The 60,948-nt window shown below is 39.2% G+C and overlaps 4 protein-coding genes across 5 annotated transcripts in view; 3 read left to right on the top strand and 1 right to left on the bottom strand.

The window, feature by feature from the left end:
- Positions 1-3,983: 3,983 nt before the first annotated feature.
- LOC118800924 (sialoadhesin-like) lies at positions 3,984-23,108 on the top strand. The gene is made up of 16 exons (XM_036561095.1): positions 3,984-4,064; positions 4,168-4,232; positions 15,322-15,417; positions 16,025-16,360; positions 18,782-19,018; positions 19,320-19,661; positions 19,757-19,978; positions 20,436-20,768; positions 20,856-21,089; positions 21,285-21,554; positions 21,744-21,773; positions 21,882-21,978; positions 22,115-22,151; positions 22,248-22,322; positions 22,431-22,508; positions 22,624-23,108. The coding sequence occupies exons 3-16, from the start codon at positions 15,360-15,362 to the stop codon at positions 22,717-22,719; spliced, it is 2,445 nt and encodes an 814-aa protein (XP_036416988.1). The 5' UTR covers positions 3,984-4,064; positions 4,168-4,232; positions 15,322-15,359; the 3' UTR covers positions 22,720-23,108.
- A 25,485-nt stretch (positions 23,109-48,593) lies between these two features.
- Positions 48,594-50,057, bottom strand: LOC118800923. Its single transcript, XM_036561093.1, has 2 exons — positions 50,002-50,057; positions 48,594-49,349 (listed from the first exon to the last, which is right to left on the bottom strand). The coding sequence occupies exons 1-2, from the start codon at positions 50,044-50,046 to the stop codon at positions 48,723-48,725; spliced, it is 672 nt and encodes a 223-aa protein (XP_036416986.1). The 5' UTR covers positions 50,047-50,057; the 3' UTR covers positions 48,594-48,722.
- Positions 50,058-55,582: 5,525 nt separating this feature from the next.
- Positions 55,583-59,510, top strand: LOC118800922 (sialoadhesin-like). 2 transcript variants are annotated; one of them, XM_036561092.1, is made up of 5 exons: positions 55,583-55,603; positions 57,347-57,434; positions 58,357-58,692; positions 58,792-59,027; positions 59,363-59,510. In XM_036561092.1, the coding sequence occupies exons 2-5, from the start codon at positions 57,377-57,379 to the stop codon at positions 59,390-59,392; spliced, it is 660 nt and encodes a 219-aa protein (XP_036416985.1). In that variant the 5' UTR covers positions 55,583-55,603; positions 57,347-57,376; the 3' UTR covers positions 59,393-59,510. The 2 variants fall into 2 exon arrangements, with proteins under 2 accessions (XP_036416985.1, XP_036416984.1); XM_036561091.1 differs by lacking the exon at positions 55,583-55,603 and having other exon boundaries at positions 57,072-57,434.
- LOC118800921 overlaps positions 59,359-60,948 on the top strand; it is a 2,443-nt gene continuing 853 nt past the window's right edge. Inside the window, exons 1-2 of the mRNA XM_036561090.1 lie at positions 59,359-59,701; positions 59,914-60,132. Coding sequence (XP_036416983.1) covers positions 59,593-59,701; positions 59,914-60,132 — 328 coding nt within the window. The 5' untranslated portion in view covers positions 59,359-59,592. The remainder of the gene's footprint in view (positions 59,702-59,913; positions 60,133-60,948) is intronic.

Below are 60,948 nucleotides of genomic sequence, written 5' to 3'. Positions count from 1 at the left end.
AAATAAAACGGCCTGTATCTACTGCATTAAAAATGTGCACACAAGTAAAAAAGAAAACGTGTGCGAATAAAAGAAAATGAGAGAACATTATTTTAATCGTGGGAACTATTTAAGAAATCATGGTCACCAATAAAAGAAAATGTTTGTGAGACGTTCTCTCAAAAGTTCCCTCCTTTGTAACAGGCATGATTTTTTCCTTTCCCCTCCCTTTTTATTTCTTATTAGACGTCAAATATCACAATATCAACTTTAGTGGTTTCTAGAGATTTCCACTGCTAGTAATTATTTATAGACATAATTGACCAAAATAAAGAAAAGTATCTGGTAAAGAATGTTAGATTACTGACAGAGCTAACTTAGAAACTGGAATTTAGCTAATTAGCTGCTAATTAAACTAATATCTAATGACTATCTACTAATAAAACAGTGTGATGGGTAAATCAATCTGTCTGTATGTCTAAAATGTTGGAGTTTTACACTGACCTACAGGGGTCTGTTCTTTTGTATTTATCACATCACCCACTGAACTTTGAAGTTTTTGCTTGAATCTTTTAATGGAAATTCATGATGTGACGGGAAAGGCTCTGAATGAGTTAGAGTGGTGTGACCCAAATGTAAACTCAAAGTGCAATTCTACCAGTTTTCCAAATTTCAGCTTCATTTACTCATTGAGAGGACTCTTTACAGTGGTGGTGACAGGAACCAGGAGACGTACTGTCTACAACACAAACACAGCCATTTTATTTACTGTCCAAAATGACCAATGAACCTACACATGTCTTCTGAGCTGTTATATGTAATATTGATAATTGTAAAATAGTGGTAAATCTGCTTTAAATACGCTTCCAGATTTTAAGTAGCAGAACATTAAATAAAACATTTTTTAAATGAAATAGTTTTGTGACCAGATTTGCATGTTTAGTTTCCAAATGTCATTTCAGTAAAGCTGGCTTCATACTCTGATTGGAAGACCTCTAAAAGCATCTCATAGTTAATAACTGTAGCATTGAGTTATGATTATCACATAACGTGGTCCATCAGTCCAGCAGTTATTAAACGGATCATTTGTGAAAGGACTTCCGTTACTTTTGTGAGGTTAAAATAAAATATTACAGTTTGATTTACTTTATGACACTTTTTTACCTCCCTCTTTAGCCAAATCCACACCCTGAAAAATAATACATTGTAGTGACCTGCTACCTGCTGGCACTGACCTCTAGAAGGTCGGGAAGTGTGGCGATGCTGACGGCCACACCAGGAGGATCGTGGGAGACGTGTCCTCCTTAAAATAGACTATTTGTGTTGTTTGTTGTTGTTCGTCAGTTAAAGTTATGTGAATGTGTTCATTATGTTATTTATTGTGGGGGGATGTGGGTTGTCAGTGTGTTTTGTGTGTGGGTGGGGGGTCACTGTCAGGTTGGAGTGTATGGCTAGTGGTGACCTCCCCTTCAGGTTCAGTGTTCTGTATGTGTCTTTCTGCTGGTGCTTCAATAGAGGAGAGTTGTTGCCTCCTCTGTGTCTTACTCTCTCTTCTTTTTAGCTAATAAAGCAAACCAGTTCAAGTGGACGGTCAGGAAGTAGGAGTGAGCTTGACATGGGGAGGGGGTGGAATCTACCACTGACATCACTGAGCTGAACAGATTTTTTTTTTTTTATAGCATTTTAAAGTGCTTTTTATCACAAAATCAAATGACCCGACACTCACCTTCCCAAAACACAATAAAAAGAGAAGAGTCCACTGTCTGGTCACAGTGTAAAGGAAATGATTGTGTAATTGTGTGGGTTTATGTGTGCAATGTCACAACTACAGGAAGCCACACTGTAGGAGAAATCTACACACTCAGACTGACGTGAACATTAAATCACTACATTCTGAAGAGTGAGTTACTCTAAATGAGTAAATCTACTGGAGTTCTTCAGTAATTCAGCTCTACTATCAGGACACTGTGTGTGTGTGTGTGTGTGTGTGTGTGCATGTGTGTGTGTGGTAGGTAGATGACAGAAAAAAGCTCCTCCCACTGCTGTCCACTGCATGTTCCTGTTTCAGCAAAGTATTATGGATGTTGTAGTCTTGGTTTTGTGGACAATTTAAAACTTACACACAAGTTTTGCATCATATATATATATATATATATATATAATATATATATATATATATATATATATATATATATGTGTGTGTGTGTGTGTGTGTGTGTGTGTGTATACAGTGGGGCAAAAAAGTATTTAGTCAGCTACTGATTGTGCAAGTTCTCCTACTTAGAAAGATGAGAGAGGTCTGTAATTTTCATCATAGGTACACTTCAACTATGAGAGACAAAATGAAAAAAAAAAAACCAGGAAATCACTTTGTAGGATTTTTAAAGAATTTATTTGTAAATTATGGTGGAAAATAAGTATTTGGTCACCCACAAACAAGCAAGATTCCTGGCTCTCACAGACCTGTAACTTCTTCTTTAAGAAGCTCTTCTGTCCTCCACTCATTACCTGTATTAATGGCACCTGTTTGACCTCGTTATCTGTATAAAAGACACCTGTCCACAGCCTCAAACAGTCAGACTTCAAACTCAACCATGGCCAAGACCAAAGAGCTGTCGAAGGACACCAGGAAGAAAATTGTAGACCTGCACCAGGCAGGGAAGAGTGAATCTACAATAGGCAAGCAGGTTGGTGTGAATAAATCAACTGTGGGAGCAATTGTAAGAAAATGGAAGACATACAAGACCATTGATAATCTCCCTCGATCTGGGGCCCCACGCAAGATCTCATCCCATGGGGTCAAAATGATCATGAGAACGGTGAGCAAAAATCCCAGAACTACACGGAGGGACCTGATGAATGACCTGCAGAGAGCTGGGACCAAAGTAACAAAGGCTACCATCAGTAACACACTACGCCGAGAGGGACTCAAATCCTGCAGTGCCAGGCGTGTCCCCCTGCTTAAGCCAGTACATGTCCAGGCCCGTCTGAAGTTTGCCAGAGAGCATATGGATGATCCAGAAGGAAGAAGAATGCTGAGTTGCATCCCAAGAACACCATACCTACTGTGAAGCATGGGGGTGGAAACATGCTTTGGGGCTGTTTTTCTGCAAAGGGGACAGGACGACTGATCCGTGTTAAGGGAAGAATGAACGGGGTCATGTATCGTGAGATTGTAAGCCAAAACCTCTTTCCATCAGTGAGAGCATTGAAGATGGAACGTGGCTGGGTCTTCCAGCATGACAATGATCCCAAACACACCGCTCGGGCAACGATGGAGTGGCTCCGTAAAAAGCATTTCAAGGTCCTGGAGTGGCCTAGCCAGTCTCCAGACCTCAACCCCATAGAAAATTTGTGGAGGGAGTTGAAAGTCCTTGTTGCCCAGCGGCAGCCCCAAAACATCACTGCTCTAGAGGAGATCTGCATGGAGGAATGGGCCAAAATACCAGCTACAGTGTGTGCAAACCTGGTGAAGACTTACAGGAAACGTTTGACCTCTGTCATTGCCAACAAAGGTTATGTTACAAAGTATTGAGTTGAACTTTTGTTATTGACCAAATACTTATTTTCCACCATAATTTACAAACAAATTCTTTAAAAATCCTATAAAGTGATTTCCTGGATTTTTTTTTCTCATTTTGTCTCTCATAGTTGAAGTGTACCTATGATGAAAATTACAGACCTCTCTCATCTTTCTAAGTAGGAGAACTTGCACAATCAGTGGCTGACTAAATACTTTTTTGCCCCACTGTATGTGTGTATAAATATATATACATACTAGTATTATATGTTAGTGTGTTTATTTTTCTAGAGTGTGTATTTAGTTTAGCATTGTTAATTCCTACTAATGTGAAGTGATGTTAAAACACAGCAGCACATAAATACAGTCCTATATTAGAGCATTTGTGACTGTTGAACTGTGAGTACAGAGAAAAAGGGAAGGAAATCTTTGAGTAAGAATCAGTAAAACAACTGCATGAAACACTGAACACTCATTCCACCCTCACACACACACACACACACTGCTCACACACTCTGCACTGTCTACTCAGTTACACAGCTGTGAGAAGACTTTACAGATGAATGTAAGTAGTAAAGATTTTCGTCTTAAATGTTCTCTCAGATTTTTAGTTTTACCATCAGACTGTAAAAGCTGATATGATGAATTACTGTTCTGTGTGTTTACAGTGAAAGTGGAATCGTGAGCTCTGAATGTGGGATATTATCACTCATCATCCAGCTGAGTGTTTCAGGTAGGATTATTCTATCTTTGATGAGCTTCTGTGTTTAGACTAAAGCAGTGATTCATCCCCTTTAATAACCGCTTACACACTGACCATTAAAGACACAGTCAGGGATTTCAGTCCAGCAAAATAGAAGCAGCAGAATTCAGTTAAATTAGCCTTTAATCTGTAAAGAGTTGAGTATAAACTGCTATTTTAGCTCACATTTCTTTTTTCTAAGTACCAAAGACAAAACATACTCAAGTACTAAAAGTAAAAATACTGTAAGTTATTCTAGGTATTATATAATAACTACAGAACTGTTTTAATGAACAATCTGTGGCTACAAACATGAAAAAATAGTCAAAAAAATCAATAATAAAAATGGTATAATTAATAAACCAAAACAAAAATAAAAACGCACTTACTAAATATGTATCCAGTAAATATGTATTTAATATATTCCAAAATCTAATTTTGAGTAGAAATCACCAGCATATTAACATGCTAAATAAGAAATAAACTTATGAGTTTGAGTTTCATGTGTTCTTTTGGACCAGCAAGCTGGTGTCTTACTTTAGTGTTTTTCCTGCTCCAGTGTTTGAATGACGCTTTAAACATAATAATAAGAATAATCAATTCTGCTTGTAACAAATGCATGAACAAGTTTCTCTGCGTCATTCTGAGAAAGAAAAGGCTAAACTTTAGCCACATTTCTCAAATGATAAAAAGCTACTTTAGTGACTGCGTTTACATGCGGGATAAAACAGAGAGTCTAAGATCACACCCAGGTTTCGTACTTCAGGTTTGGTATGTGAAGCTAAAGAGCTGAGCTTCTTATAAAGCAGCTTTCTTTGAGTTTTACTACCAAGATCAGCATTTTAGTTTTTTATGATTTAGTTGTAGAAAATTTTGACATCCACTGAGAAATATCTGACACACAGCTGATCAGTCTGTCTACAAAGTCTTGATCATCAGAAGGAATGGAAATGTATAAGTGGGTGTCATTAGCATAGCTGTGAAAATTTGGGGTTAATTAGTCAGTCTATGGTGGAAAAAGGATTTTTTTATGATCTTTGTGTTTATTAATTACACTGGAGAGGAATGACTGTCTGAATGTTTTCATAGCATTCTTATAGACTGAGATCTGCCCTTTGAGAAAATCATAATGTACCTGCAGTTTAGTTTTCCTCCATAAGCGCTCTGGTTTGCGACAGTTTCTCTTGAGCTGGTGTTTTTCTGCATTCATCCATGGATTTTTATGAGCATGTGAGTTTTTCTTCCATTTGACTGGAGCGAGAATGTCAAGGGTTTCCTTTAATCTAGCATTTAGATCAGAGACCAGATCATAACAGGATGGAGTCCGATCTGTATTCGCTGAACTTTTATAAATGCTTTTAAACTTCTCAACTGTTTCTGAGTCAATGTAACACTTTTTAAAATAACTTTCAGACACTTTCTTCTTTACTCATAAATTGATTTGAAAAAAAAATACAGAAATGATCTTATATGAAAACATCAGAGATTCGGGATACATTTGTGTTTAAACCTTTAGTGATGACCAGACCCAGCTTGCGGGTAGAGCTGCCCACGTGCTGCTTCAAATGTCTCTAGAAGTCTTATTAATTCTATTGCATTACTGTGTGATGGATTATCAATATGCAAGGTAAAGTCCTCAGAGAGAAGAATTAATCACAGCTTGTATTAATTCCACAATTTCTGCCAAAAAATTACTATTTTGCTTTGGAAGTCTGTATATTACAATTACTAACACAGAAGTATCACTAAAAAGGTTGACTGCAACAAACTCAAAAGACAACAAAGAATCAGATCTAATCTTATCTAATCTCCCTAACCACCACTGATAGAGGCCTGGATCTCACCATAAAACCAAAAAAGCCTCCTCAGCTCCATCTTGTGGATGAAGAAAACAATAAATTTGAGTTTCCTATTAGTTACCAATGAGTTTAATAGATGTTGAAAACATCACTATTTAAAAAGTAAATCATTTGTCCTCCCCAAAATATTGTATTGTATTATTTTATTATCCAGCCCTAATAATTACATTTATATTTACAATATTTAAACTCTATCAAAACAATCTTTATTTTACGTTCCAGCACAGTCATTAACCAGTGAAGACATTTTTAATCCACTTACCAACATGCAGACAAAAAGAGGGAGACACTGCATTCATTTCCACACACTGACAACTGAATATCATTTAATGCAATACATCATTATTTCAGACAGTTTGTTTACTTTCCTTTTTCAGTGCTGTCACTCTTCAGTGTGATATTTAGATGTACAGTCATATTAAACACTATTCCTAACTAAAGTAGTTTCTCATTTACTAACTCATTCACTCACTCACCCACTCCCTCACTCATTTACTCACTCACTCATCCACTCGGTCACTCATTTATTCACTCACCTACTCACTCACTCATTCACTCACAGTCATTCACTCATTCACCCACTCATTCATGTTTATCAGGCTTTAGATTCTCCACAAGGGGGAGCTGTTAGAACTCCAGTAGCTTTTGTGCGCATAATAGAAGTCTGATGTTTAAATAATCAGCAACATGCAGAAATGTCTGACTATTATAACAGAACAAGTTACTTGAAAACTGATAATAAACAAGATAATAAACCAGTCCACTGAGCTCATGTTGCGTATTGTGTTGTTTACGTTGGGGGTTTATGGTTTTGGATCTGGCTGTAGGTCTGAGATGATCATCAGCTGCTTAAGCTGTCAGTGGTCTGTGGATCATAAAGAGAGAATCTAGTGATTATTTTTTTTCCAGTTAGCCAAATGTAAAACAAAGTCTTTAAATGATTGTAAGTGTAGTAACGTCCTTTAGTCACTGGATGGCAGCAGTGTGTGTGCTGAAGCTCACAGAAGCTCACTGAACACACACAGAGCTCTTATAGTTTAGTTACTATAGAGGTTTCTCTTCTTTTTCTGTAATAAGCATGAATTTCTTTTTTCTTTCTTCTACCTTTTTTATTCCTTGTTAGCTGTCAAATATCTCAACAATATCATATCTAAAGGCTTTTAGTGATTCCAACTCCTAATAATTGTAGACATAATTGGCCTTGACCAAAATAAAGAAAAATATCTGGTAAAGAATGGAAGATTTGTCATGGAAAAAACAGCAAAAATAAACTTAACCCAATACAAAACAGAAAACAGTTAAACAAAAAGAATGGCAGAGAAAAGTACAATCTTTTATTAAAGATGAAGGCTTCACAGATGAGTGTTCATCTGAGTTGCTTGGGGCTACAACAACAACAACAACAAAAAAAAAAAAAACAGGAACAATCAAACCTTTTTATACTGCTCTGGAGAGGTTACCCACCTTCATTACCTCATCTCACCAGATCTGTCTTACAGTCATATGCAACTCTGACTGCACTCTGATCTACTATAACTAACACTTTTGTACCTTTTATGTATATATTGTTTATTCAGTCAGCCTCAGCCTTCTGTGACAAACACCCTTATTTTTCTTCTAAAAGTTAAATGTCATCCTTTATGTGCCATTTCAGTTCATTTCACTTCATTAATATACCATTATATATATAATAATCACTGGCCTTAAGTCATTACATTTGATTACCATAAAGATTATTCCTAATTGTGACTGAAGGAAGTGTTAAAGTACAACCTCTTTTCCAAAAAAATGCCATGATGTGCAAATCATTTAAATCCTATATTTAATTGAAAGTAGTACAAAGACAACATTTAAAATGTTGAAACCAGAAAAAATTGGGACGGGGGCAACAAAAGGATGGTGAGGTTGCTAAAAATGCTAAAAAAAAACACCTGGTGGTTGATTGGCAACAGGTCATTAACATGACTGAGTATAAAACGAACATCTCAGAGACGCTGAGTCTTTCAGAAGTAAAGATGAGGAGGGATTCATCACTCTGTCAAAGAATGCATGAACAATTAGTGCAACAATTCAAGAATAACGTTTCTTAACATAAAAAAGCAAAAACTTTTGCCTATCAACATCTACGATACATAATAACATTAAAAGCTTCAGAGAATCTGGAGAAATCTCTGTATGCAAAGGACAAGAGCAGAAAGCAGTATTTGCTGGCTATGATCTTTGGGCCCTCAAGTGGCACTGCATTAAAAACAGACATGATTCTGTTGTGGAAATCACTGCATGGGTCTGTGAAAACGGTCCATCGCTACATCCACATATACAAGTTAAAACTCTAAAACGCAAAGAAGAAACTGTATATAAACATATTAGTGATTCCAACCCCTAATAATTGTAGACATAATTGCTCTTGACCAAAATAAAGAAAAACATCTGGTAAAGAATGAAAGATTTATCATGGAAAAAACAGCATGCTAGTTTTAAAAATAAACTACTTTAAAAATAAACTTCACCCAATACAGAAACAGGATCCAGAAATGCTGCCACCTTCTCTGGGCCCCATCTCATTTAAAATGAACTGAGGGGAGTTGGAAAAATCTCCTGTGGTTCGACGAATCAACATTTGAAGATGTTTTTGGAAGTCATGGACACTGTGTCCTCCGGGCTAAAGACCACTCAGCTTGTTATCAGTGCACAGTTCAAAAGCCAGTATTCATGATGGTATAGGGGTGCATTAGTGAACATGGCATGGGTGACGTGCACATCTGTGAAGGCACCATTAATGCTGAACGATATATACAGGTTTTGGCTACATAGGCTGCCATACAGCGACGTCTTTTTCAGGGAAGGCCTTGATTATTTCAGCAAAACAATGTCAAACCACATTCTGCATGTATTACAACAGCATGGCTCCATATTAAAAGAGTCCGGGTGCTAAACTGGCCTGCCTGTAGTCCAGACCTGCCACCACTGATAAAATTTGGCACATTATGAAATGAAAAATATAACAAAGGAAACTCCGAACTGTTGAGCAGCTGAAATACTATATAAAGCAAGAATGGGAAAACATTTCACTTTCAAAACTACAGCAGTGTCTCTTCAGTTCCCAAACACTTACAGAGTCTTGTTAAAAGAAGTGGCAATTAAACACAGTGGTAAACGTGCCCGTCCTAACTTTTTTGGAACGTGTTGTTGGCATCAAATTCAAAGTCGGCATTTTTTTTTCAAAAAACAATACAATTTCTCAGTTTCAACATTTGATTTATTGTCTTTCTAATATTTTGGTTTACATGATTTGCATATCATTGCATTCTGTTTTTATTTATGTTACACACAATGTCCCAATGTTGGAAATGGGGTGGTATATGTTTTGTACATGAAATGAGTAACAAATAAGGTTATGGTCCAAACTAGGTCTCTCTCTGTGTGTGCAGGCCAAGACTCCCAAACAATGGCCAGGTGTGCCTATCATAGTTACAATTTATGTTCAAGATGGGGCTGAGCAGTGTTTCCCAGGCCTGGTTGAAATGTGTAGCGCTCTAGGATAAAGCCCAAGAATGTACAGAGAGGCCTTCCCGGCACACACAGAGGCCTACACTCACACACAGAGGCCTGCGCACACACACAGAGGCCTACACACACACACACACAGAGGCCTGCACACACACACAGAGGCCTACACACACACAGAGAGGCCTACACTCACACACAGAGGCCTATATACACACACAGAGAGGCCTACACACACACACACACACACACACAGAGGCCTGCACTCACACACAGAGGCCTGCACTCATACACAGAGGCCTGCACACACACACACAGATGCCTATACACACACACAGAGGCCTATATACACACACACAGAGGCCTACACTCACACACAGAGGCCTACACTCACACACAGAGAGGCCTACACACACACAGAGGCCTACACTCATACACAGAGGCCTACACACACACAGAGGCCTATACACACACAGAGGCCTACACACACACACACAGAGGCCTACACTCACACACACAGAGGCCTGCACTCACACACACAGGCCTGCACTCACACACACAGGCCTGCACTCACACACAGAGGCCTGCACTCACACACAGAGGCCTACACACACAGAGGCCTGCACTCACACAGAGAGGCCTGCACTCACACAGAGAGGCCTACACTCACACAGAGAGGCCTGCACTCATATACAGAGAGGCCTACACTCACACACACAGAGGCCTACACTCACACACACAGAGGCCTACACACACACAATGGCCTACACTCACACAGAGAGGACTACACACACAGAGGCCTACTTTCACACAGAGAGGCCTACACTCACACACACAGAGGCACACACTCACACACAGGTCTAAACTCACACACAGAGGCCTACACACACACACAATGGCCTACACTCACACAGAGAGGCCTACACACACACAATGGCCTACACTCACACACAGAGGCCTACACTTACACACAGATGCCTGCACTCACACAGAGGCCTATACACACACAGAGGCCTGCACTCACACACAGAGGCCTGCACTCACACAGAGGCCTACACACACACAGAGGCCTATACACACACAGAGGCCTACACACACACACACACAGGCCTGCACTCACACACACAGGCCTGCACTCACACACAGAGGCCTGCACTCACACACAGAGGCCTACACACACAGAGGCCTGCACTCACACAGAGAGGCCTACACTCACACAGAGAGGCCTGCACTCATATACAGAGAGGCCTACACTCACACACACAGAGGCCTACACTCACACACACAGAGGCCTACACACACACAATGGCCTACACTCACACAGAGAGGACTACACACACAGAGGCCTACTTTCACACAGAGAGGCCTACACTCACACACACAGAGGCACACACTCACACACAGGTCTAAACTCACACACAGAGGCCTACACACACACACAATGGCCTACACTCACACAGAGAGGCCTACACACACACAATGGCCTACACTCACACACAGAGGCCTACACTTACACACAGATGCCTGCACTCACACAGAGGCCTGCACTCACACACAGAGGCCTGCACTCACACACAGAGGCCTGCACTCACACACAGAGGCCTGCACTCACACACAGAGGCACACTCACACACAGAGGCCTACACACACAGAGGCCTGCACTCACACAGAGAGGCCTGCACTCACACAGAGAGGCCTACACTCACACAGAGAGGCCTGCACTCATATACAGAGAGGCCTACACTCACACACACAGAGGCCTACACTCACACACACAGAGGCCTACACACACACAATGGCCTACACTCACACAGAGAGGACTACACACACAGAGGTCTACTTTCACACAGAGAGGCCTACACTCACACACACAGAGGCACACACTCACACACAGGTCTAAACTCACACACAGAGGCCTACACACACACACAATGGCCTACACTCACACAGAGAGGCCTACACACACACAATGGCCTACACTCACACACAGAGGCCTACACTTACACACAGATGCCTGCACTCACACAGAGGCCTGCACTCACACACAGAGGCCTGCACTCACACACAGAGGCCTGCACTCACACACAGAGGCACACACTCACACAGAGGCCTGCACTCACACAGAGAGGCCTATACTCACACAGAGAGGCCTATACACACACAGAGGCCTGCACTCACACACAGAGGCCTGCACTCACACACAGAGGCCCGCACTCACACAGAGGCCCGCACTCACACAGAGGCCCGCACTCACACACAGAGGCCTGCACTCACACACAGAGGCCTATACACACACACAGAGGCCTATACACACACAGAGGCCTGCACTCACACACAGAGGCCTGCACTCACACACAGAGGCACACACTCACACAGAGGCCTGCACTCACACAGAGGCCTGCACTCACACACAGAGGCCTACACTCACACACAGATGCCTATACACACACAGAGGCCTACACACACACACACACAGAGGCCTATACACACACAGAGGCCTACACACACACACAGAGGCCTATACACACACACACAGAGAGGCCTACACTCACACACACAGAGGCCTACACACACACACAGAGGCCTGCACTCACACACAGAGGCCTACACTCTCACACACAGAGGCCTACACACACACACAGAGGCCTACACTCACACACAGAGGCCTGCACTCACACAGAGAGGCCTACACACTCACACACAGAGGCCTGCACTCACACAAAGAGGCCTACACTCACAGACAGAGGCCTGCACTCACACACAGAGGCCTGCACTCACACAGAGGGGCCTGCACTCACACAGAGAGGCCTGCACTCACACAGAGAGACCTACACTCATTCACAGAGGCCTACACTCACACACAGAGGCCTACACTCACACACAGAGGCCTGCACTCACACACAGAGGCCTGCACTCACACAGAGAGGCCTGCACTCACACACAGAGAGGCCTACACTCACACACAGAGAGGCCTACACTCACACACAGAGGCCTACACTCACACAGAGAGGCCTACATACACACACACAGAGGCCTGCACTCACATACAGAGGCCTGCACTCACACAGAGAGGCCTGCACTCACACACAGAGAGGCCTGCACTCACACACAGAGAGGCCTGCACTCACACACAGAGGCCTACACTCACACACAGAGGCCTACACTCACACAGAGAGGCCTGCACTCACACACAGAGAGGCCTACACTCACACACAGAGGCCTACACTCACACACAGAGGCCTGCACTCACACACAGAGGCCTGCACTCACACACAGAGAGGCCTGCACTCACACAGAGAGGCCTGCACTCACACAGAGAGGCCTGCACTCACACACAGAGAGGCCTACACTCACACACAGAGGCCTACACTCACACAGAGAGGCCTACACTCACACACAGACGCCTACACACACACACACAGAGGCCTACACTCACACACAGAGGCCTACACTCACACACAGAGGCCTACACTCACACACAGATGCCTACACACACACACACACACACAGAGGCCTACACTCACACAGAGAGGCCTACACACTCACACACAGAGAGATCCACACTCACAGAGAGAGAGAGAGAACCAACACAACATAGTGTAATTAACTATCAACCATTAATGTGAATGGTTGAAGCAAATGAGTTAGCATAGTTCAGGTATTAGCACAAGTATCTGATCCTTGTGTTGAGAAACTTTGTCACCGTTCAGTGTAGCACGCTTTGTCTATCATTACTGTACTTGCTTGAGAAACCTCACCATGTGGCTAATAAGCTTGGCTAATCAACTATCCAAGCCTAACCAAACCAGTTTTTTACAGTTCCAAGTTCTTCTTCTTATTGCTGCTGTTGGAACAAGGCCTTGTATCTCCAAAAAGGCAACTTTACAGGAGAAGAAAAATTGTTCTTAACTTTAATAGAAGAGAAATGATAGAAAAATGATGTATTCCACGTAATTTTGAGCCATTTCTACTTGTCCATTCATCATAAAATTAATAAAAAGACCTGGTATCATATTAGTATCAGTAGGAAAAAGTGCTGTCAGTGCATCCCTTGTTTTCACATAGATCATTCCTAATTTGCAGCATGATATATTTATTATTCATAATTTTAAAATCTTAAATAGGTAATCTAAATGTTTGGATTTTTAGAATGTTTGTTGCTAGCAGGTGGAGTAGTGGAGCAGCCTTGGGAGAATCAACAAGTTTGTCAATATGTTCGAGACATAACAATGTCAAAGTCCCAACAAAGGCCATTTTTTTTGTTCTGAGGATCATAAGGTCATAGTTACACTACTACCATCAGCAGCAGACACTGACCCATAGTTTCCACAGCAGAATATGAAGCCTTTGCTAAAGACACCTACATATACATATGAGACTTGCGGTTCATGTTCACCCAGAAGCAACGCAACATAAAGCAATGACATCACACAGAGCCTCTACTGTTACTCACAGCTTCACACTCTGATGGTTGAAACTATAAGATGACGTTTTTAAATAAAAGCACTGGGAAATCTTGAAGAGCAAAGATTTTCTTCGGTTTCCAGCTCAGCTTCTTAGAAGTCCATTACCAGTCAGCCTGACCAACCTACCTGACTGACCAAGACAGAGACCTGAAAAGCAAACACACCATCTGGTTTAACAGATGATGCAGGACCCAGAAGAGGCTAAGCGTGACCCAGGGCATCTTTCACTCTTCTTTAAAATTAAACTATAAGTGTTAAAAAGAGGATTAAAATAAATATCAGTAACTGCGTTTAAATGCACTTAATAATCTGATAACTGCAGAAAATCAGATTTTGTCAGTCCGAGCTACATGTTTGCATGCACTTGAGTAATCAGACAATAGGAAACTCCAGGTCTACATGAGCCAGACAGTAACTGGACTTCTGATTTGCAACCAGCCAGTAAACTCACCGAAGAAGGCGTGTTTTTTTTATTTTTTTATTTTTTATCAAAACACTTCACCTTAAAAATATGAACAAACATCATGTAGAAGATGAAGAATATTTGAATCCTTCATTTTGTCAAGCATGTAGTTGGTTACAGTTTCGCTCCAGAAGCATTTTCTCCCCAAAAGTGTCTCGCAGCAATGCCGCTTGCTTATCTACGGTAACGCAGTCTGTTTTTGCACATGCGCAGACTGAGAAATCTGAAAGAAATCAGAGTAAGAGTTTACATGCACTGAGAAATCTGATTTACTTAGCTAAAATCCAGCTCTCTTTATCAGATTTCTTAATCAGATTCCTAGATCTTACTCAGATCTAAGAAATTGGAGTATGCTGTTTACATGACATTTGAATAATCAGATAACTGCAGAAATTTGACTATGATCGGATTATTGAGTGCATGTCAGCACACTCAGTGATGCTACAGTTATCTGTGGCAAGACAGTATATTTGGCTTCGTTCTCTCAGGGTGGGTGGGACGGCCCTCCATCTTGTGGTCTTAAATAAAGACACAAAAAGGATTAGACTGTAAGCTAAAAGAGAGAAGAGTGATGACAGCATGCAGAATGCACAAATGTGCCTTCCGGGTCTCTGCTTGTGCAATCATATATACAAGTGTAGAGCGAGTAAGAGTGAGCAGAGTAGTGATCAAGTAGTGACTCACTTACTACTTGATAGAGTGACCTGCTTGGTCATTTATTTTAGTCAGGATTCATTCTTTGATTCTTCATCAGTCAGATTTTGCCTTAGTCTGTTATTTTCTAGACCACAGATGAATCAGCAGTGTGACGGGTGAAGCTGTCATGTTTTCCAAAACATCAGGAAATATCACAGCAGCAGTGATCCTCATATTACTGACAGGTAAATTTGTATGTTTTTTTTTAAATATTAATTTGTGTGAACTTAGATGTGTACAAGCTAGAAAAGGCCTTCAACATGTCCTGTCATTAATTTCACTGGCTAGATCAGCAGTAATCAAATCCAGAGATTTCAGTTTCCCTACAATAAACCTGGCAGTTAACTGAGTTGAATCAGGTGTGTCTGAGCAGAGAAACCTCTAGAACTGAAGCAGGAAAGCTGGACACTGGAGCTCCAGCACTAGGACTGAATACATCTGAACTATATTATTTACAAACCTGCTTATAAAAATACATGTGATTGTACAAGTGATCAATAAATACACCATTTAATGATCTGTTAAAGTTTTGTGAATTTAAATTAGTCATTATCTGTGTCTGTACATTCTAAACTGTACAAAGCTTGATATGAAGCTGAGGTCACTTCCTCTGTGGTTTTCACACCACCAGCCAACTTCACTAACCCTTGTGTTGCTCATAGCAACAGCAGTAGTTCACACTTTGGTCACTCTGTCAGTTAGAGCACGAGAGTTTCCCTCTCATTCCCACCTCACAACTTGTGCTCCTTGTGTGTGTGTGTGTGTGTGTGTGTGTGTGTGTGTGTGTTTCAGGAGTTCAGGCTCAGCACAGTGTAACTCTCTCCTCTCAGAGTCTCTGTGCTGCTACTGGATCTACAGTAAAAATCTCCTGTAAATATACAACAGCTGATTCCTCCAGAGTCAGAGAGAGAGAGTGGTATCAGCTCCAGAACTCTGATGGAGAAGAACGAGTCCTGAGTAAAGACCCTCAATACTCAGCACGAGTTTCTGTAAGAACAGAGCAGAATGACTGTGATCTGACAGTGAGGGATGTGAGAGTGAGAGACTCTGGAGTTTATAACTTCAGATTTAGAACATCAAGCAGTGACTGGATATCAGCTTCATCTGGAGTTAATCTGACTGTTACAGGTAAATAAACACACACTGATACAGAGTCTGTGTTTTCAAACAAAACATACTGTTAAAAAAAACTGAAAACAAGGCTCTCAGTTTTCCCCCTTTTTTTGTCTGATCTGTACAATGTATGAAAATGTCATGATGAATGGGCCAATAGAAATGCATTACTTGGGGTGCGGGACTAATTTTCAGTGTCGGCGCGGGAGCAGGTGGGAAACCAGCCCACCTTTTTTGAGTGGTCAAAAGGAGACAGTGAAGAGTGACACTTCAATCCGCATATAAGGCGAAAGATAGGTAAAATAAAGTGAATAAGACGAGAGAGAGAGAGAGAGAGAGAGAGAGAGAAAGCATGCCAGAGAGAGAGAGAGGAAAAAAAAAACAAAAACGTAACACTGGTTTAATTCCTGCTTTGTGTTTACTGGTAATAAATGGCGTTTGGTGAAATTACTTTAAGGTGAGCCTGATGACCATGACTGCTGTGTTATTTCAGCAGAGAATAATGTATTTGTGAACAGACTGTGTCAGATACTGAATGTCAGTTCGCCTTGGTGGAACTGCTTGGGTGAGAGCAGGTCAAAACGTTTCGGGCGCAGGCGGGAGCGGGACAAATGATTCAGATTTTCTGTGGGAGTGAGTGGGAGCGGGATGAAATCTTATGGGAGTGGGTGAGAGTGGGACTGAAAAAACAGTCCCACGCAGACCTCTACTGCTTTCTAATGTAATGCTAAATGCTAATGCTGATACAGACCACAGAGAGACAACAAAAGAAGCTAGATATTAGCTGCACTCTTAATAGCTTAGCTGTGGCTTTGAGTTTAACCCTGTTTAAATCTGAATGAATCACATGGATTTTTAAACTCTATTCCCGTGTTGCTGGAAGCTGCAGTTCAAAGCTCACCTACAGTCTGAACTAAACCCAGTTGCTGTATCATTTAAAAACCACACATCTGTCACTAGATGGTGCTGTATATCAGGCTTAACTTAGGTTTATCTTAAACCTACTACAGACATGGTTTTACTGAGCTTTAAGTAAAGATTTTTGTAACCGAAGCACAATTTCAGCTCAGATGTTTTAATATTCTATACCTAGAGGCCTATCTACCATCCGTCATGGTATGTTTTAATTTAATGTAATGTAATGTAATATCACTCAGACACACACTGAGGTACCACCTTATTTTCTTAAACTGGTCCAGAGAGAGTCTATAAATTATCAAGAGTGTTTGGGAAGGTCCGTCCCGTTAAAATACAATACTGTTATTTATTATAATTTTTTAAGATGGTTAATATATAAATAAAGCCGGAATGTATATAGGATAATGTCTGCAGCTGTTGAAGAAATAAATTCCGTTCATTATCAACATTATGATTAGGGTTAGGTATTGGTATTGGATTAGGATTAGGATTAGGATTAGGGTTAGATTTCAAGATCAGTTGCGTCTCATAGATATTTAGTGGAATGTTAGACAGACTGAGCATCTACAATGCAGACCTGCCAACCTTTGGAAAATATTTTGCACAGCACAATAGTGTAACACTCAAAAAACAAACAAACAAAAAAAAACACTTTGTTTAGCACACGGCCATTTCCCCACTCACCACCAAATCATCAAGTTTGGTTGTTCAACAGGGTCTGCTGCTCTCTCTCTCCCACATCAGCGTCCTCCTCACCTAACGTCATGTTTATTTTAACTGTAAATGCCAATTTAAAGTCCACACGATAAAATTTGTGTCTGCTAGGGTGTAGCGGACCTTCTTGCGTACATCAAGCAATTTAAAAAGGCGCAGACGTAGCCGCACAGTCTGACTAGATAGAAACTCACTTCTGTGTTCTAGAGTGTTGCCATGGTCACGGTTTACTTTTGTACTGCTCTGTTACTGAATGTGTGGATGGGCAGTGTGGGCAAGCTGTAGCAGCACCCCACAGAAACAGAAGGGTTTGCCAGCTATTCAAAACTAGGATCAATATACATTTATAAGACGATTCTTTGAGTTCAAACCTTTTTCCACGGCTGCAGTTCATGTAGAAAGATGTCCAAACAGAAAATGTACACCAGCTAGCGCTATGATTGGTTGAACTCTTCTTCTTCTTTTGTTTTCGGAAGGCTAGACGTTGCTGCCTCTTGCTATTATATCTGAGTGCTGCAGATGCACAACTGAACTCTCAGACTTTGCCAGCTTTTTGCTTAGAGTGAGAAATAGTATCAGCATACTTTGATGTCAAAATGCATACCTGCTATGCAAAATGTGTAAAGGTTGGCAGGTCTGACAGTGGACCACTAAAATAAAACATTACTGTTATATCTTTTTGATCCTACATGAATGACCATCTCCCTGTTGTTTAATTGCAGTTGACACTTGTGTAAGAACTGCTGTGCAGCTGATGGTGGTTTGGCAAAACTATGTATGTATGTATGTAATGTATGTTTGTAGATTTGCAGGTGAAGGTGGATCATAAGACTGCAGGACGGAGAAAGATAAAAGTGACCTGTAGCTCCACCTGCAGCCTCAGTGGAAACTTTAACTACCACTGGTACAGAAATGGAGAATACAAGACATATACAGATGTAGCCTACACTGTGCTGGACTCTACCAATTCATCTCATGAGGGCAGCTACTACTGTGGGTTGTATGACAGCAGCGATAAGTGGCATCAGTCTCGTTCAGTGTGTAAGTGTCAGTCACTAAATCTCAGATCACTCAGACTCCATATTCTGGTGTGCCTTTCAGGTGTAGCTACATGCTAAAATTTCTGTATTGTTCATTTTTTTTATTTACTTTGATTTTTAGGCAATGATCAGGAAAACTGTTGTAACCTAATGCAGCATTAAAGCTAAACAGAACTTACAGACATTAAACACAACAAGCATAATGATTGTATGAAATAAAAATTTATCTGTATCTGCTTTCATTTACTTTTCCTGTAGAGTTCATCATCTGAGTTCCATCTTGCTGACTGTGTGTGTTTCAGGTGTTTTGGGTAAAGAGTGTTGGGGTGTGACTTACACTCCTGAACATGTGTGTGCTCTGAAAGGATCATCAGTTGATCTCTCCTGCTCTTATAAACACCCTGGAGGACACACAGTGACTAAATCAGTGTGGTTCATTAAAGAGCAGGCTGGTGCTGAGCCTGTGGATGTGAGAGAGGATGAGGAGTATCAGGGACGAGTGCAGTACAGACAGAGCTTCCAGAATGACTGTAGTATGAGAATCACTCACCTGAGAGAGAGTGACGCTCAAACATACAGATTCAGATTCTACACTGGTGGAGGTGAATACACTGGACAACCTGGAGTCACTCTGTCTGTCACAGGTAGAGCCGCATAACATCAAATTAGATTAGTTAACTATAAAACTACAGCATCAATTTAAAATACGATAAACCTTGTTTTAAAACAAACCCTGCAGATCTGGAGGTAACAGTGTCAGAGATGCATCAGGGGAGAAAGGTACTGAGATGTAGCAGCAACTGCACTCTGCCCCACAACCCAGCTTACATCTGGTACAAGAATGGACAGCCTGTTTCTAATCAGTATAGTAATGAACTGTATCTGACTGACAGAACTGTGGAGGCAGGCAGCTACTCCTGCGCTGTAAGAGGACACGAGAAGCTCCGCTCACCTGCTGTCTGTAAGAACGTCAGTTTAAACTTCACTCACTCTGTCATCATCTCAGTCTGTAGGATTACAGTTACACATAGTGAAGAGTTACCGATGTTAAAGTGTGGAAAACACTATGTATGATATTTCATTCATCTAACAAGTTTGCCTAAAAGTTGGAACAGAAATGTTCTGATTGTTATTTATAGGCTCTCATCAACTTTGCCTTTACAAGAAGTCTCTATTTTTATGAAGCATGCAGTTGGCCAGTGTTCTAGAAATATTAAAGATGTATTCAGTGTGCTCAGGAAACCTCACTGACACATCATTTTTGCAATGACAGATCACCATATTGCCCACCACTCTCAGCATATTTGATGTAACTGAGTTGAGTGTTTGGGTATTTATTTAATTGAGTTTGTGTTTCACATTATTCTTTAATTCACTTTGTGTGATTCAAAAGTTTTCACTATGTTTTTGTGTTTCAGGTGTTTTTGATCAGAACAGCTGCTGGAGTGTGTCTTACTCCACCCAGAATATCTGTGCTCTCATTGGCTCATCAGTGGACATCCACAGTTACTACACCTTCCCTGGTGAGCAGCTTGACCCCCAGCCTGCCTGGTACATCAGACTCCTCCCACAGGACAAAGAGCTGAGTCCTGCAGACGGCAGAGTGGAGTTTTTCAGTAACAGAGTTAATATGAACACATTGAGAATGAAACATCTCAGAGAGAGTGACTCAGCGGAATATCTCCTCCGATTTAAAGCTCCCTACTGGAATCACACACACAACCCTGCTGGGGTCTCTCTCTCTGTCACAGGTAGGAGATGTGTGCTCTGATTCTGCTTGTGTCTCAGTGTTTACGGTCTGTGTGAGCTCTAAAGACACTGATGGGGATCTGTTACAGGCCTGCAGGTGAAAGTGGAACCTGTTCCAGTCACAGTGTCAGAGGAACAGACAGTAACACTGATGTGTAGCAGCACCTGCACTCTTTCCAACAACCCCACTTACATCTGGTACAAGAACAGACAGCCTGTGATTCACTGCAAATCTGCCTCCTGCTCTGTAGCTGTGGTCAGTGTTGAGGTCAGCTACAGCTGTGCTGTTGAAGGCCATGAGAACCTCCACTCTCCTCCAGTGTGTAAGTGTGCAGTTTTACTCAATCTTCTGCAGTACATTATCATATACAGTAATGCTTCAATTTACAAATACAGTAGTGAGATTTATTTAGAAATGAACGTGAATTACTCCTGATCAGTGACAAGGCAACTTAATAAATAAAAATGTGTTGGTACTATAATATCTCAGCCAATATATGTTACACCTTTCCAATCAGATTCTCCAAGAAACACCAGAGCAGTGATTGTTTCCTCTGGAGAGATAGTGGAGGGAGATTCAGTGACTCTGAGCTGCAGCAGTGATGCAAACCCTCCTATTCTCATCTACTCCTGGTTTAAGCAGAGAGCAGCTGCAGATGCACCACTGACAACAGGCCAGAACTACACCATCACCAACATCAGCTCCCAGCACAGTGGACTCTACTACTGCACTGCTCACAACCAGCTAGGACTGCACAGCTCAACACCCACCAGTCTGGATGTGTTACGTAAGTACTTTAAAGGAATTCAATAACTAGGATGTTTAACTGTTATAAGGGGCCAATTTCCCTCTAATCAGAATAAAACAGGAATGATGTTTCTTATAAACTACTGTTTCTAATAATGTTTCTCATTCAGTACAGTTTATCTAATCAGTGTAAAAACTGGAGACCTCTTTTATCCTTTGTATTAAATAGACTGGATGCACATGTTCCCCACATCAGCCAGTAAGACTGTAAAAGACTGTAATGAGTTTAAAATGTTCAACATTTCAGTCCTTGTTCAGTACTACACTGTGTGTGTGTGTGTGTGTGTGTGTGTGTGTGTGTGTGTGGACTCAGCTGAGTTGTGGAAGCTGAATGCTGTTTGGGGAGCTGTTGGAGTCGTTCCTGTTCTGGCTCTCTCTCTTCTTACTGCTGTTCTGTGCATTAAGTGAGTGACTGTATTCTTTAGATTTTACTCTGAATATCTGAACCTTTCATTAAATATCAGATTAAAACATCAACTTTAGACTCAAATAGAAGCTCTTATGCTGGATGTCTTCATTAAATGTAATTTGTGTGATCAGGAGGAAGAGAGGAGCAGAGAGAGACACAGATATTCAGGTACTGAGAGAGGATTTCACTCTTTCTCTGTCTACATACTCCTGTAAAGCTGCTACTGAATAAAGACTGAAGTTGTTCTCCTCATCTCTCTAAAAGACTCCAGATCCTGCAGACCACACATACACAGCTCTGAATCCCACCACCATGACCTCAGATTATGACACTCTACAAGTAAGTCTGCGGTCTTTATACTTCTGTGTGTGTGTGTGTGTGTGTGTGTGTGTGTGTGTTACCCTGCAGAGTGTGTTTAGTTGTGTAAGTTTTCATTTTTGTCTTCAGCATCTTACAGACTCTCCCAGTGACACGTACTCAACACTAAACCCTGAAACCATGAGCTCTGATTACGACACTCTGACAGTAAGTCTGCAGTGGGAGAGTTTCTTTCTCATGTTTGTGAATGTGTGAGTTTGTTTGTGTTTGTGTATTTACTAGTTGGAATATATAATAGTTTCTGTCATTTGATTTTTTTCAGGCTGTTCATCCTCACAGAGAGAAGAGAAGAGCTCCAGAGATGAAGAATGAAAACTTTTACGGAGATTATAACAAGCCAGATACTGTCTTAAAGTAATATTTGTCACCTGAGTTACTTTTATTTCTTAAGTATCTTTTTCCTGTGTTGTACAAATTCACATAATAATAAGCCAGAATCAGGCAGTTCTGCCAATTCTGTCAATAGATTTGGATGCTTTGGGCCATGTATGGATATAGGAGATATATCAGTGTTTACCACTTAGTTTATTTGTATATTCATATGTTTTATCAAAAACTGCAGAGTTCACTGTTTTCCCTCTTTAACACTGTGTAGTGCTGTGGTTCTCCAGGACTGGAGTCTCCCTGTTTTTAAATCATATCATTTTTGTTTTGGTTTTTTTCATTATTATTCTGGTTATTTTTCATTATTATTCTGAATAGTGTGGTATGAGAACACATTGAAATAAAGCTTTGAAGCAGCTTTTAGATTCTGTTTTTAGTTGTTGTTTATTCATGTTTAGTTCACTTTGCAGCCTCTGCTCTTCTACAAGATTGCAGTGACAGCAGGGAGGGGAAGAGACCAGAGCTGAAAGATGAATTTTTAGATCTGGGTCTTGCTTTGAGACGGTCATTCAGGTGATTAATTGTCAGGGACAAAAATGTGAAGAGATGAGCTTAAACTGCGATAATGAATTTATTTATTTATTTATAAAAGATTCATTTGAACTATAAACAAGCTGAGTTTGAACTAAAGCACTTTAGAATCAGTACAGATGATTTGGCTTGATTTGCTCACTGGGGGCAGCGGTGTGTGTGCTGAAGTTCACAGTAGCGTGCTGTAGTGGACACCACCTGGTCACTTTACAAAACAGCTTTGTTTACAAGACCTCTCCCTGAGCCCTGAAAGCTAATAGCTTTGGCAACACAGAGTCACATGTTAAGATATTCACTCCAAATGTTAATTACTCATCCTGGTTTGTCACCAGAAGATCGGACATACTAAAAACAAGGTTGTGTCATATCGTTATGAATCTATCAATTTAACAATGTCATTGATGTTCCAAACATGGATCCATAGCTCCATCAAGTGGCTGAAATAAGACATGCCAAACTGTCACAAAGAGAAGTCCAGCCTGCTGTCACCCAACCTGCCACCTCACCCTCCACCATGAAATGCAAGCTGCCTGGTTGCTGACTGAGGGCTCTTCGAAAATCTGCCTGCCCCGCAGGACCACGCAGAGCACACCCACAATGCAAGAATGTCCAAAGACCCATCCTACACTACCGAAGGTCCAGTTCATCTTCTCAACAAAAGTAAGGTCGTGGTTTCGCTTTCTTACGCTCAGGTTTTGACACTGTTTGATTTTATAGATTTACACCCCTTTTATAGATATACATACATATATTAGCGCACTTTAGGCTTCACTTACCTTCATGCTCAAAGTTTCTGAGTCGCCCTTAAGGAGTGCCTTAAGCCGTAGTGCTTAACACCATTACAGTGATTGATCACATTATCAAGTTAATCAACTATAACATTTAAAAATGCAGGTTGAATCTTGTTTGATATTTAGCCCAATAAATTGCCTTTTGATTGAAGCATCTTTAGTGTGAGCGTGTTTCCTCTCCTCCTGTGGTCTGTTTGGGATTGATGACCTGGGTTACCCTGGAGTCTCATTTGAGGTCACAATAATGAAACTGCTTGTTTTCTCTGCACTACTGAACACTGAGAGAGATAAATAACATTATATGAATGAAATTATATCCGAACCTTCTCTCTACCCACGCTGACCTATCCACTCTCCTCAGAGCTCCTGTGGACTTTAGCTGAGCTGCGGTTTCTCCTCCTGAGAGACAAACAAACAGCACATTAATTAAAGAGGATAAAACTCGGTTCAGTGCAGCTCATGTTGAACATCTTCACTGATCACACAGCTCGTCCACAGAGCTGCTGTGATGAGTGTTAGAGCCAGAAAGACTGAAACTCCCACAAATAAGCTGCAGTATAAATTACAGATATGTGATTCATTTATGCTCTCTGTGCTCATCATGAACACATTCAATAATTCATTCCAGAGCAGCATCACTGTGAGCTCTTACAGAGAATCTAAAGTGACAGTTCTGCCAACAGACTGATGTTCTGTAATAACAGCATTTGCTCATTGCAGCCATCCAGTGACTAAATGATGTTATTACACCTACAACGACCATTTCAGATCTACAAAAAAACTAGTTTATACAGGTTCCTCATAAACTTTGGACAATAATTCTGTCACGCTTAGGTTTGTTTTTCACTTTCTCTTTTCAGACTTACTGTCCTGAACAGTAATCTGACCAGACTGTGAGTGGAGGATTAATTTGTCAGACAAAATAGAAATTTATTAGACTATTTTTTAGAAAACATTAAATCCTCTGTTCATCTGTTTAGTTCATTATTACGGTTTGTGCTGCATTAAAATAGCTCACATTTCCAAAAAGTCACATTTTTCAAACTGTATAAATAAATAAAGAAAAAAAGAATAAAATGACCAGCTATGGTCAGTAAGCAGTGATGGAGTTCAGCACACTGGACAGCTCCAGGAGAGTGACTTAACACAGAAAAATGATCCAGAGTTGACTTTAACATTGATCCCCAACAAATCAACAGACGCTCCTTTGAGGGACTTTATAGGTGGAGTGATTAAACGGTATTCAGAGGTGAAAATATATTTAATATTAATGTTTCAGGAACTGAATGTTGGTTTTAGAAACACTAGATTGTTCCATAAACAAATCTTTACACATGTGTTTCATTATGATTTATTAAATATGAGTTTTATGCAGAGTTTTGTCTTAAACTGTAATTAAAATGATTGTCGGTGTAATAACATCATTTAGTCACTGGATGGCAGCAGTGAGTGTGCGCACACTGAACTCTCAGATTTCAGTTATATTATTACTTGTTAAGAAATTTTTCTTTTTCTTTTTTCATTCTCCTCCTTTTTATTCCTTATTAGCTTATAAATGTTATGATAGTGTCATGTTTGAGGACTTCTGGTTATTCCCCTAATAATTATAGACATAATTGACCAAAGTGAAGAAAAATATCTGGTAAAGGATGTTAGATTACTGACAGAGCTAACTTAGAGATTGGAATTTAGCTAATTATCTGCTAATTAAACTAATATCTAATGACTATCTGCTAATAAAACAGTGTGATGGGTAAATCAACCTGTCTGTATGTCTAAAAAGCACTGACAGACCCTCTCAGCACAGATTTCTCTCTTTATCCTTCTCTTTCTACCTGCATTCGTCTGTGTGATGGAGCAGCACTGCAGTTAACAGTGAGACCTGCAGACGGACACTTTGATGACCGTCCACACGGACTGGTTAGCTTTATTAGCATTAATAGCTAAAGCTAATCTCACTGCATCAGTTTTAGTGCAGTGACTATGAGAGAATATTGTGTTGTTAAAGTGATTTGACATGTTGTTACTTTATCATGTTCTGTTTCATTTCTATACAGATAAACTACATTAGCTGTTCAGTTGTTTATCTCCCTCTTTACTCTTTAGTCCACACTGTGAAGAACTACAACACTGAAAAAACACAAGTAAACAAACTGTATAAGATAATAATTTATTGTGTAAAAAAGATAAATAGCTCTCTGCATAAAAAATGACTTTTGGTAAAAAATGTTTCATTTTAATAGTTAATAAACTTATGAACAACAGAAACTCTTTTAAGAAGTAAATAAACACATGAACTGGTATTGTTTATAGGCGTCTAAGATTCTTGTTTTGTTATTTATGTTTTCACGTATTCGTTTATTTTTACAAAGCTGTAGAACTTTGGATCATGTATTTAGTGAGTCTGTAAATTTAATCATTGTTCTCATTTCAGTTTAATTCAAGACATATTTATTTATCGGTTTTTATAGCAGGCGCTGTTACAAAGCAGCTTCACAGAAAATCCATGTCCGAGCCCCAGATGATCAAACAAGTGGCAACAGTGGCAAGAAAAAACTCCCTCAGAACAAGAGAAAGAAACCTTGAGAGGAACCAAGACTCAAAAGGGGAAGGTTGACACAGAATCTCAAGATTTGATTAATAAATAATTTGATTTTAAGAACTAATTTTTAAAATAATTTTGGGGCGTCTACAGCTTTCTCATTTTAGACTCTAGAATCTATTTTTACAGTTACAAGTAACTTAAAGTTGCATAACAGTATAAACATTTTTACATTTATCTGCAACTGTATGAGGAGGAGACGACAGATCCACTGTGAGACACTGCAAATGGAAATATCTTCAAAATACATCAAAATACAAACATCCAGATCTCCTGTTACAACAAATAAAACCCAGAAACACAAAGCAAATTGAAATGAACCTTAACTTTCTCACCTCATTACACAAACATGCACAAATGCACTAAACCTGTTCCACTTTATCTGAACAGCCCCCAATAGATTATCTACAGATGTTCAAACTGTTATCAAACTACCAAACTACTGTTAACAAACTACGTGAAACTCAGTAGATTCTCAACAGTATTGGAGGGTTTTCGGACCAGGGTTAGCTTTAGGACCAAGATTGGGGTTAGATTAAGACTTTAATTTGATGCTAAGGTCAGAGTGAGGATTAGGACCAAATTTAGTTAGTGAGTTAATTTAGTTACTTAGCAGGTTCCAGTTTATTTGAGAAGCCCCCGGTAGATTATCTACAGATATTCAAATTATTATCAAACTTTGTGGTGACACAGTGTTGGGGTTAGTATTAGGATTTAGTTGCTATTTAGTTGATGCTAGATGCTTGGTGAGCATCTACAGTGGACTATCCAAATAAAGTGTTAGCACTTAACTTAGTGTAAGACTGAAGTTAACTAAGCCTAGTCTAAAACAGCTTAACTTAGTGTAAGGCAACTAGACTTAAATGGTTCCACTTTATTTGAACAGCCCCCAATAGATTATCTACAGATACTGAAATTGTTAAAGTATTTGGTGAAACTCAGTAGATTTTAAACAGTGTTGGGGTTCTCAGCATTGGTGAGCTGAAGCTCTAAGGCTGCTCCTCCTCTCTCAGAGTGGGACAGCGGAGTGTCTCCCACAGGCGCTGCTTGATCCTGAGGCCAAGCTCCAGGCTGTATGAACGGGGCTGTCCAGAGGCCGTGCTGACCATGGAATCCACCACAGAGGGGTAGATGGTCTGGTACTCCTCTATGGTGTGACCATGGATCAGCAGAGGGATGGAGCTCTCCTGCAGCGCTGCCTCCCTCTCCCTCCTCTCTGCAGTCTGAATCAAGAAGAACAACAAGAAGATTTGACACCTGTTCACTGATTCTAGAACTGAGTTACTGAATTTAATGTGCACAACTGTTCAGAAGATCAAAATCCCTTTTAATATTAATGTATTTTTATTTTATGTACAGTAAAACCTTAAGTAAAAACTATGATGTAGATTTAGTTCCTTTTAAATTTACTAAAGTAGAGAACATTAGAAGATTATTACATTTAGCATCAAAGTAGTAATTTATTACAGCCTAGACACCAAAATATATTTTAGAATCAAGCTTGCATTTTGGGAACAACTAGTAGTTATTAAACAATAAATAGCATTTAAGAAAACTTAACATTGACTGACCAAACCAAATACATTAATTTGAAACAGATGACAACACAAGCTTTAAAAGTGATCAGATTAAAGTGAGCTTAAATTTGAAGCATCAGAAATGCCTTTTTTATGTTCACAGCCCAGATCTATCATATTAGTATATTTTATTCATTTATCTGCTGTAAATCTGTTTTATATTACTGAAAACACTGATTTTGATCAGTAGTGTTTGAGCATTTCTGATGTGTTAAAGATCTTCATTAGATATGATTGTACCTCTGCTCTGAAGGAGGAGGGTTCCTGGGTTCCTGCAGGGTTCCTGGGTTCTGCAGTCTGGTCACCGTCTCCTCCCTCTGTCCGCTCTGTCCCTGTCAGAGGTGGGTAGTAACTAGTTATCTTTACTCAGTTACATGTAGCTCAGTAAACTTTTGATTGATTTGTACTTCAGTGAATCACAGTTTTACTTCTGATCTACTTTTTATTCAGTTCTACTTTAGACATTCACATTGAGTTACTAACAACAAAGACAATAACATTGTTTTTTGTTTTTACCCGACACTAAATAAACACACTTTTGAAACACACTTATGAAACACAGTCCTAACAGATGTATTGACGTGCACTTCAGACGAAGCGTTCAGAGGAGCTACATTTTCACAGACAGCATCTCTACTAACATGGTTCGTTAACATTCAACCAACTTCAGACTCTGTTCATTAGAATCTGTGTGTGTTGTTGTTGTTTTCCTTCTCTAGATGTGGAAACTAATGCAGCAGTTTGCACTTCTTTTGAATCAGTTTGTAAAGCAGTCACATGGTTGTGTGCTGAATGAAGCTTTGGATGATCACGTTATTCTTTTATTTATTAAACAAGAATTAATCCAGTGCTTTTTTATAAGACCAAATTAGCTGAGTCTGGAGAATTAATATTTGCTAAGCTCCACCCCCTTGGTTACTGTTGCTATGTCTGAAAAACGTTTAAGCCTGCAGTGTAAACTATGGAGTTCTCAATGGCAGGAGAAGAAAATTTACCCTGAGAAGTTCAGAGTAGTTTTGGGATGGTATATTCAATATTTTACAGATGAGTTGGTGAAAACGTCTCCAGTATGCATTTGAAGGCATGAACAGAACTGTGATTACACTGCTACAGAAGCCCTGAAGGGCAACATGAAAAAATTTAAATTAAAGTGTGCTCCTAAGTTTGTACAATTTTAGCTATCAAAAAGCTTATTTTTCACCAGGTTTTGCTAGTTTAAACAATTGCAATATAATATTATTTATATGTTTCCCAAATGTGAACATCAATTGAATTAAATATTCACAGTAACATGGAGTGAATGAATCTGCATATTTATAGGTCCTTTAATGTTCTATGAGTTCCAATTCATCACGACAGCTTTTAATTAACCCCAGATTGTTTTGAGGATTTTGTCTTTTACAACACGGCAACACACTTCTCCTTCTACTCACAGCTATAAAAAGATGATGAAAGTGCAGAAACTGTGAATCAAGACTGAATAAACTAAATAAAAGTTTAAAAAGAACTCAAACTTTAAATTAGCTTTTCATTTTATTACAAAATCTCAAATATTAGCAAAATACAAGTAAACATTTTTTAAATGAAAGACTAGATGAATGAAATAACAATGTTACAGAGTAAAGAATTTAAAGTAAAAAGAGACCCAATAACAAAACAAAAGAAGCCTAAACAAAAGTGTTTTAATCTAAAAACATCTACACAGCTTGTGTTCCTATTATTGTCTGAAACACTGTTTAGGAGCTACATATAAAAGACAAACAGAAATATATAAAATAGTTTTTAATGAAAAATTGAACTGAGCACTAAATGGAAATAAAATGAAACGAAAACACAATAAAGCTGAATAAACTAAAAATAAGAAACTTTATTTATAGAATGTCTCTAAACTGCTTTAAGCACTGAACTGAAAAATAAATCAAAGCTGCTCAGCTACATCACGGACGATGTGTTCTTTATTAGCACACTTGTTGATTGTCTCTGCTAAGCTTTGACTCTGACTGGCTCTAAATCTGCAGACTGAAGCAGATCAGCAGAGTCAACTACACTGTGAATCAGAGCTGTAATGAAAGCAGAACTCATGTAATGTAAACCTGACTTCATCAGTGTATTATAATTTTTATGACAGATTCATTAGTTTATTTTGTTTTTTATGTGTTTTGCTGTTAGTTCACTTCTGATGTTTTTCTCATTATTAAACTCTGAACGTGATTAATTCAAGTTGACAAAAGAAAAAAAATAAATATGAACCTACATTTTGGTCTGGTGGCGGCATTGATCATGATTTTATATGTGACTTTTATAAGCAACAGGCTCTTTGAACAGTTTGAGGAAACTGATGCCTTAGACATTCAGTTTTAGAACTGATCAGTAAAGAGCACAAAAATACACTGAGTCTGTTTTTCTCTAATTTGTTTTGTCAGCTGAGTTTCTTTTTAATGTGCAGGTTTGGTGAACAGTGAACAGCTCAGCTTTCCTCCAGGATCCAGAGCTCCTGCATCTTCAGCTCTGAAAGTCCAGTCCACTGAGCTCACAGTGAACGTGTTCTGCTGTTTATGTTGCAGGTTTGTGTTTTCGGATCTGGCTGTAGGTCTGAGATGGATCATCAGCTACTTCAGCCAAAGCAGACCTGTGAACACAAAGAGATGAACTAGATAAGTGTACTAAACTAAACCTCGTCTGAATCAGTGCAGATGTAATGACATGATTTACTCACTGGGGGGCAGCAGTGCGTGTGCTGAAGTTCACAGCAGCGTACTGAACATCCTCCTCTTCTGTGGAGTCTAGAGGAAGTTTAGCAGTGAGGAATGGAGGCTCTTCCTGTGAGTGAGAGGGTCTGAAATAAACACTGGAGTAGAGAATGTCGTCCTGATCATCTTCTCTGTTTGCAGGCTGAAACGGCTGAGCTGGAACATTATCATACACAGCAGCAGCATCTCGCTGAGAGAGAGAGAGAGAGAGAGAGAGAGAGAGAGAGAGAGAGAGAGAGAGGATAAGATATTTAAAAAAAGGATTTGATCATTTGGTCACTCAGTCTCTCCTCTCTAACACGCTCACCTGTTCACTTTCCTCAGCGCTGCTGTGGACTTTTTTTCTCCTGAAAAACAAACAACCAGCTGATACAAGCCGAAACTTTAATTCATGTAAAATTTAATGCATCTCATTAATAGTTCACATACCACATCCACAGAGCTGCTGTGATGAGTATTAGAGCCCGAAAGACTGAAACTCCCACTGTGACCAGCTTTAACACTGAACTCTCCTCTGGACCTTCAGCACCTTCACAAATAAACCAGCAGCCTCATCATCACATACAGAGAAGAGCTATACGTTGTAGAAGCCATAAAGAGCACAGAGAGATTTTAAAGGTGTCAGACTGACTCAGGGACTCTGTGTCTGTTTATATCTACTGACTCTAAAGGCACAATCAGTTCTCCACACATTCAGTTCTCTGTGTGTTCAGTCAATACAAAAGGAAGCATCGAAACAATCAGGGTTCAGACAGCTGCCTCAATACATACACTCACCTAACATTAGGAGTCAAACATCCTGTACTGTAGTCACGTGACTGTTCTTATAGTATTTAAATAAATGAGCATAAGTGTAGAGACAAAGAATGTATGGAGGGCAGTGCATATATGACTGAGAGTCAGTATCTCTCCTCTCTCTGATGGACATAAAGCAGTAGAGAAGTTTATACTCTAATTACAGTGCACTCACACTGAATCACCTTACTCATGGAACTTTGTTGATACTTGGTTTATCAAGGAAACATTATTTACAGTATTTACAGCTGCTACATTTGAAATTACATGGTCAACTGACGCTGACATAACCTTGTTTAGCTTATCAAGATGTTAACACTGTCATTTGCTGGAAGGGCTAAACACAGAACTGCTTTTACCTTTTCTTCACTTCCTACAACACAAAGGGATGCAGATGGGAAGGAGTTGATTGTTTCATGTTGTTTCTTCGGTAAGGGGGTCCTTAGCTAAGGGGTGTTCTTCAGATAAGGCATTAACTTTTACCTGCCTGGAGCCTGTCTTCTCCAAGTCAATCCTGCTTGTGGATCTCTTGTATGGTTTCACCAGTGTTGGGGTAGTTACTCCATTACCGATTACTCATTACATAACTAAAATTGTAATGTGATTACTTTACTCATTACTTTCTGTAAAATGTAATCTCAAACCTCATTACTTTACTTTTAAGTTACATTCTAAAACCTGTACAAAATATACTGGAATTAAACCTACAAACATATCTGGAAAGTACAAAAATGATAGCCAACAGTTCTTTGTAGTTCTTTTTGTTCAAATATTCCTGTTCCACCTTAAATGGTGCAGCAGTTACATTCTGCCACCTCAGGCACCATTTAAGGTGAAACGGAAAAACTCTAACACGAAGCTGACGAATGAGAAGCTGATTTCAGCCTCGTAAAAAGTCGAATGTTGAAAGACATTTTACATGAAATTATTCCACTTTTCCAGGTGTGAGAAATGCGTTTATAGCTGAGCTAAAGCTTAAAGCAGAGCAAAGTAAGTCTGAGCACTCTCTCCTTCAGGACAGGGGTCTTTAGCCATGAGTTTTGTTTTTTTCATGCACCCTAATTAACTTCTTCGACAAACGTGAAACAAATTCAGAATAATGAGAATATCTCCATTTGTGGAAACATCCACTCTCATTCTCTGCCATCGTTCCAAACTGCGTTTGTGCTGCGCTCCTCACAGTCATGGTCACATGACGAGCTGTGCAGTTAGCTATGGCAAGGTGTTAGTGCAGCACAAATTAGCAGAAAACAGCTTTGGAAATGCTTCATATTTTGTGTATTAAAAATAATATTTTTATAGAAAAATGTAAGTAACGCAAGTATCAGTTTTTATTAAGTTAGTAACTGTAATGTGATTACAAAATATTTAACTGTAATGCATTACATTACTTCATTACAGAAAAAAGTAATCAGATTACTTCAATGTGTTACTTTGTACCGCGTTACCCCAAACACTGGGTTTCACCTGTTCTGAAATTCCCCAGGTGTTGCTGAGATTACCTTTTACATATTTAGACACTGGACACCTTAAGGGGTATATGAATTATTTGTTGTATTTTTGCTTCATTGGAACTCAGGCCACGTCCACAGGTATCCGGTTATTTTTTTTAAAAAAATCTCTGCATTTTGGCTTCTTGTCCACATGAAAACACTGTTTTTGTTCACTAAAAATTGAGGTTTTTGAAAATGATCTCCACGTTGGAGATTTTTGAAAACTCCATTTTAGTGTTTCTGTGAAGACAAGAATTCACGGCTTTTTGAAAACGCTTCCATTTTCTGTAGTTCTCATTTATTAAATATGCAGAACTCTGAAATATGACTGATCAGGTTGTTTCTGTGTGATCAGCAATTTAAGAGTGATTTGGAAGTTATAATGGTATTTATAATCATGTTTACTTTTTCTTTAAACCATAGTGTGGAGGCATCAGAATGTACTGTGCTCAGTTCTTGTAGGTGGGGTCTCAATTTGAATGCAGCTATTAAATATGTGTGAATATATATGTGACTTGGTGATCATTAACAAAATCTGAAAGTCAGCTTATCAATTCTGAATAAATCCTAACTCTAATTCAAATGCAATGGATAACTAGAAATATGTGGACATTTCAGAGATGGTGGTGTATCCACAGCAATATAAACAAAAATCTGTGTGAAATATGGAACTAAGGCAGTCTGACAGTCTGCAGGTCAATGTTTGCTCTAGATATGTGTGGACACAGCATCAGCGACAAGGCTCCATTCAATCTAAGCAAGGCTGAAACTGAGGGACTTTCTATGGACACTGTTTTCTGCTGGGATGTTTGGCTTGTAGTGTTTAGACAGAACAATTATTGTAAAATGATTTGGTAAGAGTTAATATATATCTGTGTGGGTCATAATGGTATGTGATTCCTGCACATTAATTCTTGCCAGATCATTCTCTGAACGCATTGTTACAATAAAAATGTTGTCCATTTGTTACATTTTGTTCATACTGTTGTTTTTAAGCATGACACTTACATAACACATCCAGACGGGTGGGTGTTGAGCTGTGCTGTCCTAGCTGGTTGTGAGCGGTGCAGTAGTAGAGTCCACTGTGCTGGGAGCTGATGTTGGTGATGGTGTAATTCTGGCCTGTTGTCAGTGGTGCGTCTGCAGCTGCTCTCTGCTTAAACCAGGAGTAGATGAGAACAGGAGGGTTTGCATCACTGCTGCAGCTCAGAGTCACTGAATCTCCCTCCACTCTCTCTCCAGAGGAAACTATCACTGCATTGGTGTTTGTAGGAGAATCTGATTATAAATAGATTCAAACATACATTTTAGATTTTTAGATTTGAATGGTCAGGTAGCTGATGAGCTGCTTAATTAACTCCTATTAACCACTACTACAAATAATTACTTATTTGTTGTTAACTGCACAATCACCATATACAATACTGTACAGTAGATATTTGAGTAGATAACCAGTGCATGTAAAACTGCCCACTTACACACTGGAGGAGAGTGGAGGTTCTCATGGCCTGCAACAGCACAGCTGTAGCTGACCTCAACACTGACCACAGCTACAGAGCAGGAGGCAGATTTGCAGTGAATCACAGGCTGTCCATTCTTGTACCAGATGTAAGTGGGGTTGTTTAACAGAGTGCAGGTGCTGCTACACATCAGTGTTACTGTCTGTTCCTCTGATATTGGGACTGTAACAGGTTTCACTTTCACCTGCAGGCCTGTGAGAAACCCCCATCAGTGTCTTTAGAGCTCAAATACAGACCGTAAACACTGAGACACAAGCAGAATCAGAACACACTTCTCCTACCTGTGACAGAGAGAGAGACCCCAGCAGAGCTGTGTGTGGGATTCCAGTAGGGAGCTTTAAAACGGAGGAGATATTCTGCTGAGTCGCTCTCTGTGAGATGTTTGATTCTCAATGTGTTCATATTGACTCTGTCATTGAAAAACTCCACTCGGCCATCTGCAGGACTCAGCTCTTTGTCCTGTCTGTGGAGTCTAATGTACCAGGCTGGCTGGTGGTCAGGCAGCTGATCAGAGAAGGTGTAGTAACTGTGGATGTCCACTGATGAGCCAATGAGAGCACAGATAGTCTGGGTGGAGTAAGATACACTCCAGCAGCTGTTCTGATCAAAAACACCTGAAACACAAACTCAGAGTGAAAACTTTTGAATCACACACAGTGAAATACAGATAAATATGAAACACAAAATAATCTGAATCATAAACACCCAAAACACCCACAACAAAACAACAAACTGAGTTATATCAAATATGCTGAGAGTGCTGGGTGATATGGTGATCTGTCATCACAAGGTTATATTTAAATGTGCTTTCCTGAAAACAGTGCACAATGCATCTTTAATGTTTCTGGAGCACGGTCCAACTGCCAGTTTCATAAAAAATAGAGGCTTAGTCAAACTGTAGAGAGCCTGTAGACAACAACCAGTATATGATATCTGTTCCAGCTTGTTAGTAAAGAGTAGAAAAAAAAATATCATTATACATATTGTCACCCACCCTTACTGTAACATCAGCAGCTCTCAGCCATGTGTAAATGTAATCAAACAGAAGTTGCCATTGAGTTGATGACAGAGTGAGTGAAGTTTAAATTGAGGGTCTTACAGACAGAAGGAGAGCGGAGCTCCTCATGTCCTTTTGCAGCGCAGGAGTAGCTGCCCGCATCCACAGCTTTGACATATAAATACTGTGTATTACTGTACTGGTCAGATAAAAGCTGTCTGTTCTTGTACCAGATGTAAGTGGGGTAGCTGGGCAGAGTGCAGGTGCTGCTACACTTCAGATACTTCCCCCCCTTATTTGTGTCTGACACTGTAACCTTCAGATCTGCAGGAGATTTTAAAACAATATTTAGCGTAGTTTTATTTATGCAATATTCTTTAAGTTAACTAATCTTATTTTACTTTCTACAGCTGTACCTGTGACAAACAGAGAGACTCCAGGTTGTCCAGTGTATTCACCTCCATCAGTGTAGAATCTGAATCTGTATGTTTGAGCGTCACTCTCTCTCAGGTGAGTGATTCTCATACTACAGTCATTCTGGAAGCTCTGTCTGTACTGCACTCGTCCCTGATACTCCTCATCCTCTCTCAAATCCACAGGCTCAGCACCAGCCTGCTCTTTAATGAACCACACTGATTTAGTCACTGTGTGTCCTCCAGGGTTATAAGAGCAGGAGAGATCAACTGATGATCCTTTCAGAGCACACACACGTTCAGGAGTGTACGCCACACCCCAACACTCTTTACCCAGAACACCTGAAACACACACACACACTTACAGTCAATCACCATTAAAAGAAAAACAGCTAAATTTACATACAGAAAAGTTTTACATTTTTTCATCTTTGGCCATTTTTAAAATAAACTGTCATCCAAAAATAGTTAGTCTGTATAATATCTTTATAAATAAAAACAGTTTCAAAAGTCATTATGCATGTTGTATTTGATGTCTGCAAGTACTCTAGTGATACTCTCATTCTCAAACAAAGCTACTGTCAAAGTAAACTGCAGATCTTATGCAGTCCGCCATTATTGCAGTTTGTAATAAACCACATATGCAATTAACCACAGAGCCACCAAGATCATTTGGAGGTAACAGTAAAATTAACCACTCAGGTTTTGGTCTCCAATGGATGGGACCAGTTTAGTAAAAAAAATAACTCTGGAATGACAAGAAAATCAAAATTAAATTAAAAAGATAAAGTTAAGAGTCAACTCCCAGTAGACTCTACAAATGATCCTTCTTTTAGAGAGAAAAACATGACAACATGAAAAATGAAGCTCTAGTCCTCTGTAGAGTTGAAACAGTGTAAAAAAGTGTTTATTTTCTCTGTGCATCATTGAACAAGCATCAAATTAATTATGAAAATTAAAAAAGTAACTTTTCCTTAAACTTCAAAGCATACCACTACATCTGTAGCAGTTTTCAATGTTGCATTTGTTACATTATTAAGTAAAGCAGTAGGAACTGGTGGTGTGAAAGAACATTTGCAGACACAGTAGCTAAAGGCACATCAGCATATGGAACCTGAGAGATCTGAGATTTAGGTTGACACTTACACACTGAAAGAGAGCGGTGCCCTTTTCTTTTGCTGTCATACACCACACAGTGGTAGCTGCCCTCATCAGATGAACTGGTGGAGTCCAGCACAATGGAGGCATCATCTCCCTGCGTCTTGTATTCTCCATTTCTGTACCAGTAGTAGTAAAGTTTTTCTCTGAGGCTGCAGATGGAGCTACAGGTCACTTTCACCTTTCTCTGTCCTGCAGTCTCACGATCCACCTTCACCTGAAGCTCTACACACATCACATCATATAGAAGAATTCTGTAAATCTCAGCTTGTTTATGTCTTATTTTAAAATACAAAGACTCTATGTAAGTGTTGGTGTCTCTCTGTGTGTTTATTTACCTGTAACAGTCAGATTAACTCCAGATGAAGCTGATATCCAGTCACTGCTTGATGTTCTAAATCTGAAGTTATAAACTCCAGAGTCTCTCAGTCTCACATTCCTCACTGTCAGATCACAGTCATTCTGCTCTGTTCTTACAGAAACTCGTACTGAGTATTGAGGACCTTTACTCAGGACTCGTTCTTCTCCATCAGAGTTCTGGAGCTGATACCACTCTCTCTCTCTGACTCTGGAGAAATCAGCTGTTGTATATTTACAGGAGATTATCACTGTAGATCCAGTAACAGCACAGAGACTCTGAGAGGAGAGAGTTACACTGTGCTGAGCCTGAACTCCTGAAACACACAAACACATATGTAAACACAGAGCGTGGACACAAGTTGAGATGTGAGGGGGAAACTCTCGTCCTCTAACTGACAGCAGTGTGAACTGCTGATGCTGTTGCTATGAGCAAAACAATGATGTCTGAAGTTGATTGGTGTATTAAAAACCAAAGAGGAACTGACTTCAGTTTAAAACAGTTTATAATGCGATTTGTACCGTTTAAAATACACATTAGGATAAATAATTTAAACATACAGAAGTTTAACTGATCATTAAAGGTTCCGGTTATTAATCACTAGCTACTGTGGTTGTTCTGTCTTTTTAAAACACATTTATACACCTGGTTCAACTCAGCAGTTCACTGTCAGGTTTACTGTATTTTAAGTTCACACAATTTAATATAAATATGTAAAAGTTTACCTGTCAGTAATATGAGAGTCACTGCTGCTGTGATATTTCCTGATGTTCTGGAAGACATGACAGCTTCACCCTTCAGCTGATTCTTAAAGGTCTAGCTAAACTTTACTCATAAAGTATCACAGAATGAATTCTGACTAAAATAAAAAAAACAAATGTTCATAGGTATTTATATTTATCACTGCTGTGCTCACTCTTACTCACCCTACACCTGAAAATTGTGATTGAGCAGGCAGAGACCCGGAATGCACGCTTGTGCGTTCTGCTTTGTCATCATACTCACCCCTCCCCCTTTTAGCTTGCAGTCTCTTCCTTTTTCGTCTCTTATTCAAGACCACAAAACATTTATACATTTATTTGTGGTTAACATTTCTGGTATTGATTGACTGATTTATTGATTGATTATCAGGTATAGATATTTGAATAGTGACACAATTTTGCCTCTATACACCACCACAACAGTTTTGAAATGAAGCTTTCAGGTTGTGATTGAAGTGTAGACTTACAGCTTTAATACAAGAGGTGTAACAAGAACACTGCATTAACGGTTTAGGAACTGCAGCCATTTTTCACATAGTCTCTTCTTTTTTACAGGCTCAAAAGTATTTGAACAAACTATCATAACTATAAATACAAGGACTATTTTATTTCTTGAATGCAAATCCTTTGCAGTCCATGACTGCCTGAAGTCTGGAACCCATTCTGAGTTTCGGCCTTTAAGATGCTTTTCCAGGCCTTTACTACAGCTGCCTTCAATTGCTGCTTGTTTTTGGTGTTCAATTTTGCAGTATTTGACTGAATCTGAGCAGAAAATACAGCTCTATACTCTTCAGAATTCATCCTGCTCAACCCTCACAGCATCAGTAAACACCAGTGACCCAGTTCCATTGGCAACCATACATGTCCATGCCATAACACTACCTCCACCATGTTTGACAGGTAATATGGTCTGCTTTGGATCATAAGCCCTTTCTTCCTTCTCCATACTTTTCTCTACCATCATTTTGGTACAAGATAATTTTAGTTTAATCTGTCCAAAGAATACTGTTCCAAAACTGAGCAGACATTTTAGACATTTTCTAGAAAAGTCTAATCTGGCCTTCAGTATTACCAGTGGTAATTTACTCTGTATTTACATGCATAAAGGCATCTCTTGATTTTATACTATTACAATGATACGCCAACCTCCTCTAGAATGTCCTTAACTTGACTAGATTTTGTGAAGGGGTTTTTCTTCATCACAGAAAGAATTCTGCAATCATCCACTTTTAGTTATCTTCCGTGGTCTTTCAGGCCTTTCAGTGTTACTGAGTTTGCCAGTGCATTCCTTCTTTTAAGAATGTACCAATATATTGATTTGCTCACTTCTAAAGTTTCTGATAGGTTTGTTTTGTTTTTTCAGCCTGATGATGGTCCCCTTCACTTGTATTGACATCTTTTTGGAATGAGAGTTCCCAAGAACAGCTACCAATGGCATATTCAACACTTGGAAACAATTAACCAGAACTTTATCTCCTTAATTACTGTAATAAACTGCTTATCAGTCAACTGTGCAATCACATTTTAGTCTGTGGAAATGGAGGGATTATGTAAAAAAATGGTTTTAATTCAATATTCAATATTCAGTATTCAATATTGTTCAACCCCTTGAATTAAAGCTGTGAGATTACACTTCAACCACATCCTGATTGCTTCATTTCAAATCCATTGTAGTGTTGAAAATAAAGTTGTGTCACTGTCCAAATACTTATAGATCTAATTGTATTTATTCATTTATCCTCAGTTTCTCCCTCATTTAGTCATGACCAGTTCCACCAGCTGGTTGGTCCTCCCCCATCACAGGATGCTACCAGACTGGGAGGGTGAAGTCTAGTATGTGTTTCTTCAGAGTCACATGAAGCACCACCACATCTGTTGGAACTAAAACAACACCACCAAACTGCTCAACACACTGCAGAACACTGACTTCTGTTACATCAGCAAATGAGTGATGGCGGACCTTCGGTTGTGGATGCCTGTGGATATATTTCTATTTTTTAAAGACCATACAACATAAGAGTTCTCTAACACTAATTCTAACACTTGTAACACTTGTTTATCTACATTACCCAGATAGCAAGCAGATATTAAAATGCTAATATGTCCCAGTACACACCTGAGCTTAGGTCTACTGTGGATGAGCTGCATTATGAAGAAGAGGGAGACAAATAGACATCAGGGCTGTCTGTGTAGTGTGAATGGAAACTGAATGATGAGGTATGTTGTTAGGAAACTGGATCTTTTTTTGAGTCATGATTGTATAATTATGACAGTATCCAAATTGGAGGTCCAAAAAAGACCCCCCATAGCAGTCTTTACAATAGCTCCTTCAACTGATTGTATAGGCTGGACAACCCAGAAGATGCACTGTTTAAACACTATGTGTTTAGTTGCGCTAATACATTAATGTAGGAGAGACACAGAACTGTATCTGTGTGTAACTGATCATGAAACAGGAACTGAAAAGGAAAGCAGACGATAGAGTCAGTCAGTACAGTATGAGTTTAGAATCATGACATTTACTCCACTTTATACTCTCAGACACCAATACTGTCTCAGTCCAATACTGAGTGCTTGCAGTGTGCAAGTTGCAAATCGGCCATTAACATCCCAACATCTGTCTTCCACACATGCAGGGTCAGTATAGCTACTGAAAAATTAGTAGTTAGCTAATTTGTAGCTATTTTTCCAAAATTTGTAGTAGCTACTTTTTCAGAAAAAGTAATGGCTATTTTTTAGCTATGTTTTAAAAAGTAGTGCACTACTTTTTAGCTACTTTCAAACTGCGATTATCAGAATATTTGTGAATCTCCACCTGACACACCAAACAAGCCCAACTGACAGTGTGAAAAAGACACTGCATTTAATCATGAGCCAGAAAGAAACATACAACTGAAAAGCTGCAAATATACAGTTTAAGTTTAAGTGTAACCAACAATCAAACTTACACAACTAAGTCAGTCATTCCAGGTTTTCTAACAAAAATCAACAAACATAACTGAATACAAACCAAACAACTTTGTGCAAAACATTGTCAACTGTTGAAATAAAACTGCTCCAATTTAAACATTTCAGCAGGATCTGTACAGACATGGCATTCAGAGTCCTTTATTAAACTTCAGCAACACTTCAGCCTCAAAATCAGGCCTGAATAATCTCTCCACTGCTGCAGAGCTGCTGCGGCTCCACAGCAGAACTAGACATTTAGCTAAAATAACATAACATGATCCTCCTTTCCTGTAAAATCATTATAACACACAGTTCTAACAGTTTTCACAATAAATGGTCTTAAACGCTGGAGTTAACGCATAACCGCATACTGCTGGTCACCACAGCAACACAGACAACGAAAAGGCAAAGAGAAAGATTTAAGACGAACATCGATAATTTGGAGATGAATGGACTTATTTGCAGTTATAATCACTCCAGCTGGTTTCCTGATACGTTTAATCTGCAACAACTAGCGAAGCTGAAGTCGCTTCTCATTCTCCAGCTTCTCGTTCGAATTCTCCCATTCCACCTTACATGGTGCAGCAGTACATTCTGGGCCTCAGGCACCATTTAAGGTGGAATGGAACAATTCCAACAAGAAGCTGGTGAATGATAAACAAAGTCAAACATTGAGAGACATTTTACAAGAAACTTGCGGAAAAGTTTCCTGACTGAGTTGCAAGAAAAGCGGCTACAGCTTAAAGCAGGGCAAAGTAAGTCTGCGTTTTCGTTTATATTATATTTTTAACTTGTACTAGGACATCAGCACATACTGATACATACTTACAGCTAAGATGGTAAAACGGACATAAAATGTTGTAGCTCCCAAGGTGGTTTAATTTTTGTTGAAAGGACAAAATGGCTCTTCTTAACATTTCGGCTACTAGTAAGTGGTGATCAGTGTGTGACCGTTTGCTCAAACTGTCCGCGGCTCAGTCAGGATTGCACAGTCGCCACAAGCCCAGTTAAAGGCTGCGTTCTGGGGTTCAAATTTTGTGCAGACTGTCTAAAGCCTGTAGTGAAATTGTAATGAAAATTATCGCTATAGTTACACAAAAATTTGTAGGCGCTACAGTTATTAGTGACATTTCATAAAACTGTAGTGGCTACAGCTACTAGCTACAAAATTTTTAGTTAGCTACAAAAAGTAGCGCACTACTTAGCTACTCCCCCCTTCCTGCACACATGATGATAAAATCAGTCTCATCTACGATTCAGTTTTACTCTCTCATATCATGCAGGTGTGGAGAGTTTAAACAGCTTCTATGAGAACATTAGAAGTGAACAGGCTTTTCAGTACATTTCTGTAAACAGATAACATTCATCCCACTTTGACACTATCAGATTTTAGATCAAATATCAGATCAGATATTTTTCACGGGGTGGGTGAGTTAAATATTAGTTAAATACAACACTGGGGCAGAGCTTGTAGAGTGGAGGAGATAAAATGAGAATATCGTTATCCATTTTGGAGTACGAGCTAATGCAGGTTACACAATAAAAAGAAAGAGCTATTTTCGTGATACGTCACTATTAATGTGGATTTAGAGCGCATATTGGAGACTTGGAGACTTAATATAAGACTTATGGATTGAGTGTTTGCAGGCTTTGTGATTCTGTTGACTGTTATCTGTACATTATGTTGCAGTTTAGTTGATTTTGAATTAATGGCAAGAACCACGGGGGGATTCAACTCAGCCTAAAGACTCCCTACAATAAGACAGCACCCCCACCCTGCACCCTGAGTCTCAACTCCCTGGGTCTTGCAATTCTTTACCTGTTACTTAGTTTTGATAAATAGAAGCTTCCCAGTGGTGGCTTTTGTTTGTGAAACGTATGCAGTGTCACATTGTTGTTGTAATCTTTTGTGATGGTATGTAATTTAGTAATTGCTCCTGCTGACTTGAGCCAGCAGTTTTTTCTTCTCTCTGTCAGTGGAGAAACCAAACGTTTTCACTTCTTTCTCCGAGCGACTGAAGCATCTCCATGACGCAGAGCAAACCATGCTGGGGACTATATGCAAGGACAACATGGAGAAAAGGGCACAGACAAACTGCCTGCCAGGCTTTTCGTGTTTGAGTTTGTTATAGCTTTATTTAATGAATCCATCGCAGTAAATATGTGCAGAGTAAAAAGACAAGATATATAAATATGTTTATATGTGTACAAACAAATATAAATAGATGTGTTTATTATGTCCTGTCTGGATGTGATGTATTTTAATGTACGCTTTTTAATACAGATTTTTTCATATGCAAGCCAAACAAATTTCTTTGGTTCCTTCTGTCCTTTCGGAAAGTCATAGAGTTTACAGTAGTCATCAAGTCATTAAAATGATCTAGGCCTTGGGATTACTGAAACAACCATTAATTAAAGATGTATTTATGTTAATTATATTTATTTATGTTGAAAATTAATCTGATCTCAATTTTGAAACATCCCTTCCCCTCCCTCTCAGTATATCAATAAACATTAGGATATGACTGATCTTAACTACCATACAAGTTTAAGAACATAATATCTATAATACTGAAAAGTCAAAGCAATGAAACAACGAAAACACACTTTGAAACCATGTTCACTTTAACCCAACATGTCAGAAAGGCAGGTAACGACAGCTGTTTAATCCTCTAATAGCCAATTTGACTTTTAAATGCATCATATTGTTGTAGCTACACACACACGTTGGTTTTCTTTATAAATATTGTAAATCAGTGCATTTATTGACTTTAAAGTACCAAAAGACGCAGTTTGTCGCTGAGTGTTTATGGGTTTAAATTGCCCGCAAAGAACTTCCTGGAACTATCTGAAGTCTACGTGAATCACGTGACCATCAAGCGTTTTGAACTTCCGTTGACGCGGCTCTCTCTCTATACGGCTCTGCGTTAGTCAATCTCTGGTAGTGAAGCAGAGGCAGCGCTGCATTAGAGCAGCAGCAGCGCCTCCCTCAGGTCGCCCCCTGCTATTACAGTATATTGTGAATGAGAATAAACTAAAGATGATTTGGACCAATCATAGCATTTAGAGGGAGCTAAAGCCCCCCATAAAATCTGCCTAGCAACGCCTATAAATATCTGTTTATTTCTATGTTGATTTGACTTAATGAGGTCTAAAGTGAGAGTTTAATAGATTCATTCTATTTTTTATATAAAATAAATGTTAAAATATGAAATGAAGTAAATAGTATTTGACTATATTTAAAAAAAAATAGATTATTATGTAAGCATATATAATGCAAACTGTGAAAATAAAACCATTAATTGTTAAAATTAATAATACAAAATTACATTTAGAGCTGCAGTCTGTTCAGCTGACAGAGGACTGTAAACCTGCTCTACTGAGAGAGAAGAACGGTTAGATGGTGAAGAAGCGGTGAGATCGGGTCTCCTCTCTCACTGTACGGCTCAACTGGGTCACATCATCTTCAGGAATCTGTGCAGATCAGTAACTGATGGAAACAGCAGCTGCTTCAACCAAAGGACTTTAATAAAAGTGTTTTAACTTCTAAAAGTTTGAGGATGAGCTGTGGAAACGGAAACTGTCAGAAATACTTTTTCTGTTCAACTTCAGCAGAAAAATTGATTATATGTACCTGAAATGTGAAAACCTACGGAGCCTCTAAGGGGGTGTGGTTAAAAATGACTGCATTTTCTGGCAATAATTTTGCGTCACTGGCAAATACATTTATGAAATTCTCTCGAAAATGTTTTGTGTTCCTTGTAAAATGCAGCAGATTCTGCATGAGAACACAAAACTTTTGCGAGGGAACCCAATGACTTTTTTTTTTTGCAAAGGCAATTTTCTGTAAAAATCCAACTTATTGGAATTTTTATTTTTTTGTGAAAAAAAAATATGCATTTACGCAAATAAATTTAGTCTCATAAAAATTTAGTATGTGACAGATTTCTGTTCTGTTTTTGAGCAGCAAAAACTACTTGATATTAAAATAAAAATCCACAGTAAAATAAATAAGTAAGAAAAATAGCATTTCTAAAAATGCATTCTGAGCACGTGGTGCAGCAGCAGTGCATCTTGGGAGGCTGTAACAGTATATATACAGGTGTTGAGAGACGGAGCTTTACTTATTTCGCTTGAACGTTCATCAGGTAAGATCTGTCTCTGCCTATTGACTGTAGACTAAAACTCTGACATGAAAATGAAGGAAATCAATAAATAAAGTTATTTATTGAAAAATTAACTCACATAATCTAACCTTTCACGTTCACTTTAAAAAAGAATCAGTTGTCTGTATTCTAATGCTGAGGGGTTTTCTGCTCCAGCTTCAACATATGAAGAGTTTGGGAAGATGAGAATGGGGTCACAACTGATGGTCATTCAGGTGAGAAGATTTTGGCAGTTCAAAGATAAAAACTGCAATGTATTTTTTCTCATAAGCCCTCGAGTTTCCTTGTAAATCTGAGTTTAATAGAAATAATGTTGCTAAACACAGACAAGAAGAGAGAGAGAAAGAAGCAGCTACAGAGCAAAATCACACTCTTTCTGCCCGAGACTGTACAAACCTACAGTCTGTGTATTTGAGACCTGCAGCTTCTCTAAGAGAGAGGAGAGAGAACTGCTTTACGTCACCCTCTGAAGGAAACTGTGTACATTTTTTCACTGAACTGTTAATCATGTAGGTTGGATGAACTTCTTAGACCTGATCAATCCAGACAGAGATCGTGTGTTTTGGTTGTTTTAGGAGGAGTGAACTGTAAAGCTATCACTGCTCAGCCAGCACTACTTTCTACTAATTTCTATTTACAAGAAACACACTGACTTATTCAGTTATTTTCTTTATTGTTTTTATTTTGCTGTATTGCTGGAATTCGCCGCCTTTCTTCCAGTGTGAGGTCATTTCTGGAGTCTCTGGAGATTTTTATCTGTACAGTTAAAAGGAGACACAATCTCATTAATAACAGTTTAACTTCATATAAACATCATAGACTGTTCTGCTCATTTCTTTATGCGTCACTTCCTTGTTCTTGTTCTTACCTGCTCTTTGTGATGATGTCTTTAATAGATGTTTTGTCTCTTGGTGGCACAAATTTCTCCACCATCTTCATACAGTCTTTATGGCTGCCCAGAAATCTCAGAGTATTACGTGCATGGAGTCTGTGGAGAAAGAATGATGAAATGGTTTTCAGTGCTGGTGGATAATGAAACATGTTCATGGGGGACAGTACTGACCCGGGGGGCGTAAAAATCAGGAGAGCTACATACCTCACTTCCTGTGCAGAGTCTAGGGCCAGTTTGCTGATGGCGGTCAGGAACCTGCAGGTGAAGTCCTTTTTGCCGTTCAGCAGGCGTGAAGCTCCCAGCAAACACGCAAGCTTCTCCAGATGCTGCGCAGTGCAGCTTCTCACAGCGGCGTTTCGGTGGCTGGAGAGTGAAGAGTGAACACACAGTGAGAGACACAGCCAGAGTTTACATACAGGAGAAATCTAGACTCACATTTTATGAAGATGTTATTAATGAATTAATGAAAATCAGAGTATGAATAGTCTCAGTGATGCATCAGTGCAGCTGAGAAAACAGTTTTAGTGGTGCTTTGGAAAACTTTAGGTAACACAAATTTAATGTACTATATATTGATTAAAAAAGCTAGTAGTTTAGTTCCCATTTGTACGGCTGCCTGACAACTGTCTGCTGTAACACTGACTGCATGTCATTTTTACTAAAATTGTCTTTTTCTATTTTAGTTTACAGTTTAATCCTAATTATAAATGTGTAATGTGATGTTTACCTGAATCCACCAGTCAGTAGAGCATGCAGGACCCGGCCAGGTGAGCAGTTCTGCACCATCATGCTGAGAGCCACCTCCACATCCTCTCTGATGAACTGGCTTGACTCCCCGGCCTTGTGCAGCAGGACACAGGCAGTGCTCTCCACCTCCTTGTCCATTTTCCTCTGTAGGTGGACACACAGGTGGGCCAGAGTGGTCATGGCAGCGCGAGACACCATGGAGCGCAGGTTCTTCACCTGAGACAGTGAACACAAAAGAAGCACAGTGAGTCTCTGTCTGTAGTTCAGTCACTGACTTTTGTCTTAGAACATGAGTGACTATGACTGTGTGTAATGAAATGAAAACTCTATGAAGAAAGAAATCTTTCTCAAGATTTTAGTTGGTTTACTAAATCTTTTCAGTACAGATGGAAAATGTAAAGCTGCTGTTTGGAGTCTTTTTACAGAGCACTCAGTTATCAGTACAGAGGCTTTGTACAAGCTTGTGTTTGAAGTGTGTGTCTCACCTCCTGGATGACGTTCAGGCAGATATCGTGGAGCTCAGGTAGCAGGACTAAAGCGTGGTGCTCTGCCAGAGCACGCACCAGTTTCAGCCCCTCTATCTTCCTCTCCCTGTTTCAAAAGAAAGACATTAGAATCAGATGAACATCACAGTAAACATGATAAAGACTGATTCAGCCAGTATGTTAAACATTTAACACAGGAGCAGAACTAGCTGTGGATAATGGACATTTTCAGTGGAAACATTTGAAGATTCTAATTATTAGGAGAATCAGTCAACAATTGTTGTGTGTATATTCCACAGTATTTAAATTATTCTCAGCCATTATAACTCTAGTCTGAACACTATTCTAAAACACATCACTGCTCCATTAGAATCTGATCTTCATTCTGTCTGCACACTGTAAGTTTGGTGTTTCTACTCTGGTTCACTAAAGTCATACCATTCCTCATCCTGCAGCAGTTTAAATGCCTGTCTGACAGCAAGTTCAGCAGCCTTTGGAGCAGCTCTTTTGACTTCAGGCTCCACCTGGGCTTCAGTTTCCCTCCTCTGATGAAACAGAGCCACTTTTGGCGCAGTGCTGTTCTCTGCAGGCTCCACTTCAGCTTCCTCTGATCTCCTCCTCTCTCTAACTAGGCCTCTCCATCTGGGTATCTTGCTCCCTACAATTATTTATACATCGTTTATTAACATTTGTATATCATCTGTTTGTTAACAGGCACAGTACTTAAAGTCTTCTAAGTCCTGTTCATAAAAATCATGAAAACAGGATTTTTAGTTTAGTTACATTTCTTATTAAATATTTTATTTTTGCTTCAAGTAGAAATGTTAGCTGAGGTAGCACTAGCTGTTGGGTGAATGATTTAATCTTTCCTTTCTACATATATAATCCATTCTATATATATGAGGTTTACAGAACTTTGCTGGATGCTGCATATGAACCATGTGTTCCCTCCTGCTCTAAATATTAACTACTTCTAAGTACTTTCTACTAAACTAAGACAAATTCTTGAAATATTTGAACTTACCAGGTGCAAAGTAGGCCTTGTTCCCTTTCTTGGCCAGCATGTGCAGATTCCTCGGTCTGGGCAACCTGCTGGGTTTCGCAACAGCTGGAGGTTCAGGTGTGCAGAGCTCTGGGGAGGGGTCTTCTGGCCTGAAGGGGGAGCAATCCTGCTCAACAGCCATCTTCAAGCCCCGAACCCTGCGGTGGGGCCTCTCCCTTTTCCGGGGCTCGTCCGAAGGTGGAAAAGGCTCCATATACGGTGGGTCCACATCAGAGCCAGACAGGCTCTCCAGGCTGCTGCACACCTTTTTCTCTCTTAAGCGTTTCAGCAGAATGTGGCCCAAACCACCTCTTTTCATCTGGGGCTCCAGACAGATGTCATTTGACCTGTGGAACCTCCTGGTGGACTGGTGGTGCAGTGCATTATGGGTTGAGGGGTGATCACGATCCTGGATTGAGCTGCGGATCCGTCTGAGGATGACCTCCTGGGTCTGCTCATATTTGCTGTTCATTTCCCTCAACATACGACCACGACCCTCCAGATACTCCTGCCTCTCTCGCTCCATTCTATCCAGACAGGCGAGATCAGGGATAATGGGGCTCTTCCGAATGGAATCCTGGAAAAAAGAACAGGGAACACATGTTCTACTGGTTAGTCTACACACCAGGGTAAGTTAGGATATGTGATGTGATGTGTTATCATGATACTTTAAGACAATTTCTCGATACACAATATGCACAAAAAATAATATGTTTGAGCAGGTAAACAAGAATCAGTAGAGCCACATTTAATACATATTACTATCACATATAGCAATATACACACTATTCTTGTTCTCTGTTTCTCTGCACTGCACTGAATCCAGTTAAACTGGACTGATTTTGCTCTCTTTGTAATGAAATATGTAGTTGTTCAGTGTCTATAAGCACTGATGATCCACAATATTCTCAGAGAACCATATTGTAATTTATCATAATAATGATATATATTGCCAACCTCTACTGTATAGATTTCATTTTAATTTTATTAAATAATCAGAATAAATCTTTTTATATTTGTTTATAAATGTTTTCTTTATACTTTAATCTCTATGTGGAACCCAGTTTACAGCATTTACTGTAACTTATTTAGAGATGAACAGTTTTTAACTACCACATTCATTCGTCACAGATCTGTAGTCATATAGACCTGAGATCTGATCGGAATATCAATAAAGAACATGCTTTAGATTTAAGAGTAGATTAATAAGTGTAAGTTCTTTTAAATACCGCTGTCGTCCAGCTGTTCTTCTTCTGTGAATCTTCTCTCCTCATCTCTGCAGTCAGTTCTTGCAGTTCATAATAATCATCTGAGATAATCGTTCCTCCACAGTCTCATCACATCGAATGATTAGAATGTTAAAAGACGGTCTTTATGTCGGGCAATGTGACATCATCAGTGGGCGTGTCTCAGTTGTGACATCATCGCCCGGAGAGAGGTCCTCTGCCAAAACTACCGTCTCTACGCTAAAACCATGATAACGTCATACATGGACGTGAAGGACTGAGAATCTATTAAAGAGTAAAATATGTTAAAGAGCTTAAATAAATGTGAAATATTAGAAGAGGAACAACAGATCAGCTCTCACTGATGCACTGATTCTAAAGACTACAGTGAGAATCTGTCAGTTCATGAAAACTATGATCAGTTTAATCTGATGATTCACTTCATTATAATAAACTAGAACTAAACACGAATCACAGAGAAGAAGAAACATTTGAATGTGAATGTTGTTTATTATTTATTGATCAGTTACATTATTCTGTTCTATAAATGAATTAAGTAATGATTTTAAAGGGCTGTTGAGGTGATTGACAGTGTGAACACAGACAGTTCCTGTTACTTTAAAGTCAATCAGAAATCATAACGCATTTCCTTCAGTACTGTAACATATTTCTGAGTGAAACTCGGGATCAGGGAGGGTCTCTGAACCAGCTGAGACTCACTGGATAATAGGTGGGCGTGATGGGAGGGGGAGGGAGGGCTGAAACAGGATATGATTGGTTAATATTATTTTCCCCGCCCACTGATGACATCACCAACACTCAGAAGACGTTTCAGAGGCAAGTTATTATATTTTGGTGGAAGATGACAGAAAATAAGAACTGTGTGTTTCTAATTATGAATCATCATTAATATGATCAGAGACTCAAACTAACAAGGTAAAAACATCAGTTTTGATTTGAGGTTGACTTTAAGCTCAGAGCTCAGACACTTCAGATTAACAGCTTTTACAGTTTGACAGTGTTGATAACTTTGAGTGCTGATTTAGTTTCTCAGTCTGAAGTGAAGTTCATGTCTTGTTCTGCAGTAAAACTGTTCTAACAGACCCTCAGTGGAAGTTCTCTGTAGTTTTTCAGTAAATGGCTTATTTTGATACTTAGCTATAGCTGCCAGCTAACGATACCAGGTTCAGTCACTATTTGTCGTTTTTCGTTTGTTGATGTTGTAAACAGAGCTTAACAGACTTTATCAGATACTAAATCTACACTGAGCTCTTATTTAAGCTGTGTTAAGTTGAATGGGGTGAGATCTGATCTGATTCCTTCGTTTCTATCAATATTGTTGTTCTAGTTATTTGTATGGGATCATCCTGTCATATACAACACATTTAAACTAACAGCGCTAACAGACTGAAAACATTGATGGGTTTATTTTACTGAAATGAGCTGTAGTTTCTTTGTTCAGGCGTTTTTCTGATCATGTTTGAGACTAAATCACAGAAAAGCATTTGGTTCTTTGTTCCAGCAGCAATAAACACCAAAGAGAGACAGCGCCATCTAGCGACCAATGAAATACTCACCTATTTACAAAACCATCCCTTATTGGCTGAACGCGAGATAATGAAGCACGTAAGACTGATTAGTCCAGTTCTGTCTACAAAATGAAGGTCAGTAAAACAGTGTTTATTTAATAAAACCACAGGAACCCAAACTGGCTTAAAATAAAAGTGTTTATTCAGGACAGATTCCTTCTTATTACGTATATTTGTCTATAAACACCTTTGATGAATACCTTATGTGGACATTTGCTTTGACGTTTTGACAGTTTGCTGAGTTTTAGTAAAAAATGCAACTTTTTATTAACTGATTTTTTTAAATGTGTGTTTCTTTCACTTTTTCAGTGACATCTTTTCTGTTTCATGAGCTTCAAGTTTAAAATATGTCCACAGAAACGATAGCGCACTGCTAATGAACTGAAAACTGCTCTGAGGTAATGAAGGAAATTCTGGTTAAATTACTGATTAAAATGATAAAAGAACATGATTGATCTGCTGCAGAAGAGCTGGAGAACTGACCACGGTAGTTTTTTTACTAAGTGGCTCATTTTGATACTTTAGCTGCTTGCTAACGTTAGCAAACTAGATTCAGTCATTATTTGGTGTTTGTCGTTCATTTATGTTAAGTAAACAGAACTTAACCTGACTTTATTAGAATACTTACACTTACTGATATATCAGACTACAGAACAGTTACTAATAAAGTCTTCATTCAGTTAGTAAAGCTATTTATTATTTACATGAAGCACATTTAGAAGAATAAATGAACAAATGATTGTGTGGAAGAGATTTTGCTAAATAAATAGTTAACAAAGCTGCTTTTTCTTCATGCAGGTTTAAATAAGTTCAGAGTGTTATTTATTTATAATAAATCAACATTGAGAAACAGTCAGTTCTCTATAAGGACTGAAATAACGTGCTGTATTAACGTGTCTTAACGTGTCTCCTCAGCTTTTCCTGCTTGATTTGGATGCTGTGTTGTTGCTCCACAGATGTAGAACAGAACGTCCATCTCTCTCAGCTTTTCTCCAGGATCCAGAGCTCCTGCATCTTCAGCTCTGAAAGTCCAGTCCACTGAGCTCATGGTGAGTGTTGTGTTGTTTATGTTGGGGGTTTATGGTTTTGGATCTGGCTGTAGGTCTGAGATGATCATCATGATCAATGATCATGAAAAGAAGATCTAGTGACTGTTTTTTCCAGTCAGACAAATGTAGAGCGTTATGTGTGGTTTTGATCATTCTTTAATGCTTTTTGGTGATGTTTTGTTACAAACTAAAAGTTCCTTTAAATTTATATTTTTACTGTATACCATAATTATTTTGATCCTTTCTCCTAAAGAAGTGTTGTCACATAATTGGTTGAATTTATTTTTAAGAGCTTTGGTTAGTAAGAAAGATGGTTTTTAAATCTAGTAATCAGAAGGATTACACATTTATCCTCTGGGTGACGTGTAAGATGAAAATTTGTGTACTTTCTCCATTCATTCGAGCCTCGATATACTGAACAGAAAAAATGACCTGGAATAAGGACCGTGTCCTTAAAACCCTAAAAAGAGCCTGTGTGGCTTTCTGAAAGTCTTATTCATACCTCTAAACGTATGTTTGGGATGGAACCTACGCCTGTATATGAGGTGGAGGGAAGCATGTGTGTCCTTTGAAGAAGACTCTAATTTGTTGGTTAGACTAAAGGATTGTCCTTTGTAAGTTGTCGTATCTAGAAAGTTTATTTTTTCATTATCGAGCGATAATTAAAAGTGATTTTAATTGATTCATGGTGTTAAACTTGGATATAATTTGTTCTTCAGAATGAGGCCTTGTTCCCCGTATATCATATATATATGTATATGTAAAAGTGGGCTGGGAGGGTTTTGCATTTGATGAATGCTGTTTCCTCCCAATTTGCCATATATATGTTTGCATATGCAGGGGCGAGTTTTTCTCCATTGTCGTCCCCTTAATATGTAAGAAAAACTGACTTATTTGTAGTAACTTTCATTTGGTCTGTGGACATCTGGGTTTTGGTGAAATGTTTGTATTACGTCCTCTAGACCCTTATGAGTTTTATATTTATATAATCTTTTATGTCAGTAGAAAATAAAAATGCGTTTGTGTCTGGCTTTTTTAATGTTTACAACAAAATCATATGTATCGTTGATGTAGCAGTGATGTTTGGTAGATGAAGGGTTCAAGTGATAATCTAGATATTCAGCTGTAGCTTTCACTACTACAATCCAATACAATTGGTCTCCAAGGTGGCGTATGTTCTGTTGGCCATGTTTCTTTAATTTTATGTATTTTGAGGTGTAAGTAAAATTGACAAGGCCTTGGGGTGTTGTCCCCCCTCATATAACTGACTTGCTTTTTATTGGTAAAGCCCCCTGAAAGTAGCCAATCCAGATATTTTCTAAAGTGCTGTGAAGTCTGGGGATAGATGGGTCTAATTTCCTGTAAAATTCTGGATTGTTTAATTGTCTGTTTGCCTCTCTTACATATTGGGTCCTATCAATGATTACTGGAACATTTTCCTCATCAGCTGGTTTTATGACTGTACTTCTGTTCTTAATTAAGGATGTTAAGGCCTGTTTTTCTTGTGTGGTCAAATTGGGTTTATAGAGGAAGGGTTGTAAGGGTCAGTCTTTGAGTGTATCTTTATCCAGTTGAACTGGATCCCTTAATACAAATAATTCCATGCTGGGAGTGGCAAAAAAACAAAAAATCCATCCGCATCCACAATGCATGTGAAAAAAAAATCCCAAAACAAAGAAATTCCCGGGCACACCGTCTTAAGAAAATATAGAAAGCCTTTATTGAAACATGGTGATATGTATAAAAATGTGCCAATGCGTTGTGGCCCTGTTGGCCTTAATCAGGACACAAAACAATGGCATGTCAATAGGAAACACCTGAGAACACCCATATATATACACAAGCTTCTATCACCTGTTGGTCAGGAAGAAAAAGGGGGGAAACGTTCAAAGAAAAGGAGAGAAATTAACATCCTCACTCAAGCCAGGATACTCTATAGCTTTAAGAGTATACATCCAAAATGTCTCCCTCTGAAGTAATTGCCTTAATCCATTACCTCCTCTAATGGACTTTGGAATAACCTCATCAGCCAGCACTCGCAACGAGCTGTGGCTCAGATGTTTAGCCACCTTATAATGCATGGCCATAGGATAATTAGGGTTCTGGGTAACAAATGCATTTTTATGTTCAGATAATCTGTCTCTAAACCCCTCCTTTTCTTTTTCCCCCTTTTCTTCCCGACCAACAGGTAGCAGAAGCTTGTATATATAGGGGTGTTCTCAGGTGTTTCAAATTCCATTTTTTTGTATCCTGATGAAGGTTTAGAAGGCCGCAACGCGTTGGCACATTTTTATACCATGTGCCATATTTCACTAAAGGATTTTTATTTCTTTGTTTTGGGATTTATTTTGCACATGATTTGTGGTGCGGATGGATTTTTTGGTTTTTGCCACTCCCAGCATGGAATTATTTTGAGTACTTTTTCAAATGCAGAAATACACATTCCTGTGATTAACTTCAGTGACAAATTACTGTCCGAGAAGAAAAACAATCTTCGAAAGCTCAGCGACCTTATTCTGGAAATAGTGTCCCAGCAATCAGCAAAGGACTGTTTTCCACAACACAAGATGAACTCCATCGGACTTAAGAAACTGCTCGAAACATATCTGACCATTAATGACTATAGGTGTAATAACATCATTTAGTTACTGGAGGGCAGCAGTGAGTGTGCTGAAGCTCACAGAATCTCACTGAACACACACAGAGTCTCACAGTGCAGTTATTTTATTACCTGTTGAGATTCTGCTCTCCTTTTTCTGTAATGAGAATTACATTTTTTCTTTCCTTTCTTTATATACACTGACCGCACCTTCATTAACCTCCTTTTATCTACACAGTGTCCTGTGACCACTGATGAAGAACTAGAGGATGAGCAACACAAACTGTGCAGCAACAGCTGAGCTACTGTCTCTGACTTTAGATCTACAAGGTGCATCAACAAAGTAGGAGTGTCTAAAAGAGTGGACAGTGAGTGGACACAGTGTTTAAAAACACCAGCAGCACTGCTGTGTCTGATGTACTTGTACCAGCGCAACACACACTAACACACCACCACCATGTCAGTGTTACTGCAGTGCTGAGAATGATCCACCACCCAAATATCTGCGGTGGTCCTTTGGGAAGCCTGACCACAGAAGAACAGGTGTAGACATAAATGATCCTGATCCAAGTAAAGAACATTTCTCGTAAAGAATGGAAGATGACTGACTTAGCGACTGGAATTTAGCTAATTATCTGCTAATAAAACAGTGTGATGGGTAAATCAATCTGTCTGTATGTCTAAAAAGCACTAACAGACCCTCTCAGCACAGATTTCTCTCTTTATCCTTCTCTTTCTACCTGCATTCATCTGTGTGATGGAGCAGCACTGCAGTTAACAGTGAGACCTGCAGAAGGACACTTTGATGACTGGCCACATGGACTAGTTAGCATTATTAGCTAAAGCTAATCTGGCTCCATCAGATTCCAGTGTTCAGTGACTATGAGAGAATATTACGTTGTTAAAGTGATATGTTGTTAGTTTGTCTTGATCTTTTTCATTTATATGCAGGTAAAATGGATTGGATGGATAAATTCTGTTTTCTTATCAGTTACTGTCCATATTCCTGTTTAAGTGACAATGTCTGTCTGTTATAAATCCAATTTTTTATTCGACTGTATATCTAAAAATCACTGTTTACTTCCCTCTTTACCTGAGTCCACACCCTGAAGAGTCGACACTTCACTCACAAGAATGTTTGTGTGGAGGGAGATAAAAAGAGAGTGTAAAGTAAATCAAAATGGAATGTTTAATTGCATTTCTGCATCTTATTGTTTTGCGCTGAGGACTATAAGGTCATATTTACACTGCTGCCATCAGTACCAGACATCGACCCACAGTTTCCACAGTAGAATATGAAGCCTTTGCTAAAAACACCTATGCATGTGACTTGTGGTTAATGTTCCCTCGGGAGCAAAATATACAGTGAGAACAGTGAAGGTTCTGCTAAAGAAGAACCCAGTAAAGCACTGATACCATATAGAGTCTCTAAGCTTCAAAGTTTGATAGGGAAACCGTTGACTGATGTTCATGATTAAAGACTCTGGGAAACCATGATGAACAAATGAAAATGATTACCATCATCTAGCTCAGGTTCTTGGGGAAGTAAAACCATAGATATCATGTACTGGTCAGTCTGAATTACCTCTTATAGTGACTGACCAGACCTCAAGGCCTTTAACTGGAAGAACAAAGACCTGAAAGACAAATACACTGTCTGGTATAACTGATGATGTGGGACTAAGCATGACCCAGGCCATCTTTAACACTTACTTTAAATTAAAGTTAATCTGTAGGTGTTAAAAGAGGATAAAAGAAACATCGGCGATGCTGCAGTCATCTGTGGCAAAACAGCGGATTCGGCCTCACTCTCTCTGGGTGGGCAGGGCGGCCCTCCATTTTGTGGCCTTGAATAAAGACACAAAAGGAAGAGACTGTAAGCTAAAAGGTGGAGGTGTGATGACAAAGCAAAATGCACAAACACACCTTCCGGGTCTTTGTTTGTTTGATCATAGTTTACAAGTGCAGAGTGAAGAGTGAGCAGAGTAGTGATCACCTCACTCACTACTAATAAGAGTGACCTGCTCGGTCATTTATTTTAGTCAGATTTCATTCTTTGATGCTTCCTGAGTCAAATTCTGCCTACATCCTTTATTTTGTTGAACTGCAAGAATCAGCGGTGTTGGAAGGGTGAAGCTGTCATGTCTACCAGAACATCAGGAAATATCACAGCAGCAGTGACTCTCATACTACTGACAGGTAAACCTTTACATTTTTATATTCATTTGTCTGAACTGAAAGCAGGACTAGATTGTTTGCACACAATCTTTGAAATAAACATTACAGCAGCTGCAGAAGTGAGTGATTGATAACTGCACCATTTTATTGTTTGTTTAAGCTTTTTATAGAGATCTTCTCTGCCAGTGTGCATTCTTATCATATTTATATATCTATTTGCATAAACTAACATGTACAAGTTAGAAAAGCCCTTCAGCAAGTCTAGGAAACCAGAATGTTCTAAAACAAAGTAAAGGCTTTGTTTCAGAACATTTTATAAACTTCAAGTGAATCTGACACCAGATATTTAAATATTTAACTATATTTAACTCCATAGTTTTTTAGCAGTTAACTGCCGGGTTTGTTAGGTGTATTTGAGCAGGGAAGCTGGACGCTGACCCCCCAGGACCAGAACTGAATACATTTGGAAACAACTTCATAAACATACAACAGCTACAGTAACAAGTGTTTAATAACTGCTCCATTTTATCATCTGTTAATGAATTTTATATTTTGAGATCTTCTCTATCGGCATTATAAACTGTACAAATCTCCATCTAAACTACTTCAAACTATTTTTAAGCTGAGGTCTGTTTCTTTAAAGTTTTGTATATTTAAACTAGAGATACTCATTATCAGTGTCTAGCTATTCTAAACTGTTCAGAGCTCCACAGTGACTATTTTAAACAGTTTTAAACTGAGTTCAGTTCCACTGTGGTTTTTAACACCACCAGCCAACTTCACACGTCCTTGTGTTGCTCATAGCAACAGCAGCAGTATTTCACACTGTGGTCACACAGTCAGTTAGAGCACGAGAGTTTCCCCTCACATCAGAACTTGTGTGCATGCGTGTGTGTGTGTGTGTGTGTGTGTGTGTGTGTGTGTGTGTGTGTGTGTGTTTCAGGAGTTCAGGCTCAGCACAGTGTAACTCTCTCCTCTCAGAGTCTCTGTGCTGTTACTGGATCTACAGTAAAAATCTCCTGCCAGTTTACAACACCTGATCATTATAGTGTCAGAGAGAGAGAGTGGTATCAGCTCCAGAACTCTGATGGAGAAGAACGAGTCCTGAGTAAAGATCCTCAATACGCAGCACGAGTTTCTGTAAGAACAGAGCAGAATGACTGTGATCTGACAGTGAAGGATGTGAGACTGAGAGACTCTGGAGTTTATAACTTCAGATTTAGAACATCAAGCAGTGACTGGATATCAGCTTCATCTGGAGTTAATCTGACTGTTACAGGTAAATAAACACACACTGATGCAGAGTTTCTGTCTTTTCACCCAAAACATATAAAATGTCATTCACAGAATTCATGTATATGATGTGATGTGTGTGTAGAGTTGCAGGTGAAGGTGGATCGTAAGACTGCAGGACAGAGAAAGGTGAAACTGACCTGTAGCTCCACCTGCAGTCTTGATGAAATCCTTACCTACGACTGGTACAGAAAAGGAGAATACAAGCCAATTACAGGTGGTCCCTCCATTGTGCTGGACTCCACCAGTCATCTGATGAGGGCAGCTACTACTGTGGGTTGTTTGACAGCAGTGGTAGATTTCACCGCTCTCGTTCAGTGTGTAAGTATCAGTTAAACTAATCCTCAGATCACTCAGGCTCCATATGCTGGTGCGCCTTTAGCTACTATGTCTGCAAACGATCACTCACACCACCATTTCCTCATGATTTATAGATCTGTGTGTTTGAGTAATGTTTTCTTCTTAAAATAGCAAAGGATTTGATTGAAAAAATGTTCTACCTGTATGTTGCATTTATTTGCATTTCCTGTAATGATCAGGTAAATATCAGTGCAGTAATTATTGTTTTAATTCTTTTTTGCTGAGTAAGTGTGTGTATGTGTGTGTGTGTGTGTGTGTGTGTGTGTGTGTGTGTTGTGTGTGTGTGTGTGTTGCAGGTGTTCTGGGTAAAGAGTGTTGGGGTGTGACTTACACTCCTGAACGTGTGTGTGCTCTGAAAGGATCATCAGTTGATCTCTCCTGCTCTTATAACCCTGGAGGACACACAGTGACTAAATCAGTGTGGTTCATTAAAGAGCAGGCTGGTGCTGAGCCTGTAGATGTGAGAGAGGATGAGGAGTATCAGGGACGAGTGCAGTACAGACAGAGCTTCCAGAATGACTGTAGTATGAGAATCACTCACCTGAGAGAGAGAGACGCTCAAACATACAGATTCAGATTCTACACTGATGGAGGTGAATACACTGGACAACCTGGAGTCACTCTGTCTGTCACAGGTAGAGCTGCATATCATAAGTTTGAAATAAGGTACATATAATATGTTTATAGATGAGGGAATTCAATTTCGTTCCAGTATAGTTTATGAATTCGCTGCTGAAACACGCTAGTTCAACTCATCTGTTTTAGTGTTTAAGCAGAGAAATCATCGGACTGTTCTGGACTCCGGCCCTCCAGCACTGCAAATGAAAATCTTGTTTAAAATCTGCAGATCTGAAGGTTATAGTGTCCGACACAGACAGCGGAGGAAAGAAACTGAAGTGTAGCAGCACCTGCACTCTGCCAAACAACCTCACTTACATCTGGTACGAGAACGGACAGCCTGTGATTCACTGCAAATCTGCCTCCTGTGCTGTACCTGCGGTCAGTGGTGCAGTCAGCTACAGCTGCACTGTTGAAGGCCATGAGAGCTTCATCTCTCCTCCAGTGTGTAAGTGGGCAGTTTTAGAATAATAATCTATTCAGTCATTTACAGGTATATTCAGTGGTAGTTTAATTAAAGTAGTATAACCTAAGATTTTTGTTCAAATGAAAGAAGTAACATTATTGAGTCAGGAAAAAAAACAGTACTAAAATATTTTGTGGGTGTGATACCTGTAGTCACCCTGAAATAAAAATGTATCATCTGAATCTAATTCTAGTCAGATTCTCCTAGAAACACCAGAGCAGTGCTCATTCTCTCTGGAGAAACAGTGGAGGGAGATTCAGTGACTCTGAGCTGCGGCAGTCTGAGTCTTTCATCAGTTGGGAGCTAATAAGCATCGACATCTATGAAGCAAGATAGCTAATCAGCTCATTTGGACTTGTAGTTGCATTCAGTGAATAAAAAGGACAAATTGTTAATCGCAGTTATTTATATGTCATTAAGCATCTAAAAACTAAAATTTCATGATTGTAAGAAAACATTTTTCAACACATAATTTTGGATTACTTCTGTTTCTGTCATCATGAAATTTACAGACAGTGTAAAGGTTAACTGCCGTTTCTAAGTTATATAAAAAAAAGGAAAAAACAGATCCAAGGTTTGTTCAGACAGGGACGACATGCACTGGGCTGTTTTTCTGTACTCTTATACCTATTTATTTAAATATTACAAGGACAGTCATTTAGAGTCAGTAAGCATAAACAGACACAGAGTCTCTGAGTCACCTGAGTGTGACACCTTAAATCTCTCTTCACTCTTTTAATATTTCTCTTTTTTTCTGTAATTGATGTGGCTAATGATTTATTTCTGAGGGTCCATCAG

This window comes from Colossoma macropomum, unplaced genomic scaffold (genome assembly GCF_904425465.1).
Source record: "Colossoma macropomum unplaced genomic scaffold, Colossoma_macropomum, whole genome shotgun sequence".
NCBI classification, from domain to species: Eukaryota; Metazoa; Chordata; class Actinopteri; order Characiformes; family Serrasalmidae; genus Colossoma; species Colossoma macropomum.
Note: the sequence above shows the minus strand (reverse complement) of the source record. Positions and strands in the feature narration are given on the sequence as shown.

What these genes read in the sequence shown, in the direction of transcription:
- LOC118800924 (XM_036561095.1), top strand. Translation starts at nt 15,360, where the DNA reads ATGTTTTCCAAAACATCAGGAAATATCACAGCAGCAGTGATCCTCATA. An exon ending in AGTCACTCTGTCTGTCACAG is followed by an intron (nt 19,662 to 19,756) that starts GTAGAGCCGCAT and finishes CAAACCCTGCAG; the next exon opens with ATCTGGAGGTAACAGTGTCA. An exon ending in CCTCCACTCTCCTCCAGTGT is followed by an intron (nt 21,090 to 21,284) that starts GTAAGTGTGCAG and finishes CTTTCCAATCAG; the next exon opens with ATTCTCCAAGAAACACCAGA.
- LOC118800922 (XM_036561092.1), top strand. Translation starts at nt 57,377, where the DNA reads ATGTCTACCAGAACATCAGGAAATATCACAGCAGCAGTGACTCTCATA. An exon ending in GACTCTCATACTACTGACAG is followed by an intron (nt 57,435 to 58,356) that starts GTAAACCTTTAC and finishes TGTGTGTTTCAG; the next exon opens with GAGTTCAGGCTCAGCACAGT. An exon ending in AGTTAATCTGACTGTTACAG is followed by an intron (nt 58,693 to 58,791) that starts GTAAATAAACAC and finishes ATGTGTGTGTAG; the next exon opens with AGTTGCAGGTGAAGGTGGAT.
- LOC118800923 (XM_036561093.1), bottom strand. Translation starts at nt 50,046, where the DNA reads ATGAGGAGAGAAGATTCACAGAAGAAGAACAGCTGGACGACAGCG. An exon ending in AGAACAGCTGGACGACAGCG is followed by an intron (nt 49,350 to 50,001) that starts GTATTTAAAAGA and finishes TCTTTTTTCCAG; the next exon opens with GATTCCATTCGGAAGAGCCC.